Source organism: Triticum dicoccoides, chromosome 2B (genome assembly GCF_002162155.2).
Source record: "Triticum dicoccoides isolate Atlit2015 ecotype Zavitan chromosome 2B, WEW_v2.0, whole genome shotgun sequence".
NCBI classification, from domain to species: Eukaryota; Viridiplantae; Streptophyta; class Magnoliopsida; order Poales; family Poaceae; genus Triticum; species Triticum dicoccoides.
Genome location: NC_041383.1, coordinates 567,670,974 through 567,743,062, shown reverse-complemented (window position 1 = coordinate 567,743,062; position 72,089 = coordinate 567,670,974). Strand labels below are relative to the sequence as shown.

The 72,089-nt window shown below is 42.3% G+C and overlaps 2 protein-coding genes across 2 annotated transcripts; both read left to right on the top strand.

The window, feature by feature from the left end:
- The first annotated feature begins 25,248 nt into the window (after window positions 1-25,248).
- LOC119364895 ((+)-neomenthol dehydrogenase-like) lies at window positions 25,249-26,791 on the top strand. Its single transcript, XM_037630465.1, has 5 exons — window positions 25,249-25,386; window positions 25,469-25,712; window positions 25,800-25,862; window positions 25,951-26,145; window positions 26,225-26,791. Exons 1-5 carry the CDS (start codon window positions 25,352-25,354, stop codon window positions 26,690-26,692), a joined length of 1,005 nt encoding a protein of 334 aa, XP_037486362.1. The 5' UTR covers window positions 25,249-25,351; the 3' UTR covers window positions 26,693-26,791.
- Window positions 26,792-38,534: 11,743 nt separating this feature from the next.
- LOC119364897 ((+)-neomenthol dehydrogenase-like) lies at window positions 38,535-40,039 on the top strand. Its single transcript, XM_037630468.1, has 5 exons — window positions 38,535-38,572; window positions 38,676-38,919; window positions 39,015-39,080; window positions 39,291-39,485; window positions 39,579-40,039. The coding sequence occupies exons 1-5, from the start codon at window positions 38,535-38,537 to the stop codon at window positions 39,963-39,965; spliced, it is 930 nt and encodes a 309-aa protein (XP_037486365.1). The 3' UTR covers window positions 39,966-40,039.
- Window positions 40,040-72,089: the final 32,050 nt, after the last annotated feature.

The following is a 72,089-nucleotide window of genomic DNA, read 5'->3' as shown; positions in this document are numbered from 1 at the left end:
ACACCTGCCTTCTGATGACCTTAGGCAAGCGCTCGGCGGCAACCGCCATCGTGGCGGCGATACGAGCAGGAGCAGTTGCACCGAAACCATCTGCACCACTCGTCCGCATTCCCCCAATGTTAGCTCCACACGAGGGAATTTGGAGGCTATGTAGGGATTGGGGGAAATGGGGAAACTGTGGGGATAAACTAACGATCGGGAACTACTTATGGCACTATATGTTGGAGTATATGGCACATTGTTTATACATGTCATTTGTGGTAGGTATTACAACGTCACACATGATTTCCGCACAAAACCGTCTGAGAAGACAATGTAGGTGAGACACGGTTGCCGTTACATAACTGTATGTGATGTACTACCTTGTACATATAATTGAGTTACAGTGATATGATACGTCTCCAACGTATCTAGTTTTCCAAACAATTTTGCCCTTGTTTTGGACTCTAACTTGCATGATTTGAATGAAACTAACCCGGACTAACGCTGTTTTCAGCAGAACTGCCATGATGTTGTTTTATGTGTAGAAAAGAAAAGTTCTCGGAATGTCCTAGAAATCCACGGAGGCACTTTTTGGAATTAATAAGAATTTTTGGCGAAAGAATCAACACCAGGGGGCCCACAAGCTATCCACGAGACAGAGGGCGCCCCCCCTAGGGCGCGGCCTCCTATCTCGTGGGCACCCTGGACCTCCACCGACCTCAACTCCAACTCCATATATTCACGTTCAGGGAGAAAGTTTCATTGCGTTTTACGACACGGAGCCACCGCCAAGCCCTAATATCTCTCGGGAGGGCTGATCTGGAGTCCGTTCGGGGCTCTGGAGAGGGGGATTCGCCACCGTCATCATCATCAACCATACTCCATCACCAATTTCATGATGCTCACCGCCGTGTGTGAGTAATTCCATCATAGGCTTGCTGGACGGTGATGGGTTGGATGAGATTTACCATGTAATCAAGTTAGTTTTGTTAGGGTTTGATCCCTAGTATCCACTATGTTCTGAGATTGATGTTGCTATGACTTTGCTATGCTTAATGCTTGTCACTAGGGCCCGAGTGCCATGATTTCAGATCTGAACTATTATGTTTTCATGAATATATGTGTGTTCTTGATCCTATCTTGCAAGTTTATAGTCACCTATTATGTGTTATGATCCGACAACCCCGAAGTGACAATAATCGGGATACTTCTCGGTGATGGCCGTAGTTTGAGGAGTTCATGTATTCACTATGTGCTAATGCTTTGTTCCGGTTCTCTATTAAAAGGAGGCCTTAATATCCCTTAGTTTCCACTAGGACCCCGCTTCCACGGGAGGGTAGGACAAAAGATGTCATGCAAGTTCTTTTCCATAAGCACGTACGACTATTTACGGAATACATGCCTACATTACATTGATGAACTGGAGCTAGTTCTATGTCACCCTATGTTATAGCTATTACATGAGGAATCGCATCCGGCATAATTATCCATCACTGATCCATTGCCTACGAGCTTTTCACATATTGTTCTTCGCTTATTTACTTTTCCGTTGCTACTGTTACAACTACTACAAAAACCCAAAAACATTTATCTTTACTTTTGCTACCGTTACCTTTATTATCATACCACTTTTGCTACTAAATACTTTGCTGCAGATACTAAGTTATCCAAGTGTGGTTGAATTGACAACTCAACTGCTAATACTCAAGAATATTCTTTGGCTCCCCTTGTGTCGAATTAATAAATTTGGGTTGAATACTTTACCCTCGAAAGCTGTTGCGATCCCCTACACTTGTGGGTTATCAAGACTAATTTCTGGCGCCATTGCCGGGGAGCATAGCTCTATTCACTGAGTCACTTGGGATTTATATGTGTTGATTACTATGAAGAACTTGAAAGACGATCGAACTACTATTTTGCCGTCAACTACGAGGGGAGGTAAGGAACTGCCATCTAGCCTTGCACTAGATTCTCCATCTAGTAGGCTTGCGACACCTAAACCTGCTACTGCTATGAATTCTGATATGTCGCATGTTATTGATGATGCCACTTCTGCTATGCATGATGAAACTACTTCTGTGCGTGATACTACTTGGCCATTAGGTGAATTTCTTGATGAACAACTTGCTAGAGTTAGGGGGAATGAAAATATTGAAGAACCTATTATTGATGATAGTGATGATGAAGGTTCTCCCAATGATTATGTATTGCCTGTTGTTCCTAAAGGTTATGTTATGAATGAAGAAGCTGCTAGAGAAATATTTGCTTGCAATGATAGATATGATCTTAAGAAATTATTAGCTTAATGGAAGCAGCAGTCTCTTAAGGCTAGAATGAAACCCAATCCTGCTTTTGCTACTTCACCTATTTGTGTTACTGATAAGGATTATGAATTCTCTATTGATCCTGATATTATTACTTTAGTTGAATCTGATTCTTTTTATGGCCTTGAATCTGAAACTGTTGTGGCACATCTTACCAAGTTGAATGATATAGCTACCCTGTTTACTAATGATGAGAAGTCTCGCTATTTATATATCCTTAAGATATTTCCGTTCTCACTAAAGGGTGATGCTAAGACTTGGTATAATTCTCTTGCTCCTGGTTGTGTGCGTAGTCCCCAGGATATGATTTATTACTTCTCTGCTAAATATTTCCCTGCTCATAAGAAACAAGTTGCCTTGCGGGAAATATATAATTTTGTGCAAATCAAAGAAGAGAGTCTCCCACAAGCTTGGGTGAGGCTTCTTCGGTTACTTAATGCTTTGCCTGATCATCCTCTTAAGAAAAATGAAATACTTGATATCTTTTATAATGAACTAACCGATGCTTCCAAGGACTACTTGGATAGTTGTGTTGGTTGTGTTTTCAGGGAAAGAACGGTCGACGAAGCTGAAATATTATTGAATAATATGTTGACTAATGAAAATAATTGGACTCTTCCTGAGCCAGTTCCTAAAGTAATTTCTGAACCAATTGAGCCAACTCCTGAGCCTATTCCTAAACCCACTTTGAAGAAGAGAGGTGTTTTATTTCTCAGTCCTAAAGATATGCAAGAGGCAAAGAAATCAATAAAAGAAAAAGGTATTAAAGCTGAAGATGTTAAGAATTTACCTCCTATTGAAGAAATACATGGTCTTAATATACCGCCTGAAGAACCACATTGTCTTGATAACCCAACACAGGTAGTAAAGGTAAATTCTCTATAGATATGATAAAGTTGAAATACCCTCTACTAAATTTCACAGCTCATGCTTAGATGAATTTGATGACTTTATGTCTAGACAAGAAAGTTTTAATGCTTATGTTGGTAGAGAGTTAAAGAATAATGCTTTCAAGATAGGACACGTAGGCGATAATCTGGCTAGAGTTAAAGATGAACTTCACCGCGTTAGCATATATGCTTCTATGGTCGCTACTCAAGCTGAGCAAGTACTCAAAGCTCAAAATGATTTGCTTGATGAATTAAATAATAAAAATGACTTTGCTGTTAGAGTGGCTACTAGAACTGGTAGAATGACTCAGGAACCTTTGTATCCTGAAGGCCACCCTAAGAGAATCGAGAAAGATTCTCAGAGAAACAATTTAGAGGCACCTAGTTCTTCTAAAAAGAAGAAAAAGAAAGACGATAGGACTTTGCATGCTTCTAGTGAACCTGTCGTAGACACACCTGAGAATCCCAATGATATTTATATTTCTGATGCTGAAACTCAATCACGTGATGAACATGAACCTAGTGATAATGTTAATGATAATGTTCATGTTGATGCTCAACCTAGCAAAAACAATGATGTAGAGATTGAACCTGCTGTTGATCTTGATAACCCATAATAAAAGAATCAACGTTATGATAAGAGGGATTTTGTTGCTAGGAAGCACGGTAAAGAAAGAGAACCATGGGTTCAGAAACCCATTCCCTTTCCTCCTAAACCATCCAAGTCAAAGGATGATGAAGATTTTGAGCGCTTTGCTGAAATGATTAGACCTATTTTCTTACGTATGCGCTTAAGTGATATGCTCAAAGTAAATCCTTATGCTAAGTATATGAAGGATATCATTACAAATAAAAGAAAGATATCGGAAGCTGAAATTTCCACCATGCTTGCTAATTACACTTTTAAGGGTGGAATACCAAAGAAACTTGGAGATCCAGGTGTACCAACTATACCATGTTCCATTAAAAGAAATGATGTTAGAACTGCTTTATGTGATCTTGGAGCCGGTGTTAGTGTTATGCCTCTCTCTTTATATCGTAGACTTGAATTGAATAAGTTGACACCTACTGAAATATCTTTGCAAATGGTCGATAAATCAACTGCTATACCTGTCGGTATTTGTGAGGATGTGCCTGTTGTGGTTGCAAATGTCACTATCTTAACGGACTTTGTTATTCTTGATATTCCCGAGGACGATAGTATGTCTATTATCCTTGGTAGACCTTTTCTTAATACTGCAGGGGCTGTTATTGATTGCAACAAAGGCAATGTCAATTATCATGTTAATGGTAATGAGCATACGGTACACTTTCCGAGGAAACAATCTCAAGTTCATAGCATCAATTCTATTGAAAAAGTTCCAACTATCATTTTTGGAGGGTTTGAATTTCCTCTCCCTACTGTCAAGAAAAAGTATGATATTCTTATTGTTGGGGATTGTCATATCCCCGTTGAGGTAACTTAGTGTTATTTGAAATTTATTCGGTTCTGTGTCATTCATAATGAGTTTGTTAACAAGACTTGATCAACCTTGTTAGTGGATTCATTTTGATGATCATGAGATGGATGAAACTAGAAGGCACAACCTTCTGTACCCTCTTTTTACTTTCTGTTATTTAGGATAAATAAAGCAAAAACAGTATTTTCTATTAGTTTTCTGAATTATCCGTGCATTAAAAAATAGTCCAAAAATAAAAGTGCTCCAAATGCCCTGCAAATTTAGTATGATTTTTTCTGGAATATTTGAGGATTTTAGGCACTGAAAACACTGCAGGAGGGGCAAGCACGAAGCCACGAGAGAGGAGGGCGCGCCCCCCTCTATAGGGCGCGCCCCCTGTCTTGTGGGCCCTTGGTGGCCCCCCTCCACTTATGCCAGCACCCACACACTTCATATTCTACCCAAAAAAATCCCCATGCAGCTCAAGCACGAGTTCTAGCTTGTTTTGCTGCGATTTTCGATCTCTTAGCTCAAAGCTCCATTCACAAAACTGCTTTGGGAGATTGTTGCTTGGTATGTGAATCCTCCATTGGTCCAATTAGTTTTTGTTCCAGTGTTTTATTCATTGCAAATTTTTGCTGCATAGGTGACCGTGTTCTTGAGCTTGCATGTTAAATTTTTGAGGTCCCAAGCTATTCCAATGCATGATATAGGCTCTAGGCACTTGTAAGAGTAGTTGCTATCAATCTTGTTTAGTTTTATTCACTTTTATTTTGAAGTTACTAAAATTTCAGAAATTTTCAGAAAAAGAAAAATGCTTAGAAGAATGTACCAAGGTGGTTCCTCAGCAAAGAAAGGGCCAAGGATTGCTATACGTGAGCAAGATGTTAAATTGCCGAGGGACGCAAATGTACGAGCTTGTGAGTGGCCATCCGATGATTTTATGGTCGAAGCAGGCTTCAAGGAGAAATTTGACGCGTATGTGCGTAATGCCGAGCTGGAGACTTCTTACAAGATAAGTGTCCTCAATACTGTCAATTGACTGATTCCTTTGTGCGGAGGTTCCGATATAAATGTACGTGTAATTCTCCTAGTGTCATGTTTGATATTTATGATACATCTTATACCATGGATTTAGAGGATTTCACAACTGCTTGCAAACTCCCGCAGTGGGGTAATATTAATGATCCTCACAAATCTGAATTTAGAGATTTTCTTGCTAGTATCACTATGAGAGAATCTACGAACATAGCACAAGCTACCATAGGGAGCATTCATTTACCTGCCATATATTATTTTGCTCTCTTTATCGGTAGATGCATTAACAGTAAGGACGAAGCATGTCACATGTGTGTTCCTGATCTTTGTGTCCTCAAGAGTGCTGTGTCAGGTTATAAAGGTTATAACTTGGGGGCAATAGTTGCACGTAGGTTGCAGAAAAATAGTAGAAGGGGGGATTTATTTGGAGGAATTTATGCAACCCGTGTGGCTAATTTTCTTAATATAGCCCCACGAGAGGGGGATATGATTTTACCTCCTGTTTATTTGGATAAAGAAGCTATGTTTGATCATCACTTTCTTGAGAGGAATGAACAACTCCTCCATTATCGACTAATCTATAACAGGCGCAACGTCGTCCCTGTTACTCTTCCTGCCCCCTACCTTTTTGATTATCAGGCAAAAGGAAGATATGTTGTCACCAGGGAAGAAGCAACTGAATACGAGAGGGGAATGGAGGCAGATCGCCAACACGCTGCTGCTCAGGAGGCGGTCGCCTCTACATGTCAGTACAACCCCAGCTTCACTTATGGATATCAGCCAGGCGGTCACTAGTACTAGACCAACTTAGGCCAAAAGCCTAAGGTAGGGGGAGTATGTATTTCTCACCGACTTTACATTCATGTTCACACACCAGTCGTCGGTGCTCGTACTCTTTCATTGTATTATCCATGCTAGTTTAAATTTCTTTTTCTAGTTTTCTTCTTGTGTGCTTGATAAACCTTAAGAAAAACCAAAAAAATTAGTTAGTTTAATTTCCATGCTTGTGGTAGAATTAAAATGAAAACCCAAAAAGATTTCTAGTTCTTCTTTTTACTTGTTGGGAGCTTTCCCGTGTAAATAGTTTTTTTTCTTTTCTTTCTTTTGGGGGTCGAGAAGACTATATTGAAAATGTTTAGTGGCTCTTATATGCATGATTGTTTATTTAACTTAGAGCTCATATTACCTTGTCTTCTCTCTTGAGTTGAATGCTTGCAGATTCCAGCTTAGTCCAATGCACGTGCACTCTTATTATTATACACATCGTTCGGATGTGCAAGTGAAAGGCAATAATGACGATATATGATGGACTTATTGGGATGAGAAAACCTGGTATGAACTCGACCTCTCTTGTTTTTGTAAATATGATGAGTTCATCGTTTCTGAGTCAGCTTATTATGAAGTAAACATATTTGCAATGACATTTAGAGATTATAGTTATTTGTGCCATGCTTGATTAGCTATGAGTTATAATGGTTTACCTTGCGTGCCAACATGCTATTAGAATGATTATGATGTGGTATCCTCCTTTAAATGAATTGAGTGACTCGACTTGGCACATGTTCACGCATGTAGTTGAATCAAATCAACATAGCCTTCACGATATTTATGTTCATGGTAGATTATATCCTACTCATGCTTGTACTCGGTGTAAATTAATTTTAATGCATGTTTATGACTGTTGTCGCTCTCTCAGTTGGTCGCTTCCCAGTCTTTTGCTAGCCTTCGCCTGTACTAAGCGGGAATACTGCTTGTGCATCCAAACTCCTCAAACCCCAAAGTTGTTCCATATGAGTCCACTATACCATCCTATATGCGGTATTTACCTGCCGTTCCAAGTAAATTTGTATGTGCCAAACTCCAAACCTTTAAATGAAATTCTGTTTTGTATGCTCGAGCAGCTCATGTTACAACTAGGGCTGCCTATATCTTCCATGCTAGGTGGGTTATTCTCACGAGGAGTGGACTCTGCTCCTCATTCGCGAGAAAGGACCGGTAACCGGGATGCCCAGTCCCATGATCCAAAAAGATCAAAGCAAATCAAAATAATTAAACAAAACTCCCCCAGGGCTGTTGTATGTTGGAGGCACTCGTTGTTTTGAGCAAGCCATGGATTGATGCTTGTTGGTGGTTGGGGAAGTATAAACCTTTACCATTCTGTTTGGGAACTGCCTATAATGCATATAGTATGGAAGATACAGCCATCTCATAGTTGTTGCGTTGACAACAAAAGTATGCCGCTCAAAATGTTATTCAATCTCTATTTTAAAATCAAGCTCTGGCACCTCTACAAATCCCTGCTTCCCTCTTCGAAGGGCCTATCTATTTACTTTTATGTTGAGTCATCACCTTTCTTATTAAAAGCACCCACTGGAGAGCACACTATCATTTGCATTCATTGCTATTGGTTTATATTGGGTATGACTTGACTGGATCTCTTTTACCATGAATTACAATGTTTAGTGAGTCCTTGATTTTTAAAGGTGCTCTGCATTTATGTTTTGCAGTCTCAGAAAGGGCTAGCGAGATACCATTTTGTTATATCATGTTATGATTGTTTTGAGAAAGTGTTGTCATCCGAGTTTTATTATTATGTCTCGCTAGCTGATTATGCTATTGATATGAGCAATTGTGAGACCTAAGTGTTATTGTTAGTATGGTTAGTTCATAATATTTGCTGAAAATTAAATGTTGGCTTTTCATGTTTACAACAACAAGAGCAGACAGTGTTTGTAAAAGTTTTTCTTTATCACTTTCAGTTTATCAACTGAATTGCTTGAGGACAAGCAAAGGTTTAAGCTTGGGGAGTTGATACGTCTCCAACGTGTCTAGTTTTCCAAACACTTTTGCCCTTGTTTTGGACTCTAACTTGCATGATTTGAATGAAACTAACCTGGACTGACGTTGTTTTTAGCAGAACTACCATGATGTTGTTTTATGTGTAGAAAAGAAAAGTTCTCGGAATGTCCTGGAAATCCACGGAGGCACTTTTTGGAATTAATAAGAATTTTTGGCAAAAGAATCAAAACCAGGGGGCCCACAGGCTGTCCACGAGACAGGGGGCGCCCCCCTAGGGCGCGGCCTCCTATCTCATGCCCCCCCTGGACCTCCACCGACCTCAACTCCAACTCCATATATTCATGTTCGGGGAGAAAAAAATCAGATAGAAAGTTTCATCACATTTTACGAGATGGAGCCGCCACCAAGCCCTAATCTCTCTCGGGAGGGCTGATCTGGAGTCCGTTCGGGGCTCCGGAGAGGGGGATTCGTCGCCGTCACCATCATCAACCATCCTCCATCACCAATTTCATGATGCTCACCACCGTGCGTGAGTAATTACATCATAGGCTTGCTGGACGGTGATGGGTTGGATGAGATTTAGCATGTAATCAAGTTAGTTTTGTTAGGGTTTGATCCCTAGTATCCACTATGTTCTGAGATTGATGTTGCTATGACTTTGCTATGCTTAATGCTTGTCACTAGGGCCCGAGTGCCATGATTTCAGATCTGAACCTATTATGTTTTCATGAATATATGCGTGTTCTTGATCCTATCTTGCAAGTCTATAGTCACCTATTATGTGTTATGATCCGACAACCCCGAAGTGACAATAATCGGGATACTTCTCGGTGATGACCGTAGTTTGAGGAGTTCATGTATTCACTATGTGCTAATGCTTTGTTCCGGTTCTCTATTAAAAGGAGGACTTAATATCCCTTAGTTTCCACTAGGACCCCGCTTCCACGGGAGGGTAGGACAAAAGATGTCATGCAAGTTCTTTTCCATAAGCATGTATGACTATTTACGGAATACATGCCTACATTACATTGATGAACTTGAGGTAGTTTTATGTCACCCTATGTTATAGCTATTACATGAGGAATCGCATCCGGCATAATTATCCATCACTGAGCCATTGCCTACGAGCTTTTCACATATTGTTCTTCGCTTATTTACTTTTCCATTGCTACTGTTACAACTACTACGAAAACCCCAAAACATTTATCTTTACTTTTGCTACTGTTACCTTTATTATCATACCACTTTTGCTACTAAATACTTTGCTGCAGATACTAAGTTATCCAGGTGTGGCTGAATTGACAACTCAACTGCTAATACTCAAGAATATTCTTTGTCTCCCCTTGTGTCGAATCAATAAATTTGGGTTGAATACTTTACCCTCGAAAGCTATTGCGATCCCCTACACTTGTGGGTTATCATGATACCGTGTGAACAGCCGCTCTGCGGATATCCATAAAAAGAACAGCCGGTCTGCATTTAGAGATGGCGGCGGTGGCCTACGCAGCGGCTACCGGAGAAGAGGTCAATCCTCGGTCGGTGGGCGGTGGCGGGATCATAGGAGGTCAATCCTCGGTCTGCGACGGGAGATAGGTGGAGCTCAACCGTCGAGGTCAACGGCAGCGTGATTCGAGCACATCCATCGCAGGCAATGGAGGGATAGTGGAGGTCAAACTTCTGGCGACAGCCGCACTAAGCTTTGCTCCTCGACCCCGCTGTCTCTGCGTGCCGCCGCATCATGCTTCTCTGTCTGCTGGGTGGAGGTCGCCTCGCGGCTAATTAATTAAGGTATTCTTTTCGTGAGTGTCTTAATTAAGGTATTCAATTCCTAAGGGTAGTGTTGTACTAGTACTCTGCATGTAAATTAACTGGCCATTAATTTTTGTCATTGCACATTTGGATAACAATATGGAGCGCCCTCAGTAATTATGAAAATAAAGCCTTGTGATTTATGCACGCATCATTGGGCAGCAGTTAATCCGTGTATTATTGTTGTTGTTTTGTTTTTAATTATCATTCATGTGGTGCAGATGGAACGATCTCAATGGATGAAGGATCGGAAATCCGTAGATATCAGTGGCGTGACAGAGTTCATGAATTTGGCTGAAAGTATAAAGAGGAGAATTGGTGACGCGGATTACATCCTGTGTCCATGTACTGATTGGGCCAATACAGAGTCGCGTGAAGTTGCATATGTCCAGTGGCACTTAGCCTCTCGGGGATTCATGGATGGATATACATGTTGGACCAGACACGGTGAAGAGGAGGTCATGGATGAAGATACCCAGGGCTGCGAGATTACAAACCCCGATCAATGTCACATGGATGTTGAATCTAACATCGAGGCAAAGGTGTCAAGCTACCAATGGAACACCGGAAAGCCGAAACGCCCACTAGAAAACCAAGACGTCGACGCAGATGACGACGATCTTGGTATGCTAGATTTTGCTGCTATGATTGCAGATTTCGAGGGCCCAAAAAGGATATGATTGGGTACAAGGATCTACCAACCATTGATGCTGACTCCAAGAAAGAATTGTATCCAGGATGCAAAAAATATATTCTAGGTTGAGTGCCATCCTGGAACTTCTCATATTTAAAGCAGCAAACGGTCTATCAAACAAGGGCTTCACAGAGATGTTAGGTATTTTCAAAGAAATTCTTTTGGAAGATAATGTGCTCCCCAGAAGCATGAATCACTGGTACGCGTTGGTGCTATACACACGGTTTTTAAACCCTTTCCGCGATGGCATTTGGAACCGTCACCAAGTGAGTGACGATGATAGGGGGGTCCTTCCCACACGACCCAGAACCCATCAGGGATAGGGACCCTACAGTACTCCTACTCATTTGTGCTCGCATTGCCATCGCAATCGGTATTCTGTGGTGCTACGTTTACGATGCGCGGCCCATCACAAATGGTTCACTATTATAGAATGTGTATGATAAGCATATAATCACACACATTCTCTTTTCACAAATCGTATGCGATAACTAATTAAGAAGATTAGCTAATCGTCCTGCGAGTGTCGGATAGGATTACGAAACTTCGGACCATCGTAACATCATCGTACATGACAACTATCGCACACGCTATTCTGTGGTGCAAAATTTATGATGCATACTTCATTAGAAACAGTTCATGGTTGTGAATCGTGTATGATAACGCAACTATCGCACACGCTATTCTGTGGTGCAACATTTACGATGCATACTTCATCAGAAACAGTTCATGGTTGCGAATCGTGTACGATAAGGAAACTATCACACACGGTTAGTTTGCCAGCACCGTTTGTGATATTGTCTGACATCGCACATGCTTTGCAAACGGCCACTGTGTGCACGCTTGCACATGTCTGCTCTATGTGAACCGTCTCGGATTATGGTGTATATCGCAAACGTTTGTGCTTTACCAACCGTGTGTGCCGTAACAACCTGGAGAGGCTTGTGGTTTTGCATATCATCATAATAATTCTTATCAATAGCATGAATGGAACCAATAGTATAGTAAACATTATTATCATATTCTTCCAAGCAAGTGCCAAAAAGATTCTCAAGGTCATAAGAGACACCATTGTCTTCCAATCATAATCAGCACAACAAGTAGTAGGCATCAGAAAATCATACTCAATATCATCCTCCATCAACATATTTGATTCACTTTCATGAGGCACAATGGTGATAGGAGCAATACTACTTGGGAGAGTTAGTTTTTTAGCTCTACTTTTTCTTCTTCACCACCTCACGTGTGGGTTTAATCAATTTTTTCGAGCTTCTTGTTGAAGAGATTGATTGGATAGGAAGCTCCTCCTTGTTACCTGATTCATCATAATAAACACTAGGAGGGTATTGGGAAATATTTCCCCTTTCATTTTACTCTCTTCATACTCTATTTGTTTTCTTGTCTTTAGATAGTTGGCAATATAAGGATTCTCAATGCAATTTATCGCACAAAACATATAAATTTCCTCTATATCAAAATCAAGAAATCTATTGAGATTAAATTTTAGAATACCCTTAGTTATATGTTTCATTTATTCATACCCTAAAAGAAGACTAAGCTCTTTATGATGCTCAAGGCAAATCAAGTTATCACAATTTTTGGACACGATTTGATCATGAAACAATTTGCATTGGAGATTTAAATGACCAAGTCCATTGCAAAGTTCACAAGGATGGCAAAAAAAATTAAATCTCTCAACACAATCATCTAGCATCTCTGGTAACTTTTTCGTTGCTAAATACGTATGCTTCTTACAAAATCCATCTTCCCTTTTTAGTGTGTGTTTGCACTCCCAATTTACTCCACAAAAATTGACATCCTTGTAGGAGACATCATTATCATGGCTAGTGCAATCATCATTAGTATCATGGATATTCAAAGAATTTGTACTAAGAACATTGCAATCATGCTCATCATTCAGATATTTAGTGCCAAACATTTTAATGCATTCTTCTTCTAACACTTTGGCACAATTTGCCTTTGGCACAATTTGCCTTTCCATCATTTTCACAAAAGACATTAAAAAGATGAAGCACATGAGGCAACCTCAATTCCATTTTTTTTATTTGAGTTTTCTTTTTATAAACTGAACTAGTGATAAAACAAGAAACTAAAAGATTCAATTGCAAGATCTAAAGATATACCTTCAAGCACTCACCTCCCCAGCAACGGCGCCAGAAAAGAGCTTGATGTCTAATACGCAACTTTATTCTTGTAGACTCGTGTTGGGCCTCTAAGCACGGAGTTTTGTAGGACAGTAGCAATTTTTCCTCAAGTGGATGACCTAAGGTTTATCAATCCATGGGAGGCGTAGGATGAAGATAGTGTCTCTCAAGCAACCCTGCAATCAAGTACAAGAAATCTCTTGTGTCCCCAACACACCCAATACAATGGCAAATTGTATAGGTGCACTAGTTCGGCGAAGAGATGGTGATAAAAATGTAGTATGGATAGTAGATATGAGTTTTTGTAGTGCGAACAATAAAAAACAGCAAGGTAGTAAATAGTAAAATGGAGCACAAACGGTATTGCAATAAGGGAAATGAGGCCTAGGGTGCATACTTTCACTAGTGCAATCTCTTATGATTATCCCTCAAAGTGCAATAAATAATCACTCCCGAGTTCCTATTTGCGGAGAACAAAAGATAGAAATTGTTTGTAGGGTACGAAACCACCTCAAAGCTATTCTTTCCGATCAATCTATCCTAGAGTCCGTCTAAAATAACGAGAAGCTATTCTTTCCGATCAATCTAACCAAGAGTTCATACTAAAATAACACCATATGACACACATAAACCAACTCTAATGTCACCTAGATACTCCAATGTCACCACAAGTATCCATGAGTTAATTCTACGATATGCATCAAATAACTTCATGATCATAATATTCAATCCACACAAATAACTACAAGGATACCCCAAAGTTTCTATCGGAGAAAAGATAATAAAACATGCATCAACCCCTATGCATAGATTACCCCAATGTCACCTCGGGAATCCGCAAGTTGAGTGCCATAACATACATTAAGTGTATCAATATGATACCCCATTGTCACCTCAAGCATTCATACCGCAAGACATACATCATGTATTCTCAGATCTGAACATTCAATCCGACAAGACAAAACTTCAAAGGGTAAAGATTCAATTCATCACAACAATAGTAGAGAGGGGAGAAACATCATATGATCCATCTATATGTTGACAAAGCCCATGATACATCAAGATCGTGCCATCAAGAACATGAGAGAAAGTAGAGAGAGAGAGAGAGAGATCTAGAGAGAGAGAGAGAGAAATTAAACACATAGCTACTGGTACAAACCCTCGGCCCCGAGGGTGGACTACTCCCTCCTCATCACGGTGGCCACCGGGATGGTGAAGATGGCCACCGGTGATGATCCCCCCTTCGGCAGAGTGCCGGAGGGGGGTCTAGATTGGTTTTTTGTGGCTACGGAGGCTTGCAGCAGCGGAACTTCTGATCTATGGTCTCCCCGAGGGTTTTTGGAATATTTGACGATTTATAGGGCGAAGGGGGGGTGCGGGAGGCCACCGAAGTGGGCACAACCCACCAGGGCGCGCCTGGGGGCCCAGGCGCACCCTGATGGGTTGTGACCCCCTCGGGGCACCCCCAGGTGCTGCTCTAGCCCATTGAATGTCTTCTGGTCCATAAAAATCCACAAAAAGTTTCGTGGTGTTTAGACTCCGTTTGATATTGATTTCCTGCGATGTAAAAAACAAGCAAAAAACAGCAACTGGCATTGGGTACTAGGTCAATAGGTTAGTCCCAAAAAATGACATAAAGTTTCTATAAAATGATTGTAAAACATCCAAGAATGATAATATAACAGCATGAATACTTCATAAATTATAGATACATTGGAGACGTATCAACCACGTAGGCAAAACTCATGCAAACCTCTCAGGTGCGCAGACGAGATATTGTTGCTAGGAAACAATATACCTACGATACACAAAGAGCATTAATGGGACCTGGTTCCGGAATTGGCTAAATGCCAATATAATCCGAGATAGTTTCCATATAAATGATTCAAGATTATATCTTGATGAAACCTTCGGAAGACTTAGAGTCTAACGAATATTAATGGAACTATAACCTACTATGGATAAAATGTTTTATCCATAAACCTCGACTTGTTGCTTATAACAAATTAATGGAATTAACTACGGCGAGATTGTCTCTTTGTAGTGATGCTTAAATTCAGTTCGGGTTAAAATAGAAATTAACACATATTTCAATCATGAGATATGTTACATGGATGCCAAAAGGAATTCCATGAGCTGGAAATTCTACCTAGGACTTGCATGTGATACAGTCCAAGGTATTTTGTCAATCCAGAGGATGCAAGTGAGTATGCAAACTTCGGAGTTCCAGCGATGGATGGAAGAGAGCAAAATGGAGTGGGAATCTTTGTTATTGATGAAATAGTCAAAAGAGTTTGATTTTACCAATGAATAACTAAGATGCTAGTGGTTACAAGAAAGTAAGTGGGAGCAATAATATGTCTAAAACTTTATGTGCATGAACGTTGTTGATTGGAAATAATATAGATTTCTTGACGCGAATTAGGACTTCATTGAAAATTAGTTTTTTGATGAAGTGCTTGGGCTAAGTAGCCTTGATATTAGGCATAATTATCTTCGGAGATAGTATTGCCTAATAAGGCTAAGCCAAAATACATACTGGCAAGATGCTAAAATAGTTTAGCATTAAAAACGCCAAGGAATGATTCTTGCCGAAGTCACATGGAAAGAGTTTTTGCAAGACTCGGTGTCCCAAAATACATGATGGAGATTCCATACAATATTGTGTTTGGATTAATCATGTATTCCATGGTATGTAAAACAACCAGAATGTCCGATACTCCCAAGTGTTGCGAGTACACGTACCAAAGTGATCAAAGTACTGATCATGGGACAATAGTGAAAAATATCATTGAGTACTAAAGTAGCATTGATGACATGTTTTCGTGCAAGCAGAGATTATGAAAGTGCTCATTGTAAGTAATTACATCGATACGGTCCTCACCAATGCTCCATGCAATTTTTTGATTTAAGTTAAGGGTTTTGTGTAATACACGATATGGTGACACAGTAAGTTGGAATTGTTCCAAATAGGTTACTGTGGCGAATTCTATAACAACGTCTAAGTATGTTGATGCTTTAGAAGCGACAAAGAAGATGTTGAATCATATAGTTGATGTAGGACCTTGAGAAGAGGTGTCTAGAGGGGGGGTGATTAGACACTAAGTACCAAAGTTGCAGTTTTTAACCTTTTTAAATTTAAGTGGAGTTTAGGCACAAGTTTAACATTTACAATACATAACAAGCAAGCATGCAAGAGTATATGAGCAGCGGAAAGTAAAGCATGCAACTTGCAAGAATGTAAAGGGAAGGGTTTGGAGGATTCAAACGCAATTGGAGACACGTATGTTTTTGGCGTGGTTCCGATAGGTGGTGCTATCGTACATCCACGTTGATGGAGACTTCAACCCATGAAGGGTAACGGTTGCGCGAGTCCACAGAGGGCTCCACCCACGAAGGGTCCACGAAGAAGCAACCTTGTCTATCCCACCATGGCCGTCACCCACGAAGGACTTGCCTCACTAGCGGTAGATCTTCACAAAGTAGGCGATCTCCCTGCCCTTACAAACTCCTTGGTTCAACTCCACAATCTTGTCGGAGGCTCCCAAGTGACACCTAGCCAATCTAGGAGACACCACTCTCCAAGAAGTAACAAATGGTGCGTTGATGATGAACTCCTTGCTCTTGTGCTTCAAATGATAGTCTCCCCAACACTCAACTCTCTCTCATAGGATTTGGATCTGGTGGAAAGAGGGTTTGAGTGGAAAGCAACTTGGGGAAGGCTAGAGATCAAGATTCATATGGTAGGAATGGAATATCTTGGCCTCAACACATGAGTAGGTAGTTCTCTCTCAGCAATAGGATGCTGGAAGTGTAGGTTCAGTCTGATGGCTCTCTCAGTGAATGAAGAGGAGGTGGAGGGGTATATATAGCCTCCACACAAAATCTAACCGTTACACACAATTTGCCAAACTCGGTGGGACCGAATTGAGAAACCCAGTCAGACCGATTCAGCAAATCTAATTACCGTTAGGATTTGTGAAAGCTTTTGCTTGGATCTTGGTTGAACATCTTCTTCATCTTGTTCTTCTTCTTGGCCTTCTTCATTGTTGGCGTTGTCGTTCTCTTGTCGTGGTGGAGAAGGAGGTTGTTGACGTTCATCTTGATGCACTTCCTCGTTTCCTTCATCTTGGTGTGTCCCACTTGTGGATGCTTCCGTATCAACTCTTGGTTCACCTTGTCGTGAGGTAGAAGCTTCCACTTGGACGGACGAGGTACTCTCCTTCACCTCCGTTGGACGGACCTTGCCAATAGACAAGTCTTGGATTGCTTCCGAAGGATCTTTGTCTCCTACATCAATTGGCAATTGCTCTACTTGCGAGCCATTAGATTCATCAAACTTCACATCTACCGTCTCTTCAACCTTTCGGGTGAAATTGTTGTAGACACGATATGTGTGAGAGTTTGAGCCATAACCTAGTAGGAAACCTTCATGAGACTTAGGAGCAAATTTAGAACGACGATGCTTATCAAGAATGTAGCACTTTGAGCCGAATACTCGAAAGTATCCAACTTGGGGTTTGTTACCGGTGAGGAGCTCGTATGTCGTCTTGCCGAGTAGCTTGTGAAGATACAAGCGATTTGTTGCATGACAAGATGTCTCAACCGCTTCTTCCCAAAAGTGCTTCGGCGTCTTGTACTCATCAAGCATCGTTCTCGCCATTTTGATGAGCGTCCAGTTCTTCCTCTCAACAACTCCATTTTGTTGAGGTGTGTACGTAGCCGAGAACTCATGTGAAACCCCTTCTTCGTCAAGAAAGGTGTCCACATTTGCGTTCTTGAACTCCGTTCTGTTGTCGTTGTGAACCTTCTTGATCTTCACTTCAAATTGATTTTGGGCCTTCCTAGCGAAGTTTTTGAAGATCTTTTGGACCTGCAATTTATCATCGAGAAAGAACACCCACGTAAATCTGGAAAAATCATCAACTATAACTAAACCAAAAGAATTTCCACCGAGACTCTTGTAAGAGTTGGGACCAAAGAGATCCATGTGAAGTAGCTCAAAGTGGCCTCTTTGTGGTCATGATGTTCTTCACGAGATGCCTTCCTCCAACCTGTTTACCTGCTTGACAAGCACTGCAAAGTCTATCCTTATCAAATATGACATCATTAACTCCAAGGATATGATTTCCCTTAATAAGCTTGTCAAGGTTTCGCATACCAACATGACCTAATCGTCTATGCCATAACCAGCCTTTTGAGGATTTAGCAATGAAGCAAGTTTTAGGTTGAGCCTTTTTAGTGAAATCAACAATGTATAGATCACCTCTACGTACACCGGTAAAGACCATTTTATGATTGTCTCGACGAAACACTTGGCAATCTATTTCAGTAAATAGGACATTGAAACCGAAATCAGCAAGTCTAGATACTGAAAGTAAGTTGTACCCAAGAGATTCAACGAGCATGACATTTTGTATGGAGCTATCATGTGATATGGCCACCTTACCAAGGCCAACCACTTTACCCTTTGAGTTGTCACCGAAAGTGACATACTTTCGAGGACTATCATTATCAGCAAGCTCATGAAACATGTCTTTATCTCCGGTCATGTGATCGGTACATCCACTATCAAGAACCCATTCCTTTCCTCCTGACATATATCCCCGAAGATTTGCCATAAGACCAAAATGTCTCATTGCATCATCAAGATCGAAGTCACTATCATCATCCTCATCATAGTATCCATGTTCAACATCGTCATGTGGTGGATCAAATCCTAGAGAGGGTGATTCGTTAGAGTGAGTTTGACAATGATCTGGTCTATGAATTTTTATAGCTTCGGAAATAATATCACTAATAATACCAACATTTCCTTTGGCACGCATAAGGTTTGTAAGTTCAAATAAACGATCACCAAACATAGGATCACTAGTGTTCATTTTACTCAAAGCAATAGACTTATGGAGAATTTCATCAAGATTTTTCAATGAATAATCTGGAAACCGTTCCTCAAGAAATTTCCATATAGTATAGGCACACTTAAAAGTAGGCAAACATCCAATCAAGTTTCTAGGCAATCCTCTAATAATAAGTTCGGTAGTTCTAAGATTCCTAACCATGTCAATTGACTCATCATGGGTTGGATGCATAGGGTCAACATAAGGTGCACAAGGCTAGCAATGTACTTGTTCAAATGATATTGATTGAAAATTACAAGCATCTCATTTTTCCACTCATGAAAATACTCTCCATCAAGAATAGGCACTTTATGTCTAAGACTCCCCAAAGTAGACTCATCCATCTTCCTCCAATGGTGATTAAACCAAGGCAATGGAGACCAATGCTCTGATACCACTTGTAGGACCTTGAGAAGAGGTGTCTAGAGGGGGGTGATTAGACACTAAGTACCAAAGTTGTAGTTTTTAACCTTTTTAAATTTAAGTGGAGTTTAGGCACAAGTTTAACATTTACAATACATAACAAGCAAGCATGCAAGAGTATATGAGCAGCGAAAAGTAAAGCATGCAACTTGCAAGAATTTAAAGGGAAGGGTTTGGAGGATTCAAACGCAATTGGAGACACGGATGTTTTTGGCGTGGTTCCGATAGGTGGTGCTGTCGTACATCCATGTTGATGGAGACTTCAACCCACGAAGGGTAACGGCTGCGCGAGTCCACGGAGGGCTCCACCCACGAAGGGTCCACGAAGAAGCAACCTTGTCTATCCCACCATGGCCGTCGCCTATGAAGGACTTGCCTCACTAGCGGTAGATCTTCACGAAGTAGGCGATCTCCTTGCCCTTACAAACTCCTTGGTTCAACTCCACAATCTTGTCGGAGGCTCCCACGTGACACCTAGCCAATCTAGGAGACACCACTCTCCAAGAGGTAACAAATGGTGCGTTGATGATGAACTCCTTGCTCTTGTGCTTCAAATGATAGTCTCCCCAACACTCAACTCTCTCTCATAGGATTTGGATCTGGTGGAAAGAGGGTTTGAGTGGAAAGCAACTTGGGGAAGGCTAGAGATCAAGATTCATATGGTAGGAATGGAATATCTTGGCCTCAACACATGAGTAGGTAGTTCTCTCTCAGAAATAGGATGCTGGAAGTGTAGGTTCAGTCTAATGGCTCTCTCAGCGAATGAAGAGGAGGTGGAGGGGTATATATAGCATCCACACAAAATCTAACTGTTACACACAATTTGCCAAACTCGGTGGGACCGAATTGAGAAACTCGGTCAGACCGATTCAGCAAATCTAGTGACCGTTAGGATTTTCGGTGGGACCGAAATGCAACTCGGTAGAACCGATATGGTTAGGGTTAGGGCATAACGTAATCTCGGTAAGACCGATTACACAAACTCGGTGAGACCGATTTTGGTAATAAGCTAACCGGAGAGTTGGTCAGGCAAACTCGATTGGACCAATTATCAAAATCGGTGGGATCGATTTTGGTAATGAGTCAACCAGAAAGTTTGCATTGTAATCTCGGTTGTACCGATTTCTCAAACTCGGTGAGACCGATTTTGATAATGGACATACACAGAGAGATTACAATCCCATCTCGGTGAGACCGAGATCCCTATCGGTGAGACCGATTTGCCTAGGGTTTGTGGCAGTGGCTAAGACATCTAAACTCGGTGGCGCCGGATAGGAAGAATCAGTGAGGCCGAGTTTGACTTTAGGTTTAGGACATATGTGTGGAAGTGGGAAAGTAGTTGAGGGTATTTGGAGCATATCAGTAAGCACTTGAAGCAAGAGGCTCATTAAGCAACACCTCATCCCTCCTTGATAGTATTGGCTTTTCCTATAGACTCAATGTGATCTTGGATCACTAAAATGTAAAATGAAGAGTCTTGAGCTTGAAGCTTGAGCCAATTCTTTGTCCTTAGCATCTTGAAGGAGTTCCCACATCCTTTAGTCCATGCCACTCCATTGTTGAACTTATCTGAAACATACTAGATAAAAGTGTTAGTCCAACAAGATATATGTTGACATTAATTACCAAAACCACCTAGGGAGCACTTGTGCTTTCAGTTGATTCATGAACTAGTATGGTTCCGAGAAGGCTTTGGTAAATGGGACACTATTGTAGATAGTTGCTCCATAGCTCAGTCTGGGGAATCATGGTTCGACGAGTGATTCACATATATACAAAGGCAAGTCCACACAAAATATGAATTTTATGAAAGCGTGTAAACGCGAGGAGATGCAAACATACACACATAACTGAAGTTGCCAGATCCGTTGGACATCAGGCTATACCACAAGTGAAGCATATTTTACACCAGTATGCCATAGGTGCAATGTGCATTAGCATTGACTAGATTACTGGCTCTAGTGCAAGTGGGATTCTGTAGGAGATATGCTCTAGAGGCAATAATAAATGTTATTATTTACCCCATGTTACTAATTATGTTTATATTCCATGCTACAACTTCTATGGTTCTCGAGGCTGCAATAACCACGATGCTCGGAGGATGACTCACATGCACATGCGGAGTAATAAACGATAAAATGTATTCCTAGTCTGGCCTCTAAGACTAGCTCATATTATTGCATGATGATAATGTTTTCCTAATCATGGGCATGACTATGCCGACAATTTTGAGGGCACAATGTTAGAAGAACACTTGTGTTGAATCGACCTGAATTGATGTTATGCTATGAGATACATTCGTGAAAAGTAAATGGTTAATAACACAGAGATAGTTAATGTTTGCATTATTCCTTAGATCATGAGAGTATCGAGTTCCTTCGTACTTGCTTCGTGAACTTTGGGGTTTGTTAAATGTCATCTGTAACTGGGTGGCTATTACGACGGCTTATGGGTTCACGCAAAAGTATGACAAGGAATGATATAGCTCAAGATTGGGATTTGCTCCTCCGACGATGGAGAGATATTCTTGGGCCCTCCCGGTGTTACGGTGTCCATCATCGTGTGGCCGGACACAATGTGATTTGATCACAGGGATGTCGGAACACGAAAACGAGAAAAGAGAACAAAATTGGTAACAAGGTAACTGGCATAGTGGACAAGTTGTTGATCCACGGGGATGCCGATACATCTCACCTCGGGTGTTTGTAATATATCATGAAGCAATAGGAATAGCACACCGCAACTGGAGGTTCACTCGAATAATTATTCGTGTGAGTATAGGTGCCAATATGGGTGTCCACGGCTCCGATGTTGATCATTGCTTGGAAAGTGTTCCGGTCATGTCTATACTTCACCGAACCTATAGGGTCACACGCTTAAGGGTCATCTATCTGCTGAGTACTAGACAGGGAGTTTGAGAGAAAGTCACCGGAAAAGTTTCGAAGACAACGGAAGAGTTCCGGAGAGAGAACACCATAAGTGTTTCGGTAAAACAGAATACGTTGTTTCAGAGTATACCATTAAGTCAAATTAGTTTCGACACACGCCTGAAAATTCGTGGAGGGTGCCAGAATTGTTCTGGGAACTTATGGGATTTTTTGGAGGAAAATACCGAAAATGTTTCGGAGCTGCCGGAACCGCTTTGGTTGCTTTTCGCTGATGAAAATCATTGATCTGAAATTGTTTTGGAACCGCTTTGGTTGCTTTTCGCTGATGGAAATCATTGATCTGAAATTGTTTCGGAACGTATCCAGAATTATTTTAGTGGGTACTGGAATTATTCTAGACCCACAGATATATTTTTGTATCTAACGAACGCGAAAAATTGTCTTCATGAATAGAGAAAACACATTCTTGTTTACTTTTCGCTGATGAAAATCATTGATCCGAAAATATTTCAGAACGCGTCCAGAATTGTTTTAGTGGCTACTGGAAATGTTCTGGACCTACAAAAATATTTTTGGATTTAACGGTCGCGGAAAAATGTTTTCATAAATAGTAAAAGCACTTTATGGTTAGCTTCTTTGGGAAGCCACCTTTGAGGGCATTTTGGTATTTCCATGTCTCCTCTACCTCTTGGGCTTGGCCTATAAATAGGGGTGGAGGGGGCTGCCCAAACTCACTCATTTTCTCACATACAAATGTCATGCAATGATCTGGCCTTCTCTCTCTCTCTCCCCGTGAAAAAGTTTCGTAGAGCCGAAAGGATGTCTGGGTTCCAGTGGTTACTAGTTATGGAAGGCAATGCCCTGCTGGATAGCTGACACCGTATTTGTGGAACCCCGTAGAGAGGCCGTATAGGTTCGATCTTTTGCCCGAGGGGTTGTTCGAGGGTCCTCCCGAAGGGCTGTCCGAGTTACGATTCGAGTTTCGAGGGTCCTCCCAAAGGGCTGTCCGTGACATCGTCCGAGGGACTGTCCGACCGACTCCCGAAGGGCCGTCCAACGAGGGAGTTCATCCTTGCGGTTGGGAGGTTGTAAATGCTAACTGCGGGGATCTGCACCGACAATCTAAATCGACTCTACTTCCGATGTGCTATGATTCGGCAATGATCAGATCAAACCTTGTATGCAGTCTCCATAGTGATCCTGGGCTTGCTCGCTGCACCGATTTTTTTTTGTTTCCAGACGAGTTCCCCAACACATCTCTCACACACATGTAGTAGATCAACATGTAATTTGTATGTTGTCGAAATTAATACAACCAACGCAGGACGCAGGATATTATCTCTTCGAGAGAGTCCGAACCTGGATAAAATCATGTGGCCATGTTACCATCGTGACAAGGCTACCAGTTTGGGACCCTCTACCCAAGATTTGCTTGATATGACTCCATCACAATGTGACAATCCTATTAGGCCTGGCGGATTTCCTTGAAAAACCCTCGCGTTCCTCTTCTTTCAAATCTCCCAGACCACCAACATCAGTAGAGAGGTCGTCGCCTTGCGGCGGTGGCCAGCGTGCAACACCGTCCTTCCCCACCACTCGTCGACAAAGAGCATTCCAGGCCAAGCATCTATCTTCATCTTGTGTTATTTACCATTGTATCCACTAGCTTCGTATGTGGTCTACGCTACATCGAACGGAGTATCAATTGCTGTTCAAGGTGATGTGTATGCGGTTGGAGCGGGTGGCTAGGGAGGTTCTTACCACATGGGTGGCAACATAATCTCTAGATCGGTCCACCTCCTCCGTTGACATTGCATAGTTTTGGACTCATGGCTTTACTGTTGCCAACTTGTCATCTTTTTAATTATACTTTGCTAGACTCTTCGTTTAAGGCTGTGTGCATCTTAGCTATGCAGAGGCCGGGTGTTGCTCATTATGCTTTGTATCGACTTGATGCTACATTATGAGTTAATAAAAATGGCTCTATCAAAAAATCTTCATCTTATGCATGCCAAGCCAATCTTGATCTCATGCCACACCCTGATGGAGAACCTACACTTGAAAAGCAAGTGCGACCTGTCTCGGCCTCCCTCTTACAAAGTTGGCAATCACCACAGTTTGACCACCCTCTCTTCCGAAGCCTATCTGCCGTTTATATTTTGTTCTTGATCACAAGCGAGGGAAAATATTGTATTTGGGGGTACCCAATTATCGCACACAACGGGCCTCATGCTAGTGGAGATGGCCCCAACAAAGAGCGCTGTGTAGGCAGAAGAAGCCGAGTAGATCGCTGATGCCGTGAATTTCCACACAGCGTTATCAGGAGCTCCCTCAGATCAAACATACTCCCTCCGTTCCTAAATATTTGTCTTCTAGAGATTTCAACAAATGACTACGTACGGAGCAAAACGAATGAATCTACACCCTAAAATATGTCTATATACATCCGTATGTGATACCCATTTAAAATATCTAAAAAGACAAATATTTAGGAACGGAGGGAGTAAATATGAACCCTGACATGGTAATAAGAGGCTCTAAAGCACGGATTGCAAAAAGTAAATTGATGATAGAAGGAGAAACGGAGTCCCTCCGTTCAGAATTATTTGTCGCAGAAATGGATATATTTAGACGTATTTTAGTTCTAGATACATTCATTTCCGAGACAAATAATTCCGAACGGAGGGAGTACTATAGATCATGACTCCCGCTGCTAATTTCGACGTCTGGACCAGTCCACGAACATTTGGTCATTTCTGCTGGATGACAAAAAGTGTCTAAATCGTCTGGCGTGGACATTTGTGGATGATTTGATGACTTCCTTTGGAGTTGCCCTTACGCCTCTCTGTGAATGGTACATATATGGTGCTGCTGACATGCATTGAAGTCTTAAGCTCGTGGCGGGCCACCAGCACGGCGAAGGGGACCGAGATAACACCACGAACTGATTCTGGGAACGGTATCCTCCCTCTTGTTGTCTGAGCAAGCTTCGCACCACTCATGGAAGGAGCCATCTCCAGCGTGCCAAACACGAGGTTAGTCCATGCAGGCCTGCTAGAATCTCCAAGCTATCTAGTACCACATGCGTGTATTGCTCTGATCGGCTGTGGTTGCCAGGATTGCCGTCGTCACCGGCGGGAACAAGGGGATCGGCTTCGAGGTGTGCTGGCAACTAGCCAGCGGTGGAATCACGGTCGTTCTGACGGCCCGGGACGAGACGAGGGGCGCGGAGGCAGTCGAGAAGCTCATAGCGCTCGGGGTCACCAACGTCGTCTTCCATCAGCTGGATGTCACGGACACTTCCAGCATTGCTACACTGGTCGATTTCCTGAAGACACGCTTTGGCAAACTAGATATTCTGGTAGGTTTTCCCTTCCATTTTATACTCCAGCTGCTAGATGCATCAAAGGTTCTACGCAAATAATAGATGTACCCTGTTAATTTGCAGGTGAACAATGCCGCAATCGGTGGGGTTGAGTACCTCCAAGAACTCGACACCAGCGAGGAGACGGTAAGCTCACTTTGGGCGAGGTGAATTTGTTCTGCAATTACCCGAACATGCCGGACTGAACAAGTTTATCTGTGGATGTGCACAACAGTTCGCTGGCATGGATTTCGACCAGATGCTTGAATGGATGGTGAAGAACGTCCGTGAGCGCATCGACAGTGCAAAGAAAGGCGTGCAGACGAACTACTACGGCACAAAGCATGTAACAGAGGCCGTGTTGCCTCTGCTGCAATCTTCCTCCGAGGGAAGAATTGTGAACGTCTCCTCCATATTTGGGCTGCTAAGGGTAATTATGTTCTATTCGTTGATCATGCCATCCCGATATCAAATCTAATAATAAGGAATTTTGAATCTACTATGTGCAGCTTATCAGCAACGAGAAGGTGAGGCGGGAGCTCAGTGACATCGACAACATGACAGAGGAGAGGCTGGACGAGCTGCTGAACAGGTTCCTCAGGGACTTCGAGGCCGACGCGCTGGAGGCGTGCGGGTGGCCCATGGGGTGCTCGGCGTACAAGGTGGCCAAGGCCGCCATGAACGCGTACTCGAGGATGTTGGCGAGGAGGCACCCCGCGCTGCGCGTCAATTGCGCGCACCCAGGCTACGTCAAGACGGACATAACCATGAACTCTGGTGTCCTGACGCCCGAGGAGGGCGCGCGCAACGTGGTGAAGGTGGCGCTGCTGCCGGACGGCGGGCCCACCGGCAAGTACTTCGCCGAGGGCGAGGAGGCATCGTTGTGTGAGGTACCGGCCGGCTGGCGGCGCGTGCACGGTCCGGTCCGGCGGCCATCTGCCGATGAGCTAGCCTGCCTGCCGTGTCACGTGGTTTGAGACTGAGAATAACGAACGGGACTTGACATTTCCCGTGATGAATTGTATCTGTGACAGATTGTTACTGTAAAACAATAAGATTTGGGGGAACCAGCACAACCCTCTAGGGGTGGCTTATCTCATTATATATAATGGATGTGTTACAATACGTACATAAGTACAGAAGCTATACATAGTCTAACACCCTCCCTCAATCTTAGCCACTTTCTAAAGAACTGAGAAGGGTAAGATTGCGCCTACAAGCCTCAAACTGTGGCAGAGGTAAAGGCTTAGTGAAGATGTCTGCAAGTTGATCCTTAGATGAGATAAACTTGATCTGGAGTTGCTTCTGTGATACACGTTCCCGTACAAAGTGATAGTCAACTTCAATGTGTTTCGTTCGGGCATGAAATACTGGATTTGCAAAAAGGTATGTAGCACCGATGTTATCACACCAAAGAATAGGAGGCTGTGGTTGAGACAAACCCAACTCCTGAAGCAAAGACTGCACCCAAATAATCTCTGCAGTAGCATTAGCCACAGCCTTGTACTCAGCTTCAGTACTGCTACGTGACACAGTAGCCTGTTTCCGAGCACTCCAGACGATCAAATTAGGGCCAAAGAATACTGCATAACCCCCCGTGGATCGCCTGTCATCTGGGCTACCAGCCCAATCTGCATCAGAGAAGGCCGAAAGGACCCGAGAGGAAGTCGGCCGAATATGCATACCAAATGTCAGGGTGAACTGAACATAACGAAGAATGCGTTTAACAGCAGCCCAATGAGTATCTCTGGGAGCCTGAAGATACTGACAAACCCTGTTAACAGCATAAGAGATATCTGGTCTCGTGATCGTCAAGTATTGAAGTCCACCAACAATGCTCCTGTACTCTGTGGCATCCGCAGGAGACAAAAGCTCACCATCAACAGCTGTTATCTTGTCGGTAGACGACATGGGTGTGGTGGTCGGTTTGCACTTCAGCATGCCAGCTCTTTGTAACAACTCCAAGGAGTACTTCTTCTGCGTAAGGACAAGACCAGTAGCACGAGAAGTGACCTCAACTCCAAGAAAGTAGTGAAGCTTCCCAAGATCTTTGACCGCAAAATCAGCACCAAGAGAGCAGACAAGAGCATCAGCAGCATACTGAGAAGAGCTGACAAGGATAATATCATCGACATATACCAAAAGATACATAGTGACTTCTGGCTTCTGTAGAAGAAATAATGAAGTGTCAGCAGTGGACGGCACAAACCCATGAGCACGAAGGGCAGAGGCAAGGCGGGCATGCCAGGCACGAGGAGCTTGCTTCAAACCATATAGTGCTTTGGAGAGACGACAGATATAGTCAGGACGATCAGGATCAGAGAAACCAGGCGGCTGTTTCATATAAACCTCTTCCTCCAAAAATCCATGTAGAAAAGCATTATGCACATCAAGTTGACGAAGTGACCAACCACGAGAAACAGCAATGGAGAGAAGAAGCCGAATAGTGGTAGGCTTGACGACAGGACTGAAGGTGTCCTCATAGTCAAGACCATGGCGCTGCCGAAAACCGCGAGCAACAAGTCGCGCTTTGTAACGCTCAATAGATCCATCCGAATGCTTCTTCACTTTGAATACCCATTTTGAGTCAATAACATTTACCCGTGGTGATGGAGGAACGATAGTCCATGTCTTGTTACGAAGGAGAGCATGAAACTCCTGCTCCATAGCCTCTCGCCAATGTGGAATGCGCAGGGCAGCCTGATATGAGCGAGGCTCAGAAGATGGATCCGCAACAGCAGCAGCCAACCAAGCAACCGTACCATCCTTACATTCCTTAGGTTTGAAAATGCCACTGCGACTGCGTGTATGTGGTCGGGACACAGGAACCACCGAGGTCGACGGAGCAGCCTGCAACGGGCTGGAGGACGGCGACGTTGACGAGTCAGCCGGTGACGAGGAGCCAGACACAGTAGCCTCGGGGTCGGTCAGCGAAGAAGGCCGGCCCACCGGCGAAACCGGCAGAGCAGACGAAGCAGCTGGCGACGCCGGCGTCATAGACCGGGCCGATGGCGAGCCCGGCATAGTGGGCCGTGGCGCGGCCGGTGTCGCGGGCCGATCCGTGGATGAAGGCGACGTGAGGACGGCGTCGCGGACCCGAGATGCAGGCGAAGACGGCGTGACGGGCCGAGCCGCGGGCGAAGACGGCGTGACAGGCCGAGCCGCTGAAGACTCGGCGGCCGCTGGCGAAGAGGGCCGAGCCGCTGGAGACTCGGCGGTCGCTGGCGTAGCGGACCGAGCAGTGGAGATGCTCGGCGCGATGGGCTCTTCGGGTGACCATGCATGGGCACGCAAATCGATGCCATGCAACATAGGGCGATCGACGTGCCCATCAGAAGGCGGTGATGATGATGGTGAATCCTCCAACAGCTCCAAACGAGCCCCACGTCCGGTTCCTGCACCATGGTTAGGTAACAGCAAAGGAGAGTATGCAACATCATCAAATTGGTTAGAAGCAACAGAGGATGAATGCAGAGATGGTGGTTCGACAGTGGACACAGGAAGTTTGGCAAAGGGAAAAACATGCTCATCAAACACGACGTCCCGAGATATATAGACACGATTAGTGGGAACATGAAGACATTTGTAACCGTTATGAAGAGAGCTATAGCCAAGAAAAACACACTTCTTAGAACGAAACTCAAGCTTGCGCTTATTATATGGACGAAGATGCGGCCAGCAAGCACACCCAAATACCTTGAAAAAGGTATAATCAGGTTGTTCATTAAGGAGAACCTCAATGGGAGTCTTCATGTTTAAAACACGAGTGGGAGTACGGTTGATGAGAAAGCATGCAGTGGTGAAAACATCATTCCAAAACCGAAACGGAACAGATGCATGGGCCAAAAGAGTAAGACCAGCTTCAACAATATGACGATGCTTACGTTCGACTGAACCATTCTGCTGATGTGTATGTGGACATGCTAAACGATGAGCTATCCCAAGCGACTGAAAGAAGGAGTTGAGGTTGCGATACTCGCCCCCCCAGTACGACTGGACATGAACAATTTTGTGCTTGAGAAGACGTTCAACATGTTTTTGAAACTGAACAAAAATATCAAACACATCAGATTTGCGTTTAATAAGGTAAAGCCAGGTAAAGCGACTATAAGCATCAACGAAACTGATATAGTAATTATGACCACTGACAGAAGTCTAAGCAGGACCCCATACATCTGAAAACACAAGTTCTAAAGGATGTTTCACCTCACGACTGGACTCTGAAAAAGGAAGTTGATGACTCTTCCCCTGCTGACAAGCATCACACACTGCTACATCTTTATTACTAGACAAACTAGGAAGCTCATGACGACGCAAAATATGACGGACAATAGGTGTGGCCGGGTGACCAAGACGAGCATGCCACTGTGACTGAGAGACCCGAACTCCACTGAAAACATGGGCGACGCCAGGATGCTCCAGACGGTAGAGGCCCTGGCACAACCGCCCACTAAGAAGAATGTCCCTCGTGCCCCGATCCTTAATAAAAAGATCAAAAGGGTGAAATTCACAAAGCACATTATTATCACGTGTGAGTTTAGGAACTGAAAGAAGATTACGGGTCACAGATGGAACTCGGAGAACATTGCGAAGCTGAAGACTCCTATTGGCATGTCTAGTGAGAAGAGATGCTTGACCAATATGAGAGATGTGCATACCTGCTCTATTGGCGGTGTGGATCTTGTCGGAGCCATGATAGGGTTCACGAGTGTGAAGCTTCCCCATCTCGCTGGTCAGATGCTCTGTCGCCCCAGAGTCCATGTACCAGTGTGGATCGATGGAGTAGGACTGAGTGTGTCCCTGTTGCTTCTGCGGCGCGGGACAATCAGCCATGGCGACCTGACGGGCATTGTTGCGTGTATCTTTGCCGTCATTGCCAAGACCAAGGAAGCTTCGCTGGAAGCGCTTATGACACTTGGAGGCCCAGTGCCCATCGCGGCCACAAAGCTGGCACACACGTGGACCGCCAGCCCCCGGTAAGGTCGCAGTAGGTGGGGGGGGGGGCCGAGGCGGGCGACGGTGGCAGCCCCAAGGGAGACCAGGGTGATGAAGAAGAGCGGCCACCCTTGGTGGCGGCGTTGGCCGAGAGGGAGCCAGTGCCCCTGGAGCGGCGTGTCTCGACCCGTTGCTCAGTGAGAAGGAGCCGAGAGAAAACCTCGTGTGCCAGCATGGGTGTCGAGTTGCCCCGCTCGTTGATGATCTCGACTAAGGCATCATACTCCTCATCAAGACCATTGACAATAAACGAGTTGAACTCAGAGTCGGTGAGGGGCTGTCCAATGGAGGCCAATGTGTCGGCGAGGCCCTTGACCTTGTTGTAGAACTCAGTGGCAGTGGAGTCAAGCTTCTGACACTCTCCAAGCTGACGACGGAGTGCAGAGACACGAGCCTGGGACTGCGCTGCAAAGGTTCGCTCAAGGATGGTCCAGGCCTCATGAGACGTCTTCGCGAAGACAACAAGTCCGGCAACTGCCGGCGAGAGCGACCCCTGGATGGAGGAGAGGTTCGCCTGGTCCTGCCCCATCCAGACGCGATGGGCCGGATTGTAGACCGGACCGTGCATGCTGTCTACCAGTGCGGGTGGGCAGGGAAGCGATCCGTCGACGTAGCCTAGCAGGTAGTGACTCCCCAAGAGCGGGAGAACCTGCGCACGCCAGAAGATGTAGTTGTCGGCGGAGAGCTTGATGGTGATGAGATGACCGAAGTGAAACGGCGGCGGCAAAGACGATCCCATCGAGGGGGCTGCCTGGGGTGCAAACACCATGGAGGCAGCCGGAGTCACCGAAGCCGATGCGGGAGGAGGCGGGACCGCAGCCAGAGCGGACGCCGCAAAGCGCGCGGCCGGGTCGGACGCCGCAAGGCCCGCGGCCGGGGCGGACGCCGCCAACCCCGCCAGCGGGACGGTGTGATCCGCTTGCGGCAGGAGCGGCGGGACGACGCCCGCGGAGTCCGCAGCGGACGGCGGCGCCGCGGTGTGGACCACGAGGTCGCGCCCAAGCGAGGGCGCCGGCGGCGTGGAATAGACGGAGCCGATGCTCCTGGTCCCGATCGGAGCCGGAACGGCGACGGCATCGAGCGGGAGGTTGAGCAGAGCCGCAAGAGAGGCCGGGAGGAACCCCGCAGCAGTGGAACCGGTGGTGGCGGCGCTCGACATGGCGGCGGTGAAGGCGGCGGCGGCTGCGGCGGCGGTGCGGGTATTAGGGTTTGAAAGCGGAAGCGGTCGTAATCTAGCGTGATACCATGTAAGACAATAAGATTTGGGGGAATCAGCACAACCCTCTAGGGGTGGCTTATCTCATTATATGTAATGGATGTGTTATAATACATACATAAGTACAGAAGCTATACATAGTCTAACAGTTACGGCTGCAGATTCTCTGCCTTGCCGTGGGCAAGGTAGAGAGCTACGGTAACCCTGCCTTTTTCCCCTTTTTCTTTCGTTGGATCGCGACCGGACCGACCAGATTTGATGGAACAGTAGCATGAACAGTATTTAAATAGTGCCGGTCAAACAGTAGAGAATCCGCACCCGATTGTTACATGCTCAGAGCCTTAGATCGAGAATAGTATCACTTGGCCATATGTCGGCAAGCGCTACGTATGTTCTGAATATTCTAGCGATACTTGTAGCCTGGTGATTTGGTGATTGTTCTGCATATGTAAAACGACGCGCCCGCTTTACATATTATTTTTACTAAATGACGACGTCCTTATTTCACCCACTGACCTTCAAAAAACTTATTTCATCATCTGACCTCTAGTTTGAGCCGGGTTGTAAAGCGCCGCACTTACACGTCGCCGCGCCACAAAACGACGCGCCCGCTTTACGTATTATTTTTACTAAATGACGACGTCCTTATTTCACCCATTGACCTTCAAAAAACTTATTTCATCATCTGACCTTTAGTTTGAGCCGGGTTGTAAAGCGCCGCACTTGCGCGTCGCCGCGCCACAAAACGACGCGCCCGCTTTACGTATTATTTTTACTAAATGACGACGTCCTTATTTCACCCACTGACCTTCAAAAAACTTATTTCGTCGTCTGACCTCTAGTTTGAGTCTGGTTGTAAAGCGCCGCACTTGCGCGTCGCCGCGCCACTCACCTAGGCGCCATTGACCAGACGCCAGCGTGGCAGCCGTCAAACGCGCCTAACCGGAAGGCGCCATCCTACGTGACACATATTAATATGGTGTTTAAGAAGAATCAAACAAACGCCTATTAATATGACATGCACATATTGAAGGCGGCCACGGGTTTTGCTTAGGCGTGTATCGAACCATAGAAGAGACGCCGAGGCGTTAAACGCCCGCTGATGTGAAAGGGCATGGACTGAGGAAAAGCAAAAGATTTAGATCGATATTCGGTCTATGAGGCTGCAAACCTCCATGTTCATCCTTTTCGGGCCCTCCTGCTTGCCTCCGTCATTTCGTCTACTGGTTTCCAGGGGCCCCCACGAGATCACCGTGTCTGAGGTGAGGTGCCTGAGAGAGGAGCTCGAGGCCAAGGATGCGCAGCTCCGTGAGCTCAGGTTGGGCATATATTCGTATGAAGAAATATGCTCCAATAAATATGCTAACATATAAAAAAAATCTGGATGCGGTTTAAACAGTTCATGCAACCGCTAGTAATTGTCATGAGAAATAAAAACTTCCATGGAGTCCTATTTTGAATATGTGCCACGGTCCGTGAAACATGTTAACCAATTTGAAGGATATATCGTAAGTTGTTGGAAGTAATTCAAAACCCATGGACAAGCACAAAAACAAAAATATAATATATAATTTTAAAAAAGAGACAAAAAATGGAAGAAAACCGTAAAATATAAAAGCTGCCGAGAAAAGAAGAAAACGCTACCGCTCGCACTGAGTTGGGCCGGCCCATCCTCGCGGTCGCTAGTGCGATTGCTTGACACTTTATCGCATTAGGCGACAAATAGGAATTACTGGGAGCAACTATTCAAGGCTTACACCTTATGGGGCTCCTGCAAAGGTCAGTTTATTACCATCTGAGCGCCTCATGTGGTGCATGAGCCGCCGCCACATATCACAGGTTGGTCGCTCCCTCTAGATTTAATTTCTTTTTTCTGTATGCATTTTCAGGGTTTAGATGGCTTTTTGGTTTTTGCCTGGTATTTCCTACATTTTGGTGCAATTGTTATTATTATTATTTTCGTGCATCACCAATTGTGGTTTTTAGAAAGAAAAAAAATTGTTGTGCTTCCAAGAAAAGAGTACTTCTACGAGAAGCACGTATTTGCTTCTTGTGGAAGCACAGATTTGCTTACACGAGAAGGACAGTTGTGCTTCTTGAAAAATGAAAAATAATATGTGTTTTCATGAAAAGCACAATTTTGCTTCTCGTGGAAGTACAAATTCGATTCCTCGAGTGCTTCTCGGAAAGGAAAAAAACTTTGCTTTGACAAAAAGCACAGTTTTGCTTCTCGTAGAAGTATAGATTTGCTTTCGCGAGAAGGAAAAATATTATGTTCTTCCCGAAAAGAAAAACAACAACCGTGCTTCCGGGCTTTAGTTTTTTCTTCATTTTTTGTTATTCATTCCGACCACGATATCTCCCGACCGTTCCGTATGGGAACCTCCCAAACCGAACCTTTCGTTTGGTACGAAGACTCCCCCACAACGAACGACTATGTTCATTACGAGAACATCCACAGCCCGAACACCCTCCCCATCGCACTACAGGCCTTTTCCCTGCCGAAAATGAAAACAAAAAAGCCCAGTAGCGAATCATAATAAAAAGGCCAAAATATTATTTTTTCTTTTTTGTGACAAATAAAAGCAAAGTTTTTTTAAAGAAGAAAATTTTCATGAAAAAAATCATAATTATTTTATGTTGAGACATTTTAAAATTTTACAGAATTTCCATGGCAACAAAATTATGTTGAGAAAAAATGTCATTGCAAAACAAATACAATGAACAGAATGAACATTACACAAAGTTAATTTTGCCGACTATTTTTATACAAAATAATTTGCCATGGCAATTAAAATTAAAATTGATATGGAAAAACTAAAAAAATTGCAATGGCAATTAAAAGAATAAAATCCAATGGTAACTAAAAGACACTTTTGCCATGGCACATCGAACTAAGTTTTTCCATGTGTATAGAAGTATTTTAGCCATGGAAGAAATTGTTTAATTTTTGCCATGGCAAAGATGCAGTAAATTTGGCCATTGAAATAAAATAAAAATTGTCATGGCTATAGAAGTAAATTTACCAAGCTACATAGTAAAATTTTCCATTTTCTGGAAATGTAAATTTGCCATCATATTTAAATCAAACTTTGTCATGCTCTTTATGACAAATTTGCCTATGTAAAATAATCACAAATCATGAAAAGAATGACAAGACCCATAAACTACAATTGCCATGCTCAATGCTGTTGACATGGCATGGAAAAACTGCCATGGAAAAAAATAGAGTAAAATTTCCTATGGCGAAAATAGAGTAAATTTGCCATGGAAAATTAAAATAAAATTTGAAATGTGAATGGAAGTATTTTACCATGGAAGAAATAGTGTAATTTTGCCATCGCAAAAAATCAAGTAAATTTTTTCCATTGCAAAAAATGGAGTAAAATTTTGCCATGGGAAAAAAATCGCCATGTTTACAAAGTAAATTTACCATGGTACATAGTAAAAGTTTGCATGCCCTAGAAATGTAAATTTGGCATCATATAGAAATTTAATTGCCATGCTCTATACGATAAAATTTCTATGGCAAAAATAAAGTAAAATTTGCCATGTCATTAAAAGTAAAGTTTGCAATGACAAAAGTAGATCGTTAAATTTGGCATGGCAAGAGAAGTTGAGTATTCATGGCAACATATGTTGTGTTTTCGTGGAAACATGTTATGATTTTTCTACGGCAAAAAATAATGTAATTGGGCACGACAATAAAATTTGAGTTGCCATGACAACATAAATTTGAGTTCCCAAAGGCAACAAACATAATTTGAGTTAGTCTTAAATTATAACTTATAAAATGTCGTCGCGAAAAGAAATTAAACTACACTTGCCATGCTCCATGCAATTGACATGGCATGGAAAATTGCCATGGAAAAAAATAGAGTAAAATGTCCAATGGAAAAAATAGAGTAAAATAGCCATGGCAAATTAAACTAAAATTTGCCATGTGAATAAAATTATTTTTGCCATGGAAGAGATTTTGCAAATTTTTCCATGGCGAAGATGGAGTAAAATTTTGCCACGGCAAAAATGGAGAAAATTTTGCTATGGAAAAAAAATATTAAAATTGCCATCGCTACACAAGTAAATTTACCATGCTACATAGTAAAAGTTGCCATGTTCCGGAAATGTAAATTTACCATCATATTTAAATTAAAATTTCCATGCTCTATGCAATAAAATTGCCGTGGCAAAAATAAAGTAATTTTTGCCATGTTATTAAAAGTAAAGTTTGCCATGGCAAAAGTAGATAGTAAATTTGGCATGGCCAGAGAAGTTGAGTATGGATGGCAAGATATTATGATTTTTGCCATGGCGATAAATAATGTAATTTGGCACGACAATAAATTTTGAGTTGCCAAGGCAACATAATTTTGAGTTTCCAATGGCAAAAACATATTTTGAGTTTTTCACAAATTATAATTTCTAAAATATCATCATGAAATAGAAATTAATGGTTGACGTGTGGGAAAAACATCTACACTTGCCATGGCATACACAGTTTAAGTTGCTATAGCAAGGGTTGATTAGCATGCGAATAGAACTCCAAATTGCCATGGCAAAACATCACATCTTAAGTTGCCATGGTAAAAAGTATATTGCACTTCCATGGAAAAACACCTTAAAATGCAATGATCACCACATTGCCATATGACACATAGTTACAAAAAAAAAAAACTCTACATTTGCCATATGGCCATAAATCTGAGATGGGCTATGATGTTAGGACAAAAAAACTATCAAAAAACTTGTCATGTGAATGAAGTACCAAATATAAAAGTTGCCATGGTATGCGAATTTGTAATAATCTAAGAAATTGCCATGTGTTTGCTAAACATCGTGATAAGAAATTGCCATGTATTATAGGACCAAAACCCAAAAACTGTGTACTACTCAGATGGCAGAATTAGTAACTAAAAAAATCACGGCAACATTCTGTACTACTCAGATTTTAGTGTAGCATGGCAAATATAGGGACTGTTTCATATACAAACATGTCAATTTGTGTTCAGATAAAGCTCATAGTACTTAGCATCTAGCAAACAATTGTCAGACGTCCGTAAAAAATGGAGAAAAAGGACGCAATACAGGCGCACAAAAAAATGCAGCAAAAAATAGGGATTAGGGGCGCATCGATCTGTCGGCCCCCCTCGCCCGCAGTGTAGCTCGAGCTAGATGAGCACCTCCCCGCCGCGATACCTTCTATGGACACCATATGTGCGTCACCCCGCTGCGCACGCATGACACTCTTCTCCGGAACACGTCGCCGGGCACCCGCCTCCGCTCTTCGCCGGAATCGCTGCTCTCCGCCCGCTGCACGCCTGGAATCGTCGCTCCCTAACCCAAGTCAACGGATGGAAGCGGAGATGGTACGGCACTGCGCTGCTCCGCTGCTGCTGCTCCTGTGCGCCCTAGCCACTGCCGCCGCCGCCGCATGCTCCCCACACCCGCCGTCCAACGAATCAGTCGCCGCAGGTCCGGAGCTTGGCTACGCCCAAGAAGACATGGAGAGCGCGGCACTTTCGTCCCCCCCGACGTCGGCGAGGAGCACGTGCTGCAAGCCGGCCTGGACGCGAGGTGCTGGTTTTTTCGGTTTTCGATTTTTACATGATTTTATTTTTTCTTGTAATTTTATTTCTGATCTCTTTGTTTTAGTTTTTCATAAAAAAAAAGTTTGTCGAACTAACCGGAGATCTAGTTTCAAAGATCTGGAGTGAAAACGGTTCAAGATTTGGACGCGTGCAGTTAAAAAGTTAAAAAGTTTTAGATAAAAGAATTCTACGGAAAAAAGGAAAACATCTAAGTTGCGATAAGTAACACGCATGCAGTCCATCACTTGTCAATGTCTGAGAAGATGGGGTAAAATTTGAAAAGGAATACCACTGTATTGATACTCCCCCCGTCACATAATATAAGAACGTTTTCTTACACTATGTGTAGTGTCAAAAATGTTCTTATATTATGGAATGGAGGGAGTAATTTTGAAAATTACCTTATATCTCATCATTGAATCTCAAAAAAGATTTTTAATAGCACAAAAAATAGGCAAATTTTTGGGCCCCAAGTTGTGCTTGGGCTTGACATTTTTCTGGTCTGGCTTTACAAAGCCGGTTCTCAAACCCAGATGCCCGAGCAGGTTTACTTCGCCGGAGCACGAGCAGCCGACAGCTTGGCACCGCCGGTGTCAAACCGCGGATGAGTGCACCACGGCAGCATCACCGCGGAAGCAGACGTACCGCGCGTCGTTTGTGGAGTTGCGAGCGTTCCTGCGTCCGCAGATCGACATTCGACAGTGTGTCTAGCCGGCCGTCGCCGACTAACTATATGCGAAAGGAACTGCCGTTGGTACCGTTGGCTCGTCAGAATTTGGACGGGGCAGTTTAGGTGGAGGTCACCTGGTGCTGACCGCGAGGTGAGGTGGACGCGGCCATAGAGAAATCGGCCGGCGGCGACGAGTGCAACACGGCAAGTTTTAACTCATTCAGTGATAACGATGGCATACTTACACGTCTTCGCGTTAGAAGCCGCACACCTTGAACGATTAGAGCCCAATTAATCAGCGCACCTTGGTCTCGCCTCTAGGCCCTTGCGCTGCAGCAGACGCTCTTGTAATGGAGAGGGGCGCCGTCTGCAACATCTCCGATAAAAGGCACCCGGATTAAAGACTATACTGAACTGTACTTTGTTCATGTGTGTAGTTCACTTTTTCACTATTCAAAGTTCAACTTGTGCAGATCTGTGTTTCGTTCCAGGGTCGCTGTTGTTACTGGAGGGAACAAAGGAATTGGGCTCGAGGTATGCAGGCAGCTGGCCTCCAAGGGCGTCTTCGTCGTCCTGACCGCGAGAGACGAGACAAGGGGCAACGAAGCGGCGCGCCGGCTTCACGCCTCCGGGCTATCCGATGTGGTGTATCACAAGCTCGATGTCAGTGATCCATCCAGCGCTGCTCGCCTGGCTGATTTTGTAAAGAACAAGTTCGGCAAGCTAGATATATTGGTACACCCATTTATCTCTTAACTAAGTCTTCATATCTTCTTTGCACTAAGTTAACATGCGCACTTACGGATTTCTGAATCCTGGAAGCTTTGCAGATTAACAACGCAGGAGTTATAGGTGCAACCGCAGAGATTGACACCACGGCACCACTTAAGGATGTGGTACGCCCATTTTGACTTGTTCAACAAGTTCACAGTAAATATTTTGTAGATACAATTAGAAGAAGAAAATGTTCACGTGAACTATCTTCAGAAGAAAAAAATTAACAGTAGTTGAAGAAAAAATGTTTCATGTTTGCACTTTCCTTTTTCTTGGTTTCTTTACTGGAGCTTAAGTGAATGACTAGGCTATGTGGCTGAATGAAATACTAGCTGGTAGGCAAGAATGCAATGGAGAGGCTCCAATGGTTACTAGAGCACTCCACAGAGACCTACGACCATGCTGAAGAATGCTTGAGAATAAACTACTTCGGCACGAAATACGTCACGGAAGCACTCCTCCCTCTCCTTCAGGCCTCCTCTGATGGAAGACTTGTCAACGTGTCGTCCAACTACGGATTACTCCGAGTAAACTTATCTTCAGCTAGTACTCAGCAGTTTATCAGGGCTAACTCATGTCACACATGCTGAAAGTCATGTTCTTTTCTTCTCCTACTCCAGTATTTCAGCGGCGAGGACCTCAAGCAGGAACTGAACAACATCGAAAACCTGACGATAGAGAGGCTAGATGAGATGTCAAGATTGTTCCTGAATGACTACAAGAATGGCAAACTGAAATCTCATGGATGGCCTGCTGATTCACAGTACTTGGCCTACAAGGTGTCCAAGGCTCTGATCAATGGCTACACGAGGATAATGGCAAAGAATTTCCCGGCGTTGCGCGTCATCTCCGTGCACCCTGGCTATTGCATGACTGACATCAACTATGACACTGGAGAACTGACGGCGGAGGAAGGTGCCAGTAGCATTGTCATGGTGGCCTTCTTGCCGGCAGGAGGACCAACAGGCGTGTTCTTCTACCGTAGTGAAGTTGCACCAGTTGTGTAACTCTTTGACTGCCAAAATTGAAGACTCACTTAGCCTGATGGAAATTGAATCCATCTTCTTTAGCTGCTTTAGAGTTCGGGTTCGCAATTGTTGCAAAACAAGCTTTCAACAGATTAATTATACATTGAAACTCGTGATTAGGGTACATGAACCGATGTGTAGCTGTCCATGGCAAACATCTATGTTTTGTTGATGCAATAAAGACCCTACGAGGGACGCAGCGTTTCTGCAATCAGGTCTAGATATTCCCGGGTGTGAATAGTAAAAGTGGTTTAAAACAACAGAAAAATTCAAAAACTTCCAATTTTTTGTGGTGCAAGATGGTTGAATGCATGATGCCCGTGCCAAAATTGGTACAGTAAAACTTCAAAAAAAATTGGTACAGTTCAGCATTCGAGGAGCTGTGAGAAAAAGGCAAATTCCGGGCATGTGAGAAAGTTTGAAAAACACACTATTATAGCCAATTTGAGTTTTTTGGCGCATGCTCCTCGAATGTCCTTTGCCCACAAATTTTTCCACTCACCAGGCGCACTCACGCATCCATGTTTCAGATTTTTTACTATTTATTTTGACTATTGTTCAGCAGGTGTTCAGGGTGTGCATTCGGTTTTTTTGGTTTGATTCGGTTCGGTTTATATGGTTTTTGATTTTATACGGTTTTTATACTTTGGTTTATACGGTTTTATATGTAATACGGTTTGGTTTTGGTAATAACCATTCATTTCCGATTTGGTTTCGGTAATAACCAAAATAACCAAAGTTTACGCGAATTTTCAAGCTACATATAATTTTATCTCGAAGAAAATTGATGCGATAATGTTGCTGCATCCACATAATGGTACTAAACTAGTAGTTACCACCAGGGTTGTACGTACATGTAAATCTAAAGCTAGCCTACATGCATACCTCCAAATAATGACACTATGATCTGATGATTATAGTGTGCATATGATCGGGACATGCATACTTATTTTTTTAGTAGAATGCATACTTGTGCTAAGACCGTAATTCCTCAAAAAAAAGGCCTCAACACAAAAGCAAGCCGGCATGCATAGAACTAGAGCTAGCCCATTAATTTTCAAGCCCACTCAAACTTCACTGGCTAAATGGCCGCCAGCCCAGCACATGACGATTACTGCCGTTGTTGCCTGTCGGTGAGGTGCGGTGAGTTCCCGTGAGGATAGTCCCACCTTGCTAGTGTAGCCAGCACACAGTCGGCTAGCTGGTTATATAGTGGAGCGGCTTCACGGCTGATAGAAGCACCCAACACTAGGCCTCCATCTCAAGGGCCGTGTGGGTATTTTTTTTAAAATCGGTTAATTTGGTTTAACCGAATGGTTTTCGGTTTTAAACCAAAAAAACTAAAGTTCAAATGGTTTTTAAATTTCAAAACTGAAATCTAAACTGGAAACTGAAAAAAATCAAAATTTTGGTTTGGTTTTGGTTTTTTTGGTGGGTTTTTGGTTATGGTTTGGTTTTGCACCCCAATCAATATATGTTGAGACCCGGCCACGGCTCCGAATATGAGTCTTGGCTCCGAATTGAATTATCGGCCTACGGGGCCGTACTTCTAATTATTTTTCACCCCAATCAATATATGTTGAGACTTTCGTTTTTGTTCTAGGATTATACCTTATTTTCTCTATAAACAACTCGTTGAAATTGATCTTTTATGATAAAGCATTATTAAGCACCACTTAGTAGTGGATGATCATAATATAATTTTCGTATCATTTTATTTTATTTTTCAAAATAACATAAACAACTTTTGAAATAAATATTATTAATAATAATGTTTTCAATAGTCTTTACTCATTTTTATGTATATTGATCAATATTAATTATTCATCAAATATTGAAAGCAAATTATTCAATATTGTCATGCAATATTAAATTCAAACTAAATTTATGTGTCTAAATTCTCATAATAAAATTCATAAAATGCTTATACAAAACTAAAATTAAACTGGAGTTGATGTGCAAAATTAGTCGTCTGCAATTCGACTTAATACATTTTTACATTTTATTTCTACTAATTTTTTTACTTATTTATAACACATTCTCTCGACACATAGTAATGAAATTTATATATTTGTAAACACATGAAACTAGCCACATAATAATGTTGCATAACATCCAAATACAATAATTTTATTACAAAACATCCACCATAAAAAATACACATGCACTAAATTTGAAACAAGATTTTGCAAGGGAAATTTATGTTAGTTGTTTCCTTTTTGAGAAATTAGCCCTTTAGGACCTCTAATGAAACCATATTCCTTTAATTATATACATATATTCATGGCTAACTTGTGACTCCTAGACAAATTGTAGGTATATGTATGTGTTCATATCTATTAAATATCCTTAATACCTTGGCATATATCAACACAATGTATAATCTGATAAATATCTTGACAGAGGTTTCCAACATCCGTGATTGTATATTTCCAGGAACAAGTAGAAAATTATAGGACATTTTGGTTGTGAAAGAGAAAATTCTCCTTGAAATGATGACGTTACGGGATGTTGCAAGGTAATTTATTAACCTATTTAGAGGACATACTCCAGTGTCATCTGGACTACTAATACTCCGACAACTCGGCAAAGAAAGCCTCGTAAGATCACATTAAAGTAGAAGAGGACAAACCAATATTGATCAAATGATTGTCCAAGCAAAAGAATCACATAGCAAATGAAACATAAAATCATCAAAGAAACGCGTGCATGATGTACCATATTCATGTCCACTGTAACACCTCGATAGTTAAGCTACAGTAACCAAACACTAATGGTGCCATGTCATCGCAATTAATTTTCTGAACCTCACTTTGATCCAAATCAAATTCAAATTCAAATTTAAAATGAAGTCAAATTATTATTTCTTCAAATGTTAAAATAAAAATGTTCGCTGGGTTGCAAAAATTCATCAACTAATTGTCGTGAATAAACCAACTCCTTTTCAATTACCCCTAACCTATTTAAAACATTGCTCAAAACAACCTATTTAATCCATTTGTATTTAAGTAAATTTCAAATGAAATCATCTTGCCTCCAAACTTTTTGTGGCAGTACAAAATATTGCATAGTATTTGTTTTGTCAAGTTTCACTTTTTCCAAAAAATCATTTGGTGCACTAAATAAATGCAAATAAGTGCTTGAAATAATAAAACAGAAAAAAGGAATAGAAAACCCCCACTGTTGGATTGGGCTGCAAGTGCACGGTACAGCTCAGACCAACAACCCCATGTTTCTCCTTCCTCCTGCTACAGGAAGCAGACAACGCCGTGGAGGCCATCCACCATGGTCGTCGGTCACGCTTCGGCGTCCGAGCCGCCCCGCCCTCCTAGAAGACCCCCTGCAACCCTATCACCCACCCCCTCTCTCACTTCTCTCCCTCTCTCTGGATCGAGCCCTCCTCTGTCGTCGGCCGCCACACATTGTCGTCGTCCGTCCGCTCATCCCGGCATGCCGCCCCACTCCCCTGGTGCCCCTTGCCGCGGCTCCGCTTCTCTCTGGCTGCTTCTACTAGCACTGCTGGCCATTGTTGCTTCCCCTGCGGCTACCACCCAGCTCGCCCCAGCGCGCCCGCTGCCGCCCCGCTGGCCCCAGGCCGTGCCGCAGACGGCCGCTGTCTTCCGCTGCCGTGACCCCGTGCTGCTCGGCTGCTCCCCACCTCCCCTAGGCCATGCTCGATGCTGCCTGGCTACGCCGACTCCGCCTGGCTGCACCTGCACTCCGCCAGCGCGCACAGGTAGCCGTTATCGGTGTAAAAACCGGTGAATCTCGGGTAGGGGGTCCCGAACTATGAACGTTGAATCGATGGGGAACAATAGACGTGGGAGACGATATTTACCCAGGTTCGGGCCCTCTCTAGAGGTAAAACCCTACGTCCTGCTTGATTATATTGCTTGTGTATAAGGGGGTTATAGAGGAGATATACCACGAGATCAGATGAACTAAACCCTAACTGGTAGGACGGTGATTGTTCTTCTAGCCTCTAAAGACTAAACCCTCTGGTTTATATAGACACCACAATGGGTACAAGGGTTTACATATAGTCAGTTACATAAGGGGAACGTCGGATCTTCTATCTTGACTTGGAGCACACACCAATGCAGAAAGGCCTTCGAACCGGACACAGTGTGGCCCAATAGTCCGACCCATGAGAGATAGGACGGCCACCCGAGGACCCCCTAGTCCAGGACTCCCTCAGTAGCCCCCGAACTAGACTTCAATGCCGGCTTCCTGTACCTCCTATGACTGCAGACTCCGGCTTCCAGGAGAGTTCCCTTGTCTCCTGGATATTCGGGATAATCTTCTCTAATTAAGCTTTTTAAGTGGTGCTTGATCCAGTTCGGCTATGGCCAGACCATATCCGAATTCTGAACTATCAAATTTACTTAGCCACGAAGGCCGACTGCTCCAATGTAAACAATTTTTTTGTTTGACAACTTTTCAGCGAAGGGTCATGACCAAGCGAACCATTATGGGGACTCGATGTGCAGCTCGAGGCAACCCCTCTGTCGACATGTTCCATCTAGGTGGAGATCGTGTTCCGTTCTTTACGGGAATTGATCAATGATCCCCCACATCTGCCCGCGCGTGACGCTTCAGATATATCGGGAGGTGGTGAGGCCAACAACGCGTTTAAATGACTCATGGTATCCTAACTGCTTATAAAAAGGAAACAACCACAGTTATCCCCATACGCCTTCTTCTTCTTTTCACTGCATTTCTCCTGATCCACATATCTCAAGTGCCCCGTCTCAACTTTTCTCCAAGGCTCCGCTTCCTGTTCATGGTGATGGCTAGATCCGGTGCGAGGGGGAAGTGGGAGGCCTCGACCGTCACCAAGACATCGAGGACTTGAAGCATGCCGGGTACCTCCCAGCCGTTGTTGTTCACCGGGCCCTAGAAGCAGGCCAGGTCATTCCCACACCGCGGCCTGGCGAGAGGGTGGTGTTCATCCCCACTTCATTCAAGGGCTAGGCTTTCCTCTCTAGCCCTTTGTCTGAGGGTTGATGTACTTTTATCGGTTAGACTTTCATGATCTAGCCCCGAACTCCATCCTCCACCTTTCATCCTTCATCATTATTTGCGAGGCTTTTTGATAATCCCCAAGTGCAAGGAATCATCATAGCAATTTCCAAAGGTGGAAGTGATACGTATGGAGAGTCGAACCCACAAGGAGCTAAAGGTAAGACCAATATTCTCTCAAGTCCTATCACTGCTACGACTCTACGTACACCGAACGTTTGCTTCCATCTAGAAACGAGAAATAAAACTATATTGTGGGTATGAAGAGTATAGCTTTGTATGACATCGGAGAACTAAAATATAAAAATAGGGATTGTTAACGTAGAGTAAGAATATATTACTATATATTATAAATAACGAGTGTGGAATAATGATGGATTCGGTGTGCGGGATTGTCCTAGGCAATTGTTAACAAGACCGGAAATCATTATTGCAATTTCATATGAGGGAGAGGCATAAGATAACATACTTTCTCTACTTGGATCATATGCACTTATTATTGGAACTCTAGCAAGCATCCACAACTACTAAATATCATTAAGGAAAAACCCAACCATAGCATTAAAGTATCAAGTCCCCTTTATCCCATACGCAACAACCCCTTACTCGGCTTTAAGCTTCTGTCACTCTAGAAACCCACTATAAGCGAATCATGAACATATTGCAACACCCTACAGCGGGAATCCTTCACGTGTGCGCGGCACGGAAGGCACCATAGGACAGTACCAAAACAAAACATACCACTCAAATCAATCTAGGTCATCAATCAACCCAAAAGACAAAAGAAATCTACTCAAAACATCATAGGATGGCAACATATCATTGGACCATAATTATGTGGCGTAAAGCACCATGTTCAAGTAGGGGATTACAGTGGGGTGCAGGAGAGTGGACCGCTTAAAAGAGATGAGGAAGGTGATGAAGATGGTGATGTTGATGAAGACGATCACCGCGTCGATGGTTCCCCCGGTGGCACTCCGACGCCACCGAGGGAGAGGGGGAGAGAGTCTCCCCCTTGTGCTTCCTCCTCCATGGCCTCCCCCTAGATTGGGAGGGGTTCTCCCTCTGGTCCTTGGCCTCCATTGTGATGATGGCCTCCTTCAGGTTCCTCCTCCATGGCCTTCGGTGATGATGGCCACCTCCGAGAGGGTGCCGGAGAGGTCCTAGATTGATTTTTCATGGCTACAGACGCTTGCGGTGGTGAAAATTCCGGTCTAGGTTTCTTTTCGGAGGTTTGGGGATTTATAGGATTTTTTGGCGTCGGTCTCACGTCAAGGGGGTCCACGAGGCGGCGGCAAGCCAGAGGGGCGCGCCCTAGGGGGTTCCTCGTGAAGCTTCCTCATGAAGCTTCTGGTCCAACTCTTGTGCTTCGCGGTTTTCTTTTGGTCCATAAAAAATCACCATAAATTTTTATCCCTTTCCGAGAACTTTTATTTCTGCACAAAAAACGCCACCACGGTAGTTCTACTGAAAACTACGTTAGTCCGGGTTAGTTCTAATCAAATCATACCAAAACCATATAAAATTGGTGTAAACATGGCATGAATACTTCATAAATTGTAGATACGTCGGAGACATATCAGCATCCCCAAGCTTAATTCTTGCTCGTCCTCGAGTAGGTAAATGATAGAAGAAATAATTTATGAAATGTGAATGCTAGCAAGTGCACCAGTTTGATCAATGATTATTTCAATCACTTTTTCTAGCATCTTTATATATCATAAACAGTAGATCATGTCATAAAACTTCTCATGATCAAGTAGCAAGCTATTCACATGTTAAAGCATAGACCATAAAGTTTCTTGAAAACTAACGAACCATGTTCTTAGTCATCAAACAATTGCAATTCAACTAATTTTCAGGAAGGGTCTATGTAAGAGCTTTGATTTAGCAAATTCCACATACTCAACTATCATATGGTCTTCCATCATTGTTGACACTCAAAGCATATTTTTAGAACAAATAGCATCCATCGAACACAGCGAAATATAGGGGCTTAATGTTTTGCCTCCCAACTTATTTATCATATAGATAATTGTCAACAATAATAATTCATGATCAAATATATTTGAATGGTCATATGTGCTTAGATCTTTCCCCACCACATGATGCTTGCCACTAAAGAATAATTGAGGTTGAAATAAGAAGGAATACTATTGACTCTTGCATAAAAGTAAATACATGAAAGTAAAAGATAGGCCCTTCGCAGAGGGAAGCAGAGGTTGTCATGCACTTTTTAATTTTGGATGTGCAAACCCTTAATGCAAAGGAACGTCATGTTGTATTGCCCTTTGTGATAGCAACCTTCATTATGCAGTCCGTCGCTTTTATTTGTTTACCATCACAAGTTCATACAACGCTTATGTTCCCTTACAATAAAAGATCATACATATTTAGGAGCAATCCTATATACATAAGAAGTTGATCCCCACTATCCTATTTATCCCAACATGCACGCATGCCACACCATCAAAGGCCCACACTACATGCATGAGAAAAAAAATCATTATTAGTTGACCTCATGCACACCTTTCAACTCACCACACATGCCACCTCATCAAAAGTCCACTCAACATGCATAATTTTTTCTATTACATTGTACCACCTATATTCAAAATATTTTCTGACTACACAATAACCAAATACAATATATAATATTTATTTTTAGCTTTAGTTCATATATTAGTAATTCAACGATGAAAGATTCATATAATCAAATCACTAAAATATATTGCAACCGATTCACACAGCAACGCGCGAGGTATTCTCTAGTTTTTATTGTTTTTTTGCACTGATGACAACTTACTTGAAGGATCTTATTAAATCCATAGGTATATACGGTGGACACTCATGGCAAGAAACTAGGTTTGAGGGGTTTGGATGCACAAGTAGTATCTCTACTTAGTACAAAATTTTGGCTAGCAAAATATCCTAAGCAAGCACGACATGCTAGAGGATCCATAACAATATAACTTCTATACAAATACACCCAAACATAACTCATTATGTTGTCTTCCTTGTCCAACTTACTAATTTGCTCAAGTTTGAAAATAATTAATGGGGCTCACAATCATATAAGATGTCCAAGATAGTATATTTATATGTGAAATCTCTCTTCCTTCAATATTCTTTCATGAATTGTTCAAGTGACCAATGTTGTGTTTGCTAACTTTCAATAAATTTTACCACATATACTTCTTATATGTGAAGTCATTACTCCCCATGGGATAAGCATATATAATTTCAGATTTATCATATTCAATTCATTCAACCATTTACTCATAGAATATAAGTGAAGCACGCGAGCAAATGACAAACTACTTCAAAAGGATATAAGTGAAGATCTCAAATAATTAACTAGCCATGGGAGGACTCTCTCTCATTCAAGATTTCAGATCCAATGATTTTATTCAAACAACAAGTAAAATGAAAATACGCTCCAAGCAAAACATATATCATGTGACAAATAAAAATATAGCTCCGAGTAAGGTATACCGATGGTTTTGAAGACGAAAGAGGGGATGCCTTCCGGGGCATCCCCAAGCTTAGGCGCTTGAGTCTTCCTTGAATATTACCTTGGGGTGCCTTGGGCATCCCCAATCTTAGGGTCTTTCCACTCCTTATTCTCCTCATATCGTGTCACCCAGAATTTGAAAACTTCAATCACACAAAACTTAACGAAACTTCATGAGATGGGTTAGTATGATAAAGAGTAAATCATTGACTTTGGTACTGTCAAGATAAGATTCATAATTGTTCTCACACAATGCCTACTGTACCATATCATCTACAATTTATATTGAGCAATATAAGCCATAGAAACTAAAAAACAAGCAAACTATGCATTGAAAACAAAATCTGTCAAAAACAGAACAGTCCGTAATGATCTGAACAACAACCATACCTATGTTACTCCAATTTTTGAAAACTTAGGAGAAACTAGGAAATTTGTATATCAATCTTGTGTAAAAGTTTTAGATCAAAAGCACACTTTTGTGATTTTTGAAAATTATTTTACTGGGCGCAAAAATTTCTGTTTTTCAGCAAGATCAAATCAACTATCACTATAAGTCATCCCAAAGGTCTTACTTGGCCCAAACACTAATTAAAACACCAAAACAAAATTACTATAGAGGTAATAATGTGTATTTATTGAAAAACGGAACCAAAAAGAAACACATAGAAATAAAATTGGGTTGCCTCCCAACAAGCGCTATTGTTTAACGCCCCTAGCTAGGCATAATATTTTAATGATACTCTTCCAAGCCCAATTTTGATGGTAGTCTTATTCATACTCCAAAAGATATAAGTAAAGTTCATGGAGCATCCTATAATTAATATAGATTTACCAGCATCCAAGCCCAAAATATATAAGTGAAGCACACGAAGCATTCTATAAAGCCATACTCAAAAGATTTAAGTGAAGCACAAAGAGCATTCTATAAAGCCATACTCAAAAGATTTAAGTGAAGCACAAAGAGGATTCTATAAAGCCATGAAGGACTATCTCATATTATCATGGTGCATAAAGGAAAATAAAAACACAAAAGACCCATATCATGTGAACAAAACAAAAACCGAGGTATACGATAATTGTTCAAGAAGAAAGATGGGATGCCAACTGAGGCATTGCTACTTCTTGAGCTTGCGTTCGTTTTTGCTACGTCTTGAGCTTGCGTTGGTTTTCCTCGAAGAGGAGAGGGTGATGCAGCATTAGTAGCGTAAGTATTTCCCTCGGTTTTTGAGAACCAAGGTATCAATCCAGTAGGAGGCTCCTCAAAAGTCCCGCGCACCTACACAAGCAAACTGAGAACTGGCAACCAACGCAATAAAGGGATTGTCAATCCCTTCACGGCCACTTGCGAAAGTGAGATCTAATAAAGATAGTATGATAAGATAGATATATTTTTGGTATTTTATAATATAGATGCAAAAAGTAAAGATGCAAATAAAAGTAGATTGAAAGAAAATATGATAAGAGATAGACCCGGGGTCCATAGATTTCACTAGAGGCTTCTCTCAAGATAGCATAAGTATTACGATGGGTGAACAAATTACTGTCGAGCAATTGATAGAAAAGCGCATAGTTATGACATTATCTAGGCATGATCATGTATATAGGCATCACGTCCATAACAAGTAGACCGACTCCTGCCTGCATCTACTACTATTACTCCACACATCGATCGACTCCTGCCTGCATCTAGAGTATTAAGTTCATAAGAACAGAGTAACGCATTAAGCAAGATGACATGATGTAGAGGGATAAACTCATGCAATATGATATAAACCCCATCTTGTTATCCTCGATGGCAACAATACAATACGTGCCTTGTAACCCTTTCTGTCACTGGGTAAGGACACCGCAAGATTGAACCCAAAGCTAAGCACTTCTCCCCATGGCAGGAAAGATCAATCTAGTAGGCCAAACCAAACTGATAATTCGAAGATAACTCAATCATACATAAAAGAATTCAGAGAAGATTCAAATATTATTCATAAGTAAACTTGATCATAAACCCACAATTCATCGGATCTCGACAAACACACCGCAAAAAGAGTTTACATCGAATAGATCTCCACAAGAGAGGGGGAGAACATTGTATTGAGATCCAAAAAGAGAGAATAAGCCATCTAGCTAATAACTATGGACCCGTAGGTCTATGGTAAACTACTCACAACTCATCGGAGGGGCAAGGATGTTGATATAGAAGCCCTCCATGGTCGATTCCCCCTCCGGGAGAGTGCCAGCGAAGGCTCCAAGATGGGATCTCACGGATACAGAAGGTTACGGTGGTGGAAATTGTGTTTCGTGGTGCCCCTGGATGTTTTCGGGGTATGTAGGTATATATAGGAGGAAGAAGTACGTCGGTGGCCGCCCAAGGGGCCCACGAGACAGGGGGCGTGCCCTACAGGGGGGGGGGGCTCCTATCTCATGGGGGCCTCAGCTGCTTCTTGACTTGCACTCCAAGTCCTCTGGATCATGTTCTTCCAAAAATCACGCTCCTAAAGGTTTCATTCTGTTTGGACTCCGTTTGATATTCCTTTTCTTCGAAATACTAAAATAGGCAAAAAAACAACAATATGGGTTGGGCCTCTGGTTAGTAGGTTAGTCCCAAAAATGATATAAATGTGTAAAATAAAGCCCATAAACATCCAAAAGGGGTAATATAATAGCATGGAACAATCAAATATTATAGATACGTTGGAGACATATTAGTTTTTCCCTTGAAGAGGAAAGCGTGATGCAGCAAAGTAGAGATAAGTGTTTCGCTCACTTAGAGAAACAAGGTATCAATCCAGTAGGAGGTACAAGCAAGTCCTGAATTGATGCACCTGCACAAACAATCAAACACTTGCACCCAACATGATAAAGGGGTTGTCAGTCCCTTCACGGTCAATTGTAAAGGTGAGATCTGATAGAGGATAAAATATAAAATATTTTTGGGTTTTTTGGTTTATAGATCTGAAAATAAAAGATTGCAAAATAGTAGATCGGGAAGCAAATATGATGGAAAATAGACCCCGTGGGGCATAGGATTCACTGGAGGCTTCTTTCTTGAAGGCAAATAATACGATGGGTGAACAAATTACTGTCGAGCAATGATTGAAAAGCGCAAAGTTATGATGATATCCAAGGTAATGATTATGAAATATAGGCATCATGTCCATGTCAAGTAAATCGACTCCTGCCGGCATCTACTACTATTACTCCACACATCGACCACTATCCAGCATGCATCTAGAGTATTAAGTTCATAAAGAACGGAGTAATGCCTTACATAAGATGACATGATGTAGAGGGATTAACTCAATCAATATGATGAAAACTGCATCTTTTTATCCTTGATGGCAACAATGCAATACGTGTCTTGCAACCCCTACTTTGTCACTGCGTGAAATCACGCGAGATTGAACCCAAAGCTAAGCACCTCTCGCATTGTAAGAAAAACCAATCTAGTTGGCCAAACCAAATCGATAATTCAAAGAGAAATACAAAGATATAAAATCATGCATATAAGAATTCAGAGAAGATTCAAATAATATTCATAGATAAGCTAATCGTAAATCCACAATTCACGGATCTCGACAAACACACCGCAAAAGAAGATTGCGTTGGATAGATCTCCAAGAACATCAATAAGAACATGGTATTGAGAATCAAAGAGAGAGAAGAATCCATCTAGCTAGCTATGGACCCGTAGGTCTGTGGTAAACTACTCACGCTTCATGGGAAGGGCAATAGGGTTGACGTAGAAGCCCTCTGTGATCGAATCCCCCTATGGCAGATTGCCGGAAAAGGCCCCAAGATGGGATCTCACAGGAACAGAAGGTTGCGGCGGCGGTAAAGTATTTTCGTGGCTCCCTCTGATGGTTCTGGAATATTTGTGAATATATAGGACGAAGAGGTAGGTCAGGGGATCCTGGAGGGGGATACAAGGCAGTGGGGTGTCCCCCCTAGGGTGCACCCTCCACCCTTGCCGCCACCTCATGGCTCTTCTGGCTTGGACTCCAGGTCCTCTGGGTGTCTTCAGGTCCAAGAAAAAGCATCATGAAGTTTTATTCCGTTTGGACTCCGTTTGATATTCCTTTTCTGCGAAACTCAAAAACAAGGAAAAAATAGAAACTGACACTGGGCTCTAGGTTAATAGGTTAGTCCCAAAAATAATATAAAATAGCATAATAATGCATATAAACATCCAAAACAGATAATATAATAGCATGGAATAATAAAAAATTATAGATACGTTGGAGACGTATCAGGCATCCCCAAGCTTAGATGCTTGTGTATCCTTGAAATATTTACTTGGGGGTGCCTTGGGCATCCCCAAGCATGAACTCTTGCCTCTCCTTATTCTTCTCATATCGAGAACTCCTCTATGTTCAAACGCTTCATCCACTCAAAACTTAACAAAAAACCTTGTGAGATTCGTTAGTATAATAAAGCAAATCACTACCTTTAGGTACTGTTGTAAACTCATTCCAATTTCATATTAGCATTATATCTACTTTATTCCAAGTTCACCATGGTTCATACTGATACGTCTCCAATGTATCTATAATTTATGAAGTATTCATGCTGTTATTTTATCATTCTTGGATGTTTTACAATCATTTTATAGCAACTTTATATCATTTTTTGGGACTAACCTATTGACCCAGTGCCTAGTGCCAGTTGTTGTTTTTTGCTTGTTTTTTACATCGCAGGAAATCAATATCAAACGGAGTCCAAACACCGTGTAACTTTTTGGAGATTTTTTTGGACCAGAAGGAACCCAATGGGCCTGAGCTGCACCTAGGGGGGTGCCCCGAGGGGGGCACAACCCACCAGGGCGCGCCAGGGCCCCCTGGCGCGCCCAGTTGGGTATTGCTCACCTCGGTGGCCTCCCGCACCCCCTCTTTGCATTGTAAATTCCCAAATATTCTGAAACCCTTCATGGTTAACCTAGATCAGAAGTTCCGCCACCGCAAGGTCTCTGTATCCGCGAAAACCAATCTAGACCCCGTTTCGGCACCCTGCCAGAGGGGGGAATCATCTCCGATGGCCATCTTCATCATCCCGGCGGCCAGCATGATGAGGAGGGAGTAGTCCACCCTCTGGGCTGATGATTTTTACCAGTAGCTATGTGTTTGGTCTCTCTCTCTCTCTCGTGATCTATATCATGGGATTTGTTAATATAGTCGGATCATATTATGTTTCTCCCCTCTATACTCTTGTTATGATGAATTGAATCTTTACCCTTCAAAGTTTTGTCTTGTCAGATTGAATATTCAGAGATGAGAACACATGATATATGTCTTGCAATATGAATACTTGAGGTAACAATGAGGTATCTTATTGATTCACTTGATATGTGTTATGGCATTCAACTCGCGGATTTCCGCGGTGATATTGGGGTAATCTATGCATAGGGGTTGATGCACGTGTTTCTCCGACGGAAACTTTGGGGTCTATTTTAGTTCTTTGTGTGGATTGAGTATTATGAAAATGAATTTGCTTTCGTGTTATTCTAGTACGAACTCTAGGATAGATCAAACGGAAAAATAGCTTTGTGTTATTTTAGTATGAACTCTTGAATATATCGAACGGAAATAATAGCTTTGAGGTGGTTTCGTGACCTAGAAACAATTGCTATATTTTGTTCTCCACTAATAGGAACTCGGGAGTGATTCTTTATTGCACTTTGAGGGATAATCATATGATCCAACTATGTTAGCATTGTTGAGAGGTTGCACTAGCGAAAGTACGGACCCTAGGCCTCACTTTTAAGCATTGCAACACCGTTTTTGTGCCCATTTACTATATGCTACCTTGTTGTTTTTATTTATTCAGATTATAAAAATATATTTCTACCATCCATACTACACTTTTATAACCATCTCTTCACTGAACTAGTGCACCTATACAATTTTCCATTATATTCGGTGTGTTGGGGACACAAGAGATTTCTTGTATTTGGTTGAAGGGTCGTTTGAGAGAGACCGTCTTCATCCTACACCTCTCACGGATTGATAAACCTTAGGTCATCCACTTGAGGGAAAATTGCTACTGTCCTACAAAACTCTGCGCTTGGAGGCCCAACACGTGTCTAGAAGAATAAAGTTGCATAGTAGACATCACATACCCCCCGATACAACCCATAGATTCATCAAAGTAAGCGAACTACACATAGAAAACTAAATTTGTCAAGAACAGGACAGTCAGTAGAAATATGGAAACTTCATATACTTCTGTAACTCCAAAAATTCAAAAACAATTAGGACAAAATAAACAATTTGCATAGCAGTACCGTGTAAAAATTTCAGAAACTTTTGACGTTCCAGTAAAAAACATAAATTCACGCACTACAACCAAAGTTTCTGTTTTTGCACTGCACATAGCAAACAAGCAATCTACTAATCCTAAAACCAAAACTTGGCACATTATTTTTATAATACAATGGATATATACAAGGGGATAATTATTTTTGAGAAATTTCCATGAAAAATTCTACATTGTTTCCATGAGCATGAACACAAATGCTCAAGGTCGCCCCTCACTTCTCCAATGCATAACCTTCCAATCAATTCAATTTTTGAAAAAGTTTTTAGGCATAAGAGGCATGTATCTTTTTTTCTTGTATTTTCATCTTAATTTTTTTTGTTTGTTTCACCCACAACTAAATAAAACAAAAACAAAGGGAAAACAAAATCTACTTAGTGAAGAAAGCAAACGAGCACACACGAGAATATCAACCCCACGCTATTGCTCCCCGGCAACGGCGCCAGAAAAGAGCTTCATAATCCCCAAGTGCAAGGAATCATCATAGAAATTTCCAAAGGTGGAAGTGATAAGTATGGAGTGTCAAACCCACAAGGAGCGAAAGGTAAGATCAATATTCTCTCATGTCCTATCTACCACTGATACGACTCTATGTACACCGAACATTTGCTTCCATCTAGAAACGAGAAATAAAACTATGTTGTGGGTATGAAGAGGATAGCTTTGCATGATATCAGGTAACTAAAATATAAAAATAGGGGCTGTTAACATAGAGTTAGAATATATTACTATATATTAAAAATAGCGAGTGTGGAATAATGATGGATCAGTGTGCGGGATTGTCCTAGGCATGTTAACAAGACCGGTAATCGTTATTGCAATTTCATATGAGGGAGAGGCATAAGCTAACATACTTTCTCTACTTGGATCATATGCACTTACAATTGGAACTCTAGCAAGAATCCACAACTACTAAAGATCATTAAGGAAAAACCCAACCATAGCATTAAAGTATCAAGTCCCCTTTATCCCATACGCAACAACCCCTTACTCGGGTTTAAGCTTCTATCACTCTAGAAACCCACTATAAGAAAATCATGAACATATTGCAACACCCTACAGCGGGAATCCTTCACATGTGCACGGCACGGAAGGCACCATAGGACAGTACCAAAACAAAACATACCACTCAAATCAATCTAGATCATCAATCAACCCAAAAGACAAAAGAAATCTACTCAAAACATCATAGGATGGCAACATATCATTGGATCATAATTATGTGGCGTAAAGCACCATGTTCAAGTAGGGGATTACAGTGGGGTGCGGGAGAGTGGACCACTTAAAAGAGATGAGGAAGGTGATGAAGATGGTGATGTTGATGAAGACGATCACCGCGGCAATGGTTCCCCCGGTGGCACTCCGACGCCACCGAGGGAGAGGGGGAGAGAGTCTCCCCCTTGTGCTTCCTCCTCCATGGCCTCCCCCTAGATGGGGATAGGTTCTCCCTCTAGTCCTTGGCCTCCATTGTGATGATGGCCCCCTCTGGCAGGGTGCTGGAGAGGGCTAGATTGATTTTTCGTGGCTACAGAGGCTTGCAGTGGCGGAACTTCCGATCTAGGTTTCTTTTCGGAGGTGTGGGGATTTATAAGATTTTTGTGGTGTCGGTCTCAAGTTAAGGGGGTCCACGAGGCAGCGGCAAGCCAGGGGGGCGTGCCCTCCACCCTTGCCACTTCCTCTTGAAGCTTCTGGTCCAATTCTTGTGCTTCGGGGTTATCTTTTGGTCCATAAAAAATCACCATAAGTTTCAGCCCATTCCAAGAACTTTTATTTCTGCACAAAAATGATACCACGGTAGTTCTGTTGAAAACATCGTCAATCCGGGTTAGTTCTAATCAAATCATACCAAAACCATATAAATATTTTGTAAACATGGCACGAATACTTCAAAAAATTATGGATACGTCGAAGACCTATCACTTACCTCTGCATCCATCCACACTTCGGCTTATGGCTGAAAGTATTCAATGTGAAGCCGAAGATTGTAGATGGCCAACAAGCGGACTGCGGGGGAGACATGGTCAACAAGCTTACTCGTGTAGAGTGTTCGGTGAGCACGTTCATATACAGTGTCAAGGTTTGGCACAGAGAGTGGTTTTATATTACAGAACCACGTGAGGCAGCCTGCACGGCGGTTCAGAGTTCAGATCGAAACCACCCATGAGGCTGACCTCATGGACCCAGAAGAGCCCCAACTCCCCCCCCCAAAGAAGTGGAACTGCTGCAAAAGCGCATCCTTAGTGTGAAGAAGGTTGGTGTCAACACTACTAGAAAACAGGGTACTAGTCCCGATTCTAGAACCGGGACAAATCAAACGAGACTAAAGGCCAAAACCTTTAGTCCCGGTTTTAATATGAAACGGGATAGAAGCGGCTCCACGTGGGCGCTGCGAGGCACCCAGGCAAGAGTACCTTTAGTCCCGGTTGGTAACACTAACTGGGACCAAAAGGTAGCCACGCATCAGCAGCTCGCACACGCTGAGTTTTTTGTTTTTAAGGGGGGTTTTAGGGGTTTTGGAGGGTTAATTTAGGGGTTTCATATTGTGTTAGCTAGCTAATATAGAGAGAAGTGACCTCTCTTTCTCCGTGCTTGGTGGACGCTAGCTACTATACGTATAGAGAGAACTCGACATGTAGCCAGTAAGAAAATGAAGGAACCATTAATTACACAAGATCGTCATGAACATATATAGAGAGAAGTGACCTCTCTTTCTCCGAGATTGGTCGAACAACAAGTTTTCGTATATATCTATCCAACACTACTACATATATACAATATAACATCTCTTACAATCCCTAACATCTAAAATCAATTTCAACTTCCACATGGGATTCTCCGTCTTTATGTATGACATGGTCAAGAAAGAATCCCGCCAATTCCTCTTGAATTGCTCGTATGCGATCATGTGGTAGGAGTTCATCCCGCATCTTCCACAACTAATTTAAAGAAGGGGGTCAATAAATATATATGAATGAAACTCAACACAATTGGTGGTAATAAAACAAAATTGTGAATATTGTTTATGTACTTCATATAGTTTATCAGATTAGCCCCGCTCAGAGGTCGAGTGGCGGATGAACTCGCAAACATAGTATCTATATAACACTACAAAAAAAATACACTTCCGTGATGATACGTGTTTGTCACAGTAGGTCACATTTTTTTCATGCATGTACATCCATGACGATTTTATGACAGAATCAAGATAGTCATACCTGTGCTGTCGTAGAGTGTTCCATGACATTACCAAAATTATCATCACGGAAGTGTCCACTTCCATGATGATAAATCGGCATCATGGAAGTGCTTTCGTCAAGGGTGACCAACACGTGGCATCCATCGTAATAGGTCGCCGTTGAGCTATCGGGTCCGGTTTTGGATCCGATAACCTGCTAACAGCCACGACCAATGGGGATTTTCCACGTGTAAATTTCTCATTGGCCGGAGGAACCACGTGTCGGCTCACCGTTGGGACAGATGTCATCCACTCATTGGACCAAAGGCGCCTATGATACATCGACATGTGGCACGGCCCAACAGAGGCCCATATAGGTTAAAAAGGCCGACACAGTCAAAGTCCCATAGTATTTACTCAGGTACTAGTGGGCCAGCCCAATAACGGCCTGTTTAAACATGGCCCATTTACGGCCCTGATGTCTACTACACAACCTTCTTCTTGTAGACGTTGTTGGGCCTGCAAGTGCACAGGTTTGTAGGGCAGTAGCAAATTTCCCTCAAGTGGATGACCTAAGGTTTATCAATCCATGGGAGGCATAGGATGAAGATGGTCTCTCTCAAGCAACCCTACAACCAAATAACAAAGAGTCTCTTGTGTCCCCAACACACCCAATACAATGGTAAATTGTATAGGTGCACTAGTTCGGCGAAGAGATGGTGATACAAGTGCAATATGGATGGCAGATATAGGTTTTTGTAATCTGAAATAATAGAAACAGCAAGGTCACTAATGATAAAAGTGAGCACAAACGGTATTGCAATGATAGGAAACAAGGCATAGGGTTCATACTTTCACTAGTGCAAGTTCTCTCAACAATAATAACATAGATAGATCATATAACAATCCCTCAACATGCAACAAAGATTCACTCTAAAGCCACTAATAGTGGAGAACAAACATAGAGATTATGGTAGGTTACGAAACCACCTCAAAGTTATCCTTTTTGATCGATCTATTCAAGAGTTCGTAGTAAAATAACATAGAGCTATTCTTTCCACTCGATCCATCATAGAGTTCATACTAGAATAACACCTTAGGACACAAATCAACCAAAACCCTAATGTCACCTAGATACTCCATTGTCACCTCAAGTATCCGTGGGCATGATTATACGATATGTGTCACACAATCTCAAATTCATTCAACCAACACAAAGTACTTCAAAGAGTGCCCCAAAGTTTCTACCGGAGAGTCAAGAAAACGTGTGCCAACCCCTCACTACTAGGGAAAACCTTATACACAGAATCTTAGCAGTAGCGCGGTTTAAAAACAAACGCTACTGCTAATTAGCAGTAGCGAGCTTGAGAAAACCGCGCTACTAATAACCCGATAGTAGTAGCGCAGATTTTTACCCCTCACTACTACTAAGTGATTTCCATCGTGCCTCCCGGGACTAGTCGTAGTAGTAGCGCGGGTTATAAACCCACGCTACTACTAAGTCGATAGTAGTAGCGCTGGTTATAAACCCGACGCTAGCACCTGCATCTGCTCCCACCCCACCAACTACTCTACCGTCCACCCGCCCATGTTTATCAAAAAAAAAGTTCCACCCAAACCTCGATCCAAATCCCCTCCACCGCCAGCCTTCTTCCACCTCCTCTCCTCTCCCAATCCACGAGTGTGTGTAGCCCCGAGCACTAGAGCCGGCCGGCCAGGCCTCCGCATGACTGCCGCCACCGCCACCCTCGCCCCTCCCCTCACTAGAAGACGACGAGAAGAGAATAGGTCAGGCGGCGGCTCTCAATCCGAGATCCGCCAAGGGCTTGGACCTGGAGATCCACATCCATGGCCGACGGCTAGGACCTGGAGCTCCACCTCCATGGCGCTGGCCGCATCTTCCCAATCGCGAGCTCGCGCGCCTGGACAGGACCTCCATCTGTCCGTCTGCTTCCGCTCCGTTCGGCCGACGACTCCATGGCCGCCAAGGTACTCTCTCGATCTACTTCCCTTTCCCTTTCCTTTTTTCCTTCCCTTCCCTCCCTCATGCGCAGCCAGCTTTGGTTTGCACAGACATAGATGCACACACACAATAGTGTTGCTGACTTGTTGCGTGAGGTAGCAGGCGAGGTGAGGAGAGGCAGGAGAGGACTACCCCAAGAGCCTACAAGCCCTCCTTCCTCCACAACAATGAACAGATCCACCGGCCGTACCCACCTTCTTCCAATCCCCAATCTAATTTCTCTTCCTCTCTTGCAAAGGAAGGACAAATTTGATACTGTACCCGTCATTGTCGAGTCTCACAATCCCATATCAATTCATCTTCTCATCTATCTCAGTGGTGAATTACTACTATTATTATTATACATGCCGTCCTGTAGGTAAATTTGACCTTAATTTTGGCCCAAATTATGTACTGTAGATCTGAAAGTCCGCTTCTCCAATTCCTCTTATTTAAATGAGGCCAACTTTGTTCAAAGCAGAGTTGAGTTGAATGAATCATTAGGTTCGCTGGGATTCCACCTATTTGTGGTGTCCTTCCTCTAGCTGCTGACTATTATTGGGAATTATTACTAGTTCATGAACTATTATTGAATGAATCATTAAGTAGTATGTCTGTGTATGACAGGCCTGTTGTTCTGCTCATGTGAATATCATCATACTGTCATGTGGTAATTTTGTAGCGGATCAATGTGTTGGACCTCTATATATCTGCTGTTGAATGGCTGCCCTGTGAATGGTTCTACGCTCTGCGATGAACAGATCATTGCGCGGCATGGCTTGTCGGCCTGTTCATGTAATGATTTGTTGCTTGCCATAGCATATAGATCACTTATAAATGAAAATGGCCGATTTAACTCAGTTCAGTCCATTTTAACTCATTTCATGCAATGTGTTTATTTTATCTTAATTCGGCATAGCATATAGAGGTTTATGTCTGGCCTATTCATGTAATGTGTTTATTTTAACTCAGTTCAGTCCATTTTATTTTTTGCAGATAACGGATTGTAAACAATTTTGAGTTTCCCAAAAGAGAAATAGAGGTTTGGAGTGACAATTGAAGCCGGCACAAACTGAAAATACCACAAGTTGCATGTGAAAATCCACCTTATGCATATATTCATTTATTTTTTAAGTTACTATTAAGAAAAACTTGAATATGAAAAAATCCACCTTCATTTTAATATTGTGCACAATATTGGATCATAGTTCACTTGTCATTTTATAGTTGTTTGCTTCGTGCTATTTAAATTACATATTGTAGTAAACTGAAAGATGCTCTTGTCTGGTCCTTGAATAAAATTCCACTAGGCCTATGCGCCGTTGGACGGGGGTCATCCTCCTGTTCTAAAAAAATGCGCAGTTGGACCAGGCTTCCTTTTGTTCAGTTAGAATCTTGATGTTTTGTTTCCCCTGTAAGTTAGCTAACTTCCCTTTTCTTGATGAAATTGTCAGGAGTGATGGTTTCTTCATATGTAATTCTATCAGAGATATGTTCGATGTTCATGCAGAGCCATGGACCATTCTATTCTCTATGACCCCGGTGACGGAGGCTGCCAGGACGGAGCCGATGGCTCCAACCAGCGAAGGGAAGGCAGATGGCGAGTGGGTCAATGTATTTGGGTGAGGAAACCATGATGCTCTTCTTTACTTGTTTTTTGAGGAAGCTGTAGCCTCCCGCATGCGCATGGTAGATTCAGTTGTGCAAGTGGGTAGTATCTTGATTTCCACTGGACATGTTGCCAAGGAGCTGAAAACAATTGATGCTTTGCATAGGTTCATGGCCCTGCCATGTGCTTGCTCATGTCTATGTCCATGAGCAACAACAAAATCAATCATTTAGTAGCATATCGTCTTAGACCTTAGTACTTGCCCTAGCAACTGGATATACCGGACTCTATAGTGCTAGTGCACTTTTATTTTTGTTAAATTTGTACACCCTGCCTGAGAAAACAGTAGCCGTCACTTAGCTTTTTGTTGGTGCCTTATATAGGATGCACTTCCTCTATTACCGGACGACATCCACTAGGTTGATGATCCTAAACAGCCTGGGAGAGTGAATGCTTCAATGCTCATCACATACGTGTATGTAGAGTCTGGACTAGTTCATAATCTGTTTTCAAATTTGTACTACTAGATAAGTAGTAATTCTGAACAACTTTGTGGCTTGCAAAAACCAGATTGCAAGTAATTCTTAACATCTTTGTAGCTTGCAAGAACATACTTGAAATCAGTTGACACATGACCCCCATGACAGAAGGCACTGATTAATGCTAATGATTTAGTAACTACAAATTTCTGTATTTTCCTTTGCCTTGTCCTGCCCAACAATGTATTGTATTTGTCTTCCAAGACTGAACTTGGTGCCAAACATTGCGGCGCGAAGTAAACACATCACCCTGCCTGATGTGGTACTATATATAGTGAATAACCTAACAAGAAATCTGCTAACACACAAAGTAATTTAGTTCACATATGCATTTCTGTGTTTCTTTTGGACTTTATGTTTTTCTATGCATTTGCCAAATCTATATATTTAGTTTGAATAAGAAGTGAGGAATTAAGCATATATATTCGGCATGAGCCCCTTTAAATTGCTAGATGATAAGGAATGTTAACTTAATGGGTCTTGTGAATTGTAATATACTATTTAGTTTAACTGATGCAATTTGCGTACTAACTAGTTTTCACTTTCCCGACGTGGGCGCAGGGGTGATCGACGGTGACTAGCGTGGCCCGGTGGGTGTTGTGCTCTTCAACCACTTGGAGGCGGACTTTGCTGTGAAGCACGGTGGCCACGTCGAACAGATGAACGTCCAGGTGATTTTGACACCGGAGGTCTTCGAGGTGGAGGTCCTCGACGCCATCGTTCGGGGGAAGGAGGATTCGGGTACATTGGCGTCTGAACTCCAAGCCTTGGTAGATATATATAGAGAAGTGATTTGTTTAGGTTGGTGGTGGACCACTAGGGGAGGTACTTCGATGATGGTTGTGTGTCTGATGTTAAATGGAATCCTGAGATGGTTCTGTGACGTTGGTGGGCTTTGCAATGGACGTATTACCATTCATGAATACCACATCAAACTTTTATTTTTAATTCCTAAATTGTTAGTAGTAGCGTGGGCTAAAAGTGAGCGCTACTAGTAGTTAGGTTACTAGTTAGGTTAGTAGTAGCGTGGGTGTTAGCTTAGTAGTAGCGCGGGTGCACCCGCGCTACTACTAATCATTTAGTAGTAGCGCAGGTTTAGCCCACGCTACTAGTAACAGTTAGCTGTAGCGCCTTATTGGTAGCGCGGCTGTCCGCGCTGCTGATAGCCTAAAAACCCGTGCTGCTGCTAGCCTTTTCCCTAGTAGTGCCTATGCATAGGTTCATGGGCGGAACCCGCAAGTTGGTCACCAAAAACATACATCAAGTGGCATGTGATATCCCATTGTCACCACAGATAAACACGGCAAGACATTCATCAAGTGTTCTCAAATCAAAGACTCAATCCGATAAGATAACTTCAAGAGGGAAACTCAATTCATCACAAGAGAGTAGAGGGGGAGAAACATCATAAGATCCAACTATAATAGCCAAGCTCGCGATACATCAAGATCGTGCCATAGAGAGAACACGAGAGAGAGAGATCAAACACATAGCTACTGGTACATACTCTCAGCCCCGAGGGTGAACTACTCCCTCCTCGTCATGGAGAGCGTCGGGATGATGAAGATGGCCACTGGTGATGGATTCCCCCTCCGGCAGGGTGCCGGAACGGGCCCCCGAGAGGTTTTTGGTGGCTATAGAGGCTTGCGGCGGCGGAACTCCCGATCTATCTTGATATTCGATGTTTTTAGGGTATGTAGGCTTATATAGGTGAAAGAAGTCGGTCGGGGGAGCCTCGAGGGGCCCACGAGATAGGGGGGCACGCCCTACAGGGGGAGCGCCCTCCTATCTCGTGGCTGCCTCGAGGATCTTCTGACGTGAACTCCAAGTCTCCAGGATCATATTCTTCCAAAAAATCACGCTGCCAAAGGTTTCATTCTGTTTGGACTCCGTTTGATATTCCTTTTCTTCGAAATACTGAAATAGGCAATAAAACAGCAATATGGGCTGGGCCTCCGGTTAATAGGTTAGTCCCAAAAGTAATATAAAAGTGTATAATAAAGCCCGTAATCATTCAAAACAGATAATAAAATAGCATGAATGCTTCATAAATTATAGATACGTTGTAGACGTATCAGCATCCCCAAGCTTAATTCCTACTCGTCCTCGAGTAGGTAAATGATAAAGAAAGAATTTATGAAGTGTGAATGCTAGAAGGTGCACAAGTTTGGTCAATGATAATTTCAATCACATTTTCTAGCATGATAATATTTCATAACTGTAGTTCATCTCATAGAACTTCTCACGATAAAGTAACAAGCAATTCACATGTTAAAGCATAGACCATAAACTTTCTTGAAAACTAGCAAACTTCATTCTTAGTCATCAAACAATTGCAATTCATCTTATTTTCAGGAATAGCAAACTCCACATACTCAACTATCATATAGTCTTCTACAATTGTTAACACTCACGCAATACTAATGGTTATGAAGTTTCAATCGGACACTAAGAAAGATAGGGGCTTATAGTGTTGCCTCCCAACGTATTCACCTTTGGGTGATGTCAACAATAATAGTTCATGCTAACTTACATCCAATTGGATATATATATCAGGATCACCCCAACACAAAGTGCTTGCCAAAGGATAAAATGAAAAAGGGAAAGGTGGAGATCACCTTAACTCTTGCATAAAAGTAAAAGACATAAAGTAAAAGATAAGCCCTTCACAGAGGGAAGCAGAGGTTGTCATGCGCTTTTAGGGTTGGATGTACAAAATCTTAATGCGAAAGAATGTCACTTTATATTGCCACTTGTATATGGACCTTTATTATGCAGTCCGTCACTTTTATTGCTTCCATAACAAGAGATCGTATAAAGCTATTTTCTTCACACCAAAAGACCATACATATTTAGAGAGAAATTTTTATTGCTTGCACCGATGACAACTTACTTGAAGGATCTTACTCAATCCATAGGTAGGTATGGTGGACTCTCATGGCAAAACTGGGTTTAAGGATATTTGGAAGCACAAGTAGTATATCTACTTGGTGCAAGGAATTTTGGCTAGCAAGAGGGGGAAAGGCAACCTCAACAAGTTTGAATGATCCATGATAATATACTTTAACTAAGATGTCGGAAAACATAACCCATTACGTTGTCTTCCTTGTCCAACATCAACTCTTTAGCATGTCATACTTAGTGAGTGCTCCCAACTATAAAAGATGTCTAGGATAGTGTATTTATATATGAAATCTCTCTTCCTTCAATATTCTTTCATGAAATTGTTCAAATGACCAATACAATGCTTGCTAACCTTCAATAAATTTACAACCTCTACTTCTTAGATGTGAAGTCATTACTCCCCATGGGATAAGAAAATGAGGCATATATAATTTAAAATTTATGACAAACAACTCATTCAACCATTTACTCATAGGATATAAGTGAAACACTCGAGTAAATGAAAAACTACTCAAGTGAAGATCAATGAGTAGCTAAATAATTATGTATCTATGCGAAGACTCTCTCTCATTTAAGAATTTGAGATCTTTGTATTGTATTCAAACAGCAAGCAAAACAAAATAAAATGACATTGCAAGGATAGCACAACTCATGTGAAGAAGCAAAAACTTAGGCTCAACCGATACTAACCGATAGTTGTTGGAGAAGAAAGGTGGGATGCCTACCGGGGCATCCCCAAGCTTAGATGCTTGAGACTTCTTGAAATATTATCTTGGGGTGCCTTGGGCATCCCCAAGCTTGAACTTTTGTGTCTCCTTAATTCCTCTCAAATCATGGTTTCTCTTTTTATCAAAAGCTTCATCCACAACAAACTCAACAAGAACTCGTGAAATAGGTTAGTATAAACCAATGCAAAACCTTATCATTTTCTACTGTAACAAATCACTAAAATTATTACTCAACATTGAATACTAAATGCCTCTTCATATTTAACACTCCTATCCTCAAATAGAATCATTAAACAAGCAAACATATGCAAACAATGCAAACATAACAGCAATCTGTCAAAACAGTACAGTCTGTAAAGAATGCAAGATTCATCATACTTCCCTAACTCCAAAAATTATGAAATAAAATTCCCACTGTAGTAAATTTATCAGATCTCAATATGCAAAAAGTTTCAACATTATACCATACTCTTAATTTTCTAGGGAATTTTTGCAACAGCGGTAAACTTTCTGTTTTCAAACAGCAACATGTATACTAGCAAAATAAGACTGGTACATGCTATCCTTGACATTTTTATTGCAAATAAAGATGCAGAACATTATTCTAAATAACAGCAAGCAAATACTAACAAAGGAAAATGACGTTACAAGCAAAACACATATCATGTGGTGAATAAAAATATAGCTCCAAGTAAAGTTACCAATGAACGAAGACGAAAGAGGGGATGCCTTCCGGGGCATCCCCAAGCTTAGGCTCTTGGTTGTCCTTGAATATTACCTTGGAGTGCCTTGGGAATCCCCAATCTTAGGCTCTTGCCACTCCTTATTCCATAGTCCATCGAATCTTTACCCAAAACTTGAAAGCTCCACAACACAAAACTCAACAGAAAACTCGTAAGCTCCATTAGTATAAGAAAATAAAACCACCACTTAGGTACTGTAATGAACTCATTCTAAATTCATATTGGTGTAATATCTACTGTATTCCAACTTCTCTATGGTTCATACCACTTAATACTAGCCATAGATGCATCAAAATAAGCAAACAACACACGAAAAACAGAATCTGTCAAAAACAGAACAGTCTGTAGTAATCTGTATCAAACGTATACTTATGGAACTCCAAATATTCTACCCAATTAGGAAGTCCTAATAAATTTGTGTACCAATCCATAGCAAAAATAATTAGATAATAATAGCGTTTCTGTGAATTAGCAAAACTAATTTACTGGGTGCAAAAGTTTCTGATTTTCAGCAGGATCAGCACAACTATCACCGTAAGCTATCCTAAAGGTCTTACTTGGCACTTTATTGAAACAAAAGCTATAAAACATGATTAATATAGTAGCATAATCATGTGGACACACAAAAACGGTAAGGATAAATATTGGGTTGTCTCCCAACAAGCGCTTTTCTTTAATGCCTTTCTAGCTAGGCATGATGATGACAATGATGCTCACATAAAAGACAAGAATTGAAGCATAACGGGAGCATCATGAAGCACATGACTAGCACATTTAAGTCTAACCCTCTTCCTATGCATAGGGATTTTGTGATCAAACAACTTATGGGAACAATAATCAACTATCATAGGAAGGTAAAACAAGCATAGCTTCAAGATTTTCAACACATAGAGAGGAAACTTGACATTATTGCAATTCCTACAAGCATATATTCCTCCCTCATAATAATTTTCAGTAGCATCATGAATGAATTCAACAATATAACCAGCACCTAAATAATTATTTTCATGATCTACAAGCATAGAATTTTTACTACTCTCCACATAAGTTAAATTCTTCTCATTCGGAATGGTGGGAGTATCATAAGAGACTTGAACACTAAAAATTGCTTCCACATTAAAAGAGTAATGTTCAGAAAAAGGGTAACCATAATCATGACAAATTTTATAAATATAATCATCACTACTTTTTATAGCATAAGTTTTATCACAATAATCATCATAAGTAGCAACTTTGTTCTCATCATAATCGATTGAAACCTCTCCCAAGATAGTGGAATCACTAAATAAAGTTGACACTCTTCCAAATCCACTTTCATATTCATCACAATAAGATTCAATATCTTCCAAAATAGTGGGATTAACTACTTCCTAAAGTTGACACTCTTCCAAACCCACTTTCATCAATATAATCATCATAAGTAGGAGGCACGCTATCATCATAACAACTTTGCATATCAAAACTTGGGATGCTAAAAATATCATCTTCATTAAACGTAGCATCCCCAAGCTTGGGACAAACATTAATTTCAGCAAATATATTCTCAATATTTCATTCTCATCAAACATAGCTTCCCCAAGCTTGGGCCTTTTCATATCATAAGCATAATCACTCTCATCATTAATAGTATGGATAACACCAATAGTATAGCAATTATCATCATCACAATGAGTAGTAGGAGCAACATCATTTGGAAGGGATACCTTTTTACCTTTGTTTCTCCTTCTTTTCTTTTTCTTCTTCACATTATGTGTGGGTTCAACCTTCCTCTTTGAGCTCCTTATTGATGGGATTGGTTGAATAGAAAGCTCCTCCTCGTTACCTGATTCATCATGAGAAATAATAGGAGGAGATTGGGAAGTCTCTTCCCTTTCATTAGTATTCTCTTCATCTTCTATTTGCTTTCTTTTCTTTATGTAATCGGCAATATAAGGATTTTCAATGCAATTCACCGCACAATACATATAAATCTTCTCTAGATCAAAATCAAAAAATCTATCAAGATTAAATTTTGGAATACCCTCAGTTATATGTTTCATTTCTTCATACCCCAAAAGCAAACTAAGTTCATTATGATGCGCAAGGGTAATCAAGTTATCACAATTTTTGGACACGATTCGATCATGAAACAATTTGCATTGGAGATTTAAATGACCATGTTCATTGCAAAGTTCACAAGGGGCACGAAAAATATTGAATCTTTCAGCACATTCATCAAGACTTTCTTGCAAACCTTTAGTTTTTAAATACTTATGACTCTTGCAATATATTTTTTCTCTATTTGGTGTGTCCATGCAAACCCATCCTACTCCACAAAATCAACATGCTTATAAGAGACATTTTCATCATAACTAGTGCAATCATCATTAGTACTATGGATATTCAAGAAGTTTATACTAACAACATTGCAATCATGCTCATCATTCAAAGATTCAGTACCAAGCATTTTAATGCACTCTTCTTCTAGCACTTGAGCACAATTTTCCTTTCCATCAAACTCACGAAAGATATTAAAAAGATGAAGCGTATGAGACAAACTTAACTCCATTTATTTTTGTAGTTTTATTTTATAAACTAAACTAGTGATAAAACAAGAAACAAAAAGATTCGATTGCAAGATCTAAAGATATACCTTCAAGCACTCACCTCCCCGGCAACGGCGCCATAAAAAAGCTTGATGTCTACTACACAACCTTCTTCTTGTAGACGTTGTTGGGCCTGGAAGTGCACATGTTTGTAGGACAGTAGCAAATTTCCCTCAAGTGGATGACCTAAGGTTTATCAATCCGTGGGAGGCGTAGGATGAAGATGGTCTCTCTCAAGCAACCCTGCAACCAAATAACAAAGAGTCTCTTGTGTCCCCAACACACCCAATACAATGGTAAATTGTATAGGTGCACTAGTTTGGCGAAGAGATGGTGATACAAGTGCAATATGGATGGTAGATATAGGTTTTTGTAATCTGAAATAATAAAAACAGCAAGGTAACTGATGATAAAAGTGAGCACAAATGGTATTGCAATGATAGGAAACAAGGCATAGGGTTCATACTTTCACTAGTGCAAGTTCTCTCAACAATAATAACATAGATAGATCATATAACAATCCCTCAACATGAAACAAAGAGTCACTCCAAAGCCACTAATAGCGGAGAACAAACATAGAGATTATGGTAGGGTACGAAACCACCTCAAAGTTATCCTAATAACATAGAGTTATTCTTTCCGCTCGATCCATCATAGAGTTCATACTAGAATAACATCTTAAGACACAAATCAACCAAAACCCTAATGTCACCTAGATACTCCATTGTCACCTCAAGTATCCGTGGGCATGATTATACGATATGCGTCACACAATCTCAAATTCATCCAACCAACACAAAGTACTTCAAAGAGTGCCCCAAAGTTTCTATCGGAGAGTCAAGAAAACATGTGCCAACCCCTATGTATAGGTTCATGGGCAGAACCCACAAGTTGGTCACCAAAAACATACATCAAGTGGCATGTGATATCCCATTGTCACCACAGATAAACACGGCAAGACATACATCAAGTGTTCTCAAATCAAAGACTCAATCCGATAAGATAACTTCAAGAGGGAAACTTAATTCATCACAAGAGAGTAGAGGGGGAGAAACATCATAAGATCCAACTATAATAGCAAAGCTCGTGATACATCAAGGTCGTGCCATAGAGAGAACACGAGAGAGAGAGATTAAACACATAGCTTGGTACATACCCTCAGCCCCGAGGGTGAACTACTCCCTCCTCGTCATGGAGAGCGCCGGGATGATGAAGATAGCCACCGGTGATGGATTCCCCCTCCGGCAGAGTGCCGGAACGGGCTCCCGAGAGGTTTTTGGTGGCTACAGAGGCTTGCGGCGGTGGAACTCCCGATCTATCTTGATATTCGATGTTTTTAGGGTATGTAGGCTTAGGCGAAAGAAGTCGGTCGGGGGAGCCTCGAGGGGCCCACGAGATAGGGGGCGTGCCCTACAGGGGGGCGCCCTCCTATCTCGTGGCTGCCTCGAGGATCTTCTGACGTGAACTCCAAGTCTCCAGGATCATATTCTTCCAAAAAATCACGCTGTCGAAGGTTTCATTCCGTTTGGACTCCGTTTGATATTCCTTTTCATCGAAATACTGAAACAGGCAATAAAACAACAATATGGGCTGGGCCTCCGGTTAACAGGTTAGTCCCAAAAGTAAGATAAAAGTGTATAATAAAGCCCATAATCATTCAAAATAGATAATAAAATAGCATGAATGCTTCATAACTTATAGATACGTTGGACAGGTATCAGGCCTGTAGCCAGTCCTGGCCCGTTAATTATTCACCGAATATTTGGGCCCAATTACGGCCAAGTGAAATTACAGCATGTTAGAGGCTAGATGTAGACATGGGCCCATTTCAGCCTGGTGTGTCTTTTGCCCTGTGAATGGCCCGTTCTGCCCATGGGCCATATATGGTCCGATGTGACATCCGTCTGATACGTCTCCATCGTATCTATAATTTCTGATTGTTCCATGCCAATATTATTCAACTTTCATATACTTTTGGCAACTTTTTATACTATTTTTGGGACTAACATATTGATCCAGTGCCCAGTGCCAGTTCCTGTTTGTTGCATGTTTTATGTTTCGCAGAAAACCCATATCAAACGGAGTCCAAATGGGATAAAAACGGACGGAGAATATTTTTGGAATATTTATGATTTTTGGGAAGAAGAATCAATGCGAGACGATGCTCGAGGGGCCCACGAGGCAGGGGGGCGCGCCCCAGGGGGGTGGGCACACCCCTGAACTTCGTGGACACCCCGTAAGGCGGTTGCTGCTCTTCTTTTGCCGCAAGAAAGCTAATATCTGGAAACAAATCGTGTTGAAGGTTTCAATGCAATCGGAGTTATGGATCTCCGGGAATATAAGGAACGGTGAAAGGGCAGAATCGGGGAACGCAGAAACAGAGAGAGACAGATCCAATCTCGAAGGGGCTCTCGCCCCTCCCACGCCATGGAGACCATGGACCAGAGGGGAAACCCTTCTCGCATCTGGAGAGAAGGTCAAGGAAGAAGAAGAAGAAGGGGGGCTTTCTCCCCCTCTCTCCCGGTGGCGCCGGAACACCGCCGGGGCCATCATCATCGCCGCAATCTACACCAACACCTCCGTCATCTTCACCAACATCTCCATCACCTTCCCCCCATCTATCTACAATGGTCCACTCTCCCGCAACCCGCTGTACCCTCTACTTGAACATGGTGCTTTATGCTTCATATTATTATCCAATGATGTGTTGCCATCCTATGATGTCTGAGTAGATTTTCATTGTCCGATCAGTAATTGGTGAATTTCTATGATTGGTTTAATTTTCTTGTGGTTATGTTGCTGTCCTTTGGTGCCCATCATATGTGCATGCGCATGGATCACACCATAGAGTTAGTTGTATGTTGATTGGACTATGTATTGGAGGGCAAGAGTGACAAAAGCTTCAACCTAGCATATAAATAGATGCATACGGGATTGAAGGGGGACCAATATATCTTAATGCTATGGTTGGGT

Coding starts and splice junctions, on each gene's coding strand:
- LOC119364897 (XM_037630468.1), top strand. CDS start 38,535: ATGGAGAGGGGCGCCGTCTGCAACATCTCCGATAAAAG. Junction 38,920..39,014: donor TCGGCAAGCTAGATATATTG/GTACACCCATTT, acceptor GAAGCTTTGCAG/ATTAACAACGCAGGAGTTAT. Junction 39,081..39,290: donor CGGCACCACTTAAGGATGTG/GTACGCCCATTT, acceptor ATGAAATACTAG/CTGGTAGGCAAGAATGCAAT.
- LOC119364895 (XM_037630465.1), top strand. CDS start 25,352: ATGGAAGGAGCCATCTCCAGCGTGCCAAACACGAG. Junction 25,387..25,468: donor TCCAGCGTGCCAAACACGAG/GTTAGTCCATGC, acceptor TGTGGTTGCCAG/GATTGCCGTCGTCACCGGCG. Junction 25,713..25,799: donor TTGGCAAACTAGATATTCTG/GTAGGTTTTCCC, acceptor GTTAATTTGCAG/GTGAACAATGCCGCAATCGG.